This window comes from Megascapheus bottae, chromosome 15 (assembly GCF_031878675.1).
Source record: "Megascapheus bottae isolate mThoBot1 chromosome 15, mThoBot2.hap1, whole genome shotgun sequence".
In the NCBI taxonomy this organism is placed as follows: Eukaryota; Metazoa; Chordata; class Mammalia; order Rodentia; family Geomyidae; genus Megascapheus; species Megascapheus bottae.
The window spans coordinates 11,254,423-11,326,511 of NC_143523.1; the positions used below are offsets into that span (position 1 = coordinate 11,254,423).

The 72,089-nt window shown below is 38.9% G+C and overlaps 2 protein-coding genes across 2 annotated transcripts; both read right to left on the bottom strand.

Annotated features, from left to right (window-relative positions):
• Positions 1-6,123: 6,123 nt before the first annotated feature.
• LOC150053796 (pancreatic triacylglycerol lipase-like) lies at positions 6,124-19,726 on the bottom strand. The gene is made up of 12 exons (XM_090346887.1): positions 19,666-19,726; positions 18,137-18,291; positions 17,062-17,184; positions 14,669-14,803; positions 13,857-13,968; positions 12,559-12,678; positions 12,326-12,445; positions 11,894-12,012; positions 9,613-9,742; positions 7,896-8,004; positions 7,205-7,369; positions 6,124-6,208 (listed from the first exon to the last, which is right to left on the bottom strand). The coding sequence occupies exons 1-12, from the start codon at positions 19,709-19,711 to the stop codon at positions 6,145-6,147; spliced, it is 1,398 nt and encodes a 465-aa protein (XP_090203013.1). The 5' UTR covers positions 19,712-19,726; the 3' UTR covers positions 6,124-6,144.
• A 4,692-nt stretch (positions 19,727-24,418) lies between these two features.
• Positions 24,419-38,327, bottom strand: LOC150053797 (pancreatic triacylglycerol lipase). The gene is made up of 12 exons (XM_090345512.1): positions 38,261-38,327; positions 36,725-36,879; positions 35,667-35,789; positions 33,279-33,413; positions 32,507-32,618; positions 31,006-31,125; positions 30,773-30,892; positions 30,173-30,291; positions 27,906-28,035; positions 26,177-26,285; positions 25,478-25,642; positions 24,419-24,503 (listed from the first exon to the last, which is right to left on the bottom strand). The coding sequence occupies exons 1-12, from the start codon at positions 38,325-38,327 to the stop codon at positions 24,440-24,442; spliced, it is 1,419 nt and encodes a 472-aa protein (XP_090201638.1). The 3' UTR covers positions 24,419-24,439.
• Between the last annotated feature and the right edge of the window lie 33,762 nt (positions 38,328-72,089).

Consider the following 72,089-nt stretch of genomic DNA (forward strand, 5'->3'; position numbering starts at 1 on the left):
CATTTAAAACTTTTATAGTTTTAGGTCAAAACTGGGCATTTTCTGTGTCATAATAAAAATTAAATGTGCAGAAAGGAGCAACAGATTAGTGTTTGTATGTGTGTGCATGTGTGTATGTGTGTGTATGTGTGTGCATGTGTGTGTTTTTGTGTGTGTTTGTGTGTGTATATGTGTGTGTGCGTGTGTGTGTGCATGTCTGTGTTTGTGTGTGTATATGTGTGTGTGCGTGGTTGTGTGTGTATGTGCTTGTGTGCTTGTGTGTGTTTGTATGTGTATGGGAGTGTGCGTGCATGTGTGTGTGCATGTGTGTGTGCGTGTGTGTCTTTATGTATGTGTGTATGTGTGTGTTTGTGTGTGTGCATGTGTGTCTCTGTGTGTGTGTCCGTGTGTGTATGTGTATGTGTGTGTGTCTGTGTGTGTGTATTTGTATGTGTGTGTGTGTGTATGTGTATGTGCATGTGTGTGTTTTACTTGGCTTTGAACTAAGGGTCTGAAGGAGGCACTGTTCCACTGAGCTCCACCTCCAGCCAGCATCTTTTCACATTTGCCATTCTGAAGGTCTAGTCTCTAGGTCTGAGCTGGTCTAGGCTATGATCCTCTACTTGTATGTCCCCTCCCCCCCACCCCATCCCTATATCACTGAGAATGTCAATGTGCCACTGCATACACACTGTGTCACTGAGGCTGTGCTGCAGCATACACACTTTGTCATTGTGAATACCCTGCATGTGGGATAACAGGCCTGGCACACTACGTCCTGTCACAGATTGATATGGAGCCTCCCCAACTACCACCACTGCTCCCATCTTCCCCAGGGTCACCGCCCCAGCAGCTGGAATTCCAGCTACTCATCTACCACTGCACGCTGCTAGGATCGATTCTTCTTCTTAACAACAGACTGAAGTAGAAGTGGTTTTAAATCTTCAACAAAGCTAAAGTCCTGTTTTTATTTAATCTTATACGAGAGTCAATTTGTAGCTAATATGTTTCTCTGCTAATTTTAGTATCATATTTTCATTTTTTGTTGCAATTTCACTATGCAGTCTAGACTGACTTTAAAAGAACCTTGCTCCTAAAATCCCAAGTGCTGGGATTATAGATGTGTACTGCTATGCTTGCCTCGTCCATATTAATTTTATAGAACATTTATATAAGGTTCTAACACAAAATATAATTGTAAGCATTAATTCCGCACTGACATGTGTAATGCCTTGTGCTAGTCTCCTTTCAGAAAAATACAGGTCTTCAAAACATTTCAACCATACCTGAAACATACCCAAGTTTTTATGTCTCATTCAGGCCTATATCCTCTACTCCAAACCATATGTCCCTTTGCTTATTTAATAGGGCCATTTGAGGTCTGATAAACATCTCAGAGGACAAGATGAAATTGACCTTCTGACCTTGCTCCTGAAATATTTCTCACAGAGCATTCCAAATCAAAGACATTTGCATGTTCTAGTTATTGACTAAGGAGGATGGGTCTTCATTTTTTTATTTTAGAAACTCATTCCTTATGCACATGATCCGTGTACACTAGGGATTCTGGCCTCATCTCCTGTCCAAGGTTGGCCTCTGCCTGGCTTTATCCAATCACCATATTCCATTTTATTTCCAAAGGTCTATCAGGGGGAATTTCTGGAACTTTGTCAGAAAGACTGAGAAGCATGATATACTTTCTCCCTTACGAGACATGCAGGAGGAAGTCTGCGGCACAGGTTGAGGAAGACAACAACCATTCAATTGGGAATGAAGCAAGTAATGGACAGGAGAACAAAGTAACAGGCACTATGTTAATTGATTTGTGTATGCTGAACTAGCTTTGCCTTCCTGTGATGAAACCTGTTTGATCATAGTGTATAATTTTTTTGATAAGTTGTTGTAGATGGTTGGCAGGTATTTTGTTGAGAAGTTTTGCCCTTGTTGAGAAGTTTTGCATCGATGTTCATCAAAGAAATAGGTGTATAGTTCTCTTTCTTTGATGAATCTCTCTCTGGTTTGGGGATGAGGGTTATACTGGCTTCACAGAATGAGTTTGGTAAGGAACCTTCATTTTTTATTTCGTTGAAGAGCTTGAGGAGTATTTAGAATTCAGCTGTGAATCCATCTGGCCCTGGGCTTTTCTTAGGTGGAAGTTCTCTTATTGCCATTTCTATTTCAGAGCTTGAAATAGGCCTGTTGAGTTGGGTTAGTTCTTCTTGGTTCAGTGTGGGTATGTTAATATTGGCTAGGAATTCATCCATTTCATCTAGATTCTCAAATTTGTTGGCATAAGGGTTTGAGAAGTATTCCCTCATGATATTCTGGATCTTGGTAATTTCTGTCGTGATTTTACCATTTTCGTCTGCGACTTTGTTTATTTCAGTATGCTCTCTTCTTTTTTTTGGTAAGATTTGCTAAGGGCTTGTCAATTTTGTTAATTCTTTCAAAGAACCAACTCCTTGTTTTGTTGATTCTTTCTATAGTTTTTTTGGATTCCAAATCATTTAATGCTGCTTTGATTTTAATAATTTGCTTCCTTCTACTGGGATTAGGGTTGGTTTGTTGCTCTTTTTCCAGGAGCTTAAGGTGAGACATTAACTTGTTGGTTTGCGATTTTTTCAACTTGTTGTTGTAGGCACTCAGAGCTATAAATTTTCCTCTGAGTACTGCCTTTGCCGTGTCCCAAAGGAGTTGGTATTTTGTGTGCTCCTTATTGTTAAATTTCATAGACTGTTGGATTTCTGTTCTGATCTCTTCGATGACCCATTAGTGATTCAACAATGTGTTGTTCAGTCTCCATGAGTTACAGGGTTTTCGTTGGTGGAGATGTGTGTTCAGTTCCAATTTGATGCCTTTGTGGTCTGAGAGCGTGCAGAGAATAATTTCAGTGTTTCTGAATCTGTCCAGGTTTGTTTTATGGCCTAAGATGTGATCTATTTTGGAAAATGTTCCATGTGCTGCTGAGAAAAACGTATACTGTGTTGTTGCTGGGTGGAATAATGTGCAGATGTCTGTTAGATCTAGTTGGTCTATATAGTTGTTCAGTTCTAAGGTTTCTCTGTTGAGTTTTTGCCTTGTTGATCTGTCCATAGGTGAGAGTGGTGTGTTAAAGTCACCAACAATCACTGTGTTTCGATCTATGTATGGTTTCAGTGTAAGTAAAGTTTGCTTAATGAAGTTTGGAGCTCTGGGATTGGGTGTGTAAATATTTAGGATCGTTATGTCTTCCTGGAGGAAAGATCCCTTTAGTAGTATGTAGTAACCTTCTTTGTCTTTTCTTACTAATTTTAGTTTGAAGTCTATTTTATCTGATATGAGGATGGCAACTCCACCCTGTTTATGGGGGTGTTAGCTTGATAGAGTTTGTTCCAGCCTCTCACTTTCAAAAGATGTTTGTTTTTTTGGGTAATATGTGTCTCTTGAAGACAGCAGAACGATGGATCTTGCTTTTTGGTCCAACTAGACAGACTATGTTGTTTAGATGCTGGAGGGGATGTGGCCAGGAGGGATCACTATTACATTGTTGGTGGGAGTGCAAACTCATTCAACCACTATGGAAATCAGTATGGTAGTGCCTCAAAAGGCTAAACATAGAGCTCCCCTATGACCCAGCAATTCCACTTCTTGGCATTTACCCAACCATCCAGAAACTAGGGCACACTAAATCCACTACCACCACATGTTCATTGCCGCATTATTCACCATAGCAAAAATATGGAACCAACCTAGATGTCCCTCAGTTGATGAGTGGATTAGCAGGTTGTGGTATTTGTACACAATGGAATTCTATGCTGCTGTCAGAAAAAATGACTTCGCCCCATTTGTTAGGAAATGGAAAGTCTTAGAAAAAATCATATTAAGTGAAGTAAGCCAGACTCAAAGGAACTTAGGCTCAATGGTTTCCCTCATTTGTCATAATCAGTAGAAACCTTGGGCTCTACTAGCAGAGATCTGCAATAGAGCAAAACCTCGATACATAAGGCCACATTGTATGAAGCTAATTGAAAACACCTCCAGGATATTGAAACAAAAGCCATATAGTGAATGATTGTTGTCCTTAATGTACTATGTTGTCTCTCATCTCTTTTGCTGTCCCTTGGTTATCTCATATTGTTATAGTAACTCACTTTGCTATCTGATATATTGGTTTTATTTGTATATGGTTATTTGAAATTGGATTAGGGAAGGGGGAAAACCAAGATGGGGTGAGTGGAGGGGAGGGTAATCGGGACCAAGACATGTGAAAGGGTATCAATGTATGTGAATTAATTCATCTTCTATCTGGCAAATATCATGTAACCCTTTTATTAAGTACAATAAAAAATATAAAAAAATAAAAACGAAAAAACAAAAAAGCAAAGTAACAGGAACACAATAGGTTTAGAGGAGGTCAATAAAGCTGCTGGACTTCAAATGTCTTCTGGACTTTCTAGTCATGTGATACACCATTCACCCCTTTTGAGGATGTTAGATGGAGTTGAAGCTTTTGGTTCTTCAAGAGTTAGCCATCCTAATTATTCTAGGTTGACAGTGCTTAGAACAAGTTTTCCTATTTTATCAATGTGAATATAAAGTAATTTGATGAACCATGCAACAAAGCATGTTTTGAATTTCTCATATTTTCATATCCTTGTAAGATGCCTCTGTTGTTTTCTAAATCTGAATTACCCTTCTACCACATCACCTTAGCATAACTCCATTGTCTTGTAAAACATAGCATATATTTTTTTTCTTTTGGATTTCTTTTTTATAAACATAGCTTAAATTTTTTCCATATTTTTACTGTAATTAATAAAAGGGTTACATTATATTCACCAGATAGAAGGTGCATTGCTTCACAAACATTGATACCCTTTCACATGTCTTGGTCCCTGTTTCCCTCCTCCAACCCCTCCTTCCATATCCTATTTCAAATAATCAAATAAGCATATATACAGTATATTAGATAAAAGGTTGTTTCCCCTCCTTCCATATCCTATTTCAAATAATCAAATAAGCATATATACACTATATTAGATAAAAGGTAAAATACTGTAACAATATGACATAACCAAGGTACAGCAAAAGAGATGAGAGAGAACATAATACATTAAGGACAATAATCATTATATAAACATACCCTAAATTTAAATACCTGACTTTAATAGACTCATTTCTTCCTTCTATTAGTGGTATCATAGTTAAATATCTCACCAATATTCTTAGAAATCTAATATCCTTAGTATGACAAATAGGTATCACAAATGAGGTGAGAATACAAAATTAGAGATGGAGACAGTTATGCCAAGGGAGAAAACTAGAAGCAGTGGGAATGTTGAGAAAGAGAACTATGTCAGTCTGGAAGAGAGAAGTATAGAAAGGATTTCTGGGTAAAATAAAGTCAATAGAGATATTTAAGAACTGACAAAAGTCAAACAAATGGAAGGAAATGGAGGCAACAGGTAAGTAAATGATATGCAAGAAAGAAAAATATCAGATTGTGCAAATGAGACCAAAATCCCCGGCTGGGGCAGGTCCTGAATATGGAGATTGAGAAGAAAACATTTGGGGGTGAGAATGGAATCCAAGAGGAAAAACTTGACCAAGTGGACCTGACACTAAGAAATGTGGATTCTGTCCAGAGGCTCACTATGGGGAACTCTGATTTGGGCTTAGGTAGAGCAGATGGACTGCAGGGAGGGAAGAGGTGTGTGGGCAATCCAGCTGGGGGACCAGTGAGGAGCCTTCAGAGAGCCTCGCCGTCCTCATTCCTTACTGTGTCATCACCCACAGATGTCTAGTTAGGAACACAACTTAAGCATGGTGGGAAAGAATCATTGGCTGGCACTTTCCTGTGAGGCCAATAACAATGTGTCACGTTGGGCTTAGATGGCTGCCTTACATGCTCAGAATGGTATCTACAATTTGAGTAGGTGACACCATATCACTCTCACGGAAACAAAGTTTCCAAGATCAAATGCCATATGCTTAGGTAGTGAAAGTTAGCAGTCTTTTGTGTTTCAGCACACCAAACACACGTTTTAGATTTTTTCATCTTATCCAGGAGTTTCACTGGAAGTAATTAATGACAAAAGACAAAAGTAATTAAAGACAAAAGCAACACATCGCTTGACAGGTAGATTTTATTAGCAGTAAGACCAGTGGCCATGTGTCAACAGGCTCTTAACATGGGGTGAGGGTTAGCAGAACATCCTCTCTCACAGTATCTTGACTACAGAAGTTGAATCTGTGGAGGGAAGCATCAACAGGTCACTCCTGTCACAAAGTGGACTGATGGGGATGAGACCAACTTATGCTCTCTCTACCTATTCTACCCTCCTATAATCTTAAAGGAAGCACATTCTTTGTCCAAGGAGAGGTGTTGAGAATATTGACAAGAGACCTCTTTCTAAGTCATCTTACTGCTCCAGTTTCTCTGGTTCTTCTCCTGCTGCCTGAATTCTTCCTGCCCATGCCAGACCCAGGAAACTCTCTCAAAGTAGTAGTTGGGGAATTTTATAGGTCTAGTTGTGTATTTTTTGTCTGTGAGACATCATTGTCTTTTATTGCTTGAAGTTCCATGAGATAAAGACTGTTTTTCATGAATTTTCCCTGAAATTGTACTAATTTGGAAACATTTTGGTTTGTACCTTCTGTTAGGTGCAAGTTTTCTTGGGAATAAGTGCAATCTGGTGACAGAAGAAGCAGTCTTCTTTGCCTCAGAATTGGTTTACTAATAAAAAAAATCTTCTTGAACCAATATTGCTACCATTATAATTACAATCAGTTCACTTTCTCTGAACATCTTTTGGCTTTGAAACACTCCAGTGTGGGTTCTAACAAAGGATTTACCTTCTGGATCTTTCCATTGAAAGCAATCGTATTCTCTTCCTTGGTAGAGTCTCTGATAATCTAATTTTTGAACCCATAAAGTTTAGGTTCACACATGACGTGCATTATTTACACACATGGCGTAGATGAATTTAACATATGAAACATTATTTTCAAATCATGAAGTTAGATTCTCACTTTACTACTGAATTTCTACCAGAGAGCATTTATGTACAAATTTATCAAAATTGTTTCCTAAATTTCTATACTTTCTCTTAAAGATACAAAAAGCATTACAGAGCAGCCGTGGCAGAGATAAATCATGGTAGAAGCGTGTGTACTTTAGGGAGAATTTTAGTGAGAATAGAATTATAAACACTACCCAATCCTCATCCTTTCCACGACTACTTACACTCTTCCATCATTTCTTTCCACTGTGATTCTTGATGCTCCCACTTTGGGCAGGGTTGGGTTGATCACGTTGTTATACCAAATAAACTTAACCTTCTGCAGGTTTCCAACATCCACATCAGAGTCAAACTCATTGACAAGAACTGTACCAGGCTGGAGAGTGCCACTGAGGTGGTAAGAAGATAAAGGAAAGATGTGAACATTCATAAACACAAAATTAATTACAAAAATATATATCATATGTGGTCTATATACATGCACGTTTCTCAAACACACTTAATATGTCCATAGCTAAGGTGATTCATTTGCCAATCTAAAGTTTGAATTAATTCCTTACATGTATTTAACTCAATGGTTGGTTTGCTACCAATGGGGTCATGTTAATTTAGTTATCTTTCATTTAATATAAACAAAAGATGTGTTATGTGTTCAATTGTGTTTTAGTCTTTAGTTCAATAAATTACGTTAGACAGCAAAGGAAACATTAATAATTTCCTAACAAAGTAGGAGAGAAGAAACTTCGAAATATAATTCTAAAATATATGTCAATGTGAGTGTGGCAAACTTTAGTTTATCATATGTGGCAGTATTCTCATATACAAGAGGAAATAGAACCCTTTTGTCAGTAATATATATTATACATAAACATTATTCCAACAATTAAAAAATGCAATACAATTTTTTTTACTCACTTGTAAATTTCATACTGCTTAGAGTTTCCTCCAGTTCCAAATAAAGAAACCAGGGTTTGTCCTGTCACCTTCTGTCCAGACAGTGTGACAGCTACCTGGTACCTCCAGCCTGAATGGAGGAAGAATTTGCAAACTGTGAGCTTTAGGAGGAAAGATCCTGAAAACAGGTCAATTCCCATCACCATCGTGAAAGAATTTTGAGTAATTTCTACAAGATATTGATGATTCTTCTGGTGAAAAATCACAGTTGATTCAAGTATAATCCCCTTATCCAAGTGTTCAGAGGACAGACATTGCTACTTGGAGGTGTGTGGTGTCTTTTCAAACTTAGTTTTTAAAGCCAAGTGATAAAAAACAGAAAACAGGTTTTAAAATCTGAATCTAATCATGTGTTATGGAATGGTCTAAGAATCTCTGTTGCAAAAGATAAATGATCATAAAGCATTGTCTTTTAATCTTTTTGTCTAAGTAGTTTACATGAATTTCCTTTGTCTCTTGAGGTGTCTCAATTTAGGCAAGCAAAAGAAAGTTCTCTTGTTATTGGTGAGTAGGGAACCACAGTACTGGCCAGTTAGTGTTAGCCTGGGCTAAACTGGGACATGGATTCAGTGTGTTTACAGTTTTTACAAGATTGTTAACTCAAATGAATCCTTGAGAATCAATTTTCTTCATTAATCATCCAGAAAAGAACCCTGATACTATCTTCATGTTTCACAATTTTCATATCCTCTATTTCTGTTCTTGTGTATTTGTGCATTCCTCTCTGCCTCTGCCTCTGTCTCTGTCTCTGTCTCTCTGTCTCTCTCTCTGCCTCTCTCTCTGTCTCTCTGTCTCTCTCTGTCTCTCTCTCTGTCTCTCTCTGTCTCTCTCTCTCTCTCATTCCATTAGTTAAAGAAGGCAGCATTTCACTGTTATATTTCTATACATGTTGATATGTCCCTAAGTATCTCTTGAACTTGAACTTGCTAACTCCTCTCCATTCCTATCACCCCTGCGTCCTGTTTTAAGAGCTTATTTTCTCACCTATTTTTTTTTTTAGTGGCAGTAAGATTTGAACTGAAGGCCCTGCTCTTGCTGGACTGGTGCTCTACCAGTTGGTCTATGTCTTTGGCCCTGCATCGTTGCTGATTATTTGGAAATAGAGCTTACCAACACTACTGCCTGACCTGGTGTCAAACCACAATACTCCTGATCAGAGCCTCCCAAACAGCTAGGATTACAGGTGTTGGGACTGGTGCCTGCCCAGTGCGAGGATGCTTTTCTATTTGTACTGAACCTGAGAATTTTGTTCAAAGTTTTGGCTGAATAAAGAGAGACAGAAACAGAAGCTTCCTAAGTTCAGCATCAGAAAAAAAACCACAACGGAATCTGTTTGTCACGTTGATTAGTTCAGCATCAGAAAAAAACCACAATGGAATCTGTTTGTCACGTTGATAATCCCGGCCCCATATTCTGTTCTGCTTTGTTGAGTGTGGCATTTAAAAAGATTTCACATTGGGGGGGATGTATAAACATTTCCATGGAAAACAACTTTATACATTATGAGTAGACGGAAGTTACATAGAATTAACAATTTAGTCATGGCTGGTGTTGTAGCTCAGTGGAAGAACATTGGTTTGTTATTGGCAAGGCCCGGGATTTGATATACTGCACCAAGCAAGGAGAGAGGTGAGGGAGAGGGGAGAGAATAATTTAAGGTTCATAAACAAGAACTTACGAGCAAAGTTACTCTTATCACCAGTGTTTAGATAGAATGTTTGATATACTCCACTTGTTTTCCTAGAAAACCTGTCAGCATAATGACCCATCTGTGGGCACCCTCCACTTGCACAGGGGAAGCACCGGTTCTGTGAAAACAAAGACGTCCTGGATGAAGTGCATCATCTTTCCCTTCATGGTGCTACAAGGCAAGTTCTGCAATGTTAATTGTGATCCTGATGGTAAAAAGATGTTAATAATGTCTCAGCAAAGTGTAACAATGCAGGAGGATAAACAAACGGTTTCCCTGTTAGATAACATACAAGCAGGGAGAATTCGTGTGCATGCATTGTTTTCTCATTTGTCTCTCTAAGTTGGCCTACTGCCCCCAAGATGTTCATGTTCCTGGAATTTCTTTTAGAACAGTTGCAGAAGAAAGGACAGGATGGGATAATCAGCTTCTCATATGCAAAACAGAATCCATGAGGTGGACAATCCATTTGCAAGCTAGATAATTCTCAAGTCTCTCTGCCTCCATTCAGTGCATGGGACTGCAGACTTTTATCTCAGAATACTCCCCTTGTGAAGAGGAAGCAATCCTGATGGTTATTAAATATTAATCCTGAGGCGTATTTCTGGAGAACATTGATAAAATGGGACACTATCCTTACTTCCTGTATGTGGGGAATTAGGAGAAATGAATGGAGTCAGGGAGGTGAACACCCATACCCACGTGTGGGTGAGGGCATTCCACAGGAAATGTACCTAGTCACTTTTCCAATCAATGCATCCCGTGACAGGCCCAACAGAGTCATGCCAGCATCCCATAAGAACTAGTCAGGGAGACATGGATGATCTAAACCCAAAGTAGACAAGCTCCAGACTTTACCTCACAAACCTCACATGCATTACCAAAGCAGAAATACGGATCTGACTGAGATTCCCAAAGAAATGCAAGCTTGTGCACCAATGGACCTCCAAGTTACCCCTTCTGTAGAACACACACTGCAGCCAGGAAACCTGCAAGCCTAGCTACACAGGAGGCCAAGACCTAAAGATCATGGTTCGAAGTCAGCCAAGGCAGAAAGGTCCATGAGACTTTTACCTCTAATTAACCTGTAAAAGGCTGAAAGTAGAGGTATGCCGAATGGGTAGAGTGGCAGCCTTGAGCAAAAGAAGCTCAATGATGGCACCCAGGTCCAGTGAGTACCACCTTGAAGCAAGAAATCTCAGCCAAGAAATCTCAGCCAAGAAATCTCAAGATTGAAGGACTTTTACTCAGCTTGAGTGCTGAGCATTTTTCCTAAAAGGATTTTTTTTATTGTTGAAGTGGATGGTTTTAACTGTATGAAATATAGTTTCCTCTCTTTTGTTTAAAGAATGATAAAGACAAAAAGTTACACAGAAGAAAGGTAGGAGGGTGTTCAGTTCTAATTGTATTATTAGACTGTATGTGAGTGCAATATGTCCCAATTTCCCATAATCGCTAGCATTTGTTGAATCCTGATGATTGGTTTTTGTTTTGTTTTAGGCTAAGTAATATGTATCATATTATGTATTTCTTTTACATGGGCATTGAGCACGCCATTATTATTTATATCTATTGATGAATATGCTGTCTTAAAGAAATGAAGTGCTTTGCTCAGAATCATTCATCTGTATTTTTTCTTTTATTTTTCTCAATTAAAATCTTTAATCTACAAATTATAATAAAGAACATATATTTCATGTTTAAGGTTACTTAGGAGAATTTAAACTGAATATCAAGAAGCTATCAAGATGGAAATTGAAAGAAATATTGGTGAGTATGAAGTAGCTAAGAACTGTCTCTGTGTCAATAATTCTACAGTTTCAGTGTTTGGCCTTTAAGGAAAATCTCCCATGTTCCCTAGCTTTCTTTGAACATGGCTCTCAGATAGGCATGGACTCATACTTTATTTGTTTGTTTGTTTAGGATTATGAATTTAAACATTTACCTTTGTAGAGAAGTGATAGGGCATAAATTTTACAAAGTACATTTCCATTTACAAGCCTACTATGGAAATTCTTCAAATCCTTTTCTGCTACAAAAATACGTATCTGCAATTTAGTATACATCTGACACTATTAACTTTCACTCAATGATGTGCTACAGTGAGCCATGCTAGTACTGAGAACCAATGGCCACAAAACACAAATAGATTGCCTTAGAAATAGAGCTTAGTGGTATCCTTAGCATGCTCAAGGTCCTAGGTTCCATCCTCAGCACTGTGAAAAAAAATTCAAAATTAAAATGCAAATGGAAAGGGAAATGTACTTACTGCAGAAAAATCACTGTAGGAGGAGCAAGAGAACCCAGCAAAGCCAGTAGGGTTGAGGATGCTCTCAGCATAGTACTCGCAGCTTCTTATGTGATTACAGGCTATGAAGTTACGAGTTCCTATGAAATCAGATATGATTATATATCAGTGACACTTTCATTTTTCCAAGCCAATATCGCAATGAAAATATAAGTATTAAAGCCTTCTCTAATTAATGTGAACTCATGAAATCTTGTGAAGTTGATCATAAATGCCATTCTCTTCCTTAAGACTCCCTATTCTAATGTGTCAATAGGAATCTGTATCTCAAGGGTGCAATTAAAGATTCTTTGTCATTTAAAATGCTGTACAATTCTGAATTATTCAGCGAGCTTATCAACATAAAACAAATTTTCCCTAGTGAACATCTGTCTGCTCATAGGATGCTTTTACCTTTCCAGATTCCATCAATGTCAACAGTCTGAGAGAGGGCATTCTTCTGACATCCAGGCATCGCTTCTCCACCATTTGGAAAGAAGTCAAGGTGACCTGAAGGTTGGCTCAGTCCAAACCCTGAATAATTTTAACCACAAGGGTAAGTTAATGCTACAACAGAGATTCAAGACTGCAAATACTCTAAAATTGTACAGTCAAAATCTTCTAGAAGGCCAAACTGAGGAACTCACCTAAGTTGGGGACGAACGGGGCAGCATCTGTATGAATGACATCCACAAACTGAGCATCACTGGGGTCCAATCGGATTAGCTCAGGTGCACCCTCAAAGCAAGGCTCAGCAGGATCCAACCCTAAACAAGGAGTATATGTCACTGATCATGTCCTTGCTTGTACACATTCACCTTTCTTCATGAGTTACACACCTGAGTGCAAGTCTTGGTAACAATTGTGAGTTACAGATGGAAAGAAATCAATTCTTCCTGAAATAACCATATTCTTAGGGAAATCTGCTGGGTTAGCTATTGCTTCGGAAGTGGATGTTTCCAAACCATAGAACCGTCACTATGGATGGATGCTTAGTCTTTTAGAGGATCTTGGTCATTTGATGCAGTTATTAGAAAAGAGTTTAATACTATTCTGAATAGAAGTGTTCCAATGAGAATAGAGTCTCCCAGTTGGGCAAGGACCTTGGCTCTCCTCATGGAATCCACAGCTACATGGGCTAGCACTTGGTTGAACAGACTTTGGTAAACGTGGAAAAAATGGGAGAAAATACAATGGAAGAATTTCTTTTCAGCAAATTAAGAGAGAGAAAGTATAGGTGCTTCCAACAATCCAACTACAAACACCTTATATGAATATTACTGGTGTGCACTGAAAGTTGGAAGATAGAAGAGGAAAATGGTCATTCCTGAAGGAATCAGGTCTCAGATCCAATATAGTAACATCTTTATCAAAGGTCAAAGGTTACAGGGTTGTTTGTGGGAACTGAATACCCAAATGAGACCCTACTAGTTTAAAGTAGGCAATCTGAATTTTGTTAAATGGCATTTAATATCAAATTAGTAGTACTCAGAACAGATTGGCCCTCTTTTCCCTTCTCTTATCTCTAGAAATTGTGTTCGATAATACATGTGCTCCTTCGTAATTGCTGTTGAGGCAGAATTACAATTAACTGTACACATTCAAGCTCTGTTGGTTAATTGATATGCATTACGGTATTTATTCAGTAAAAGTGGGGCAATAGTCCGAAGCACCTTAATTTGTTGTTTAGTCATATGTAATGTATTCAAATGTTAAATGGAAGAGTGAAAAACAAAGATTGGTGGCAATAAAGCAATCTATCAGGACATGGAACATTCTGGTTTCTTTCCCCCCCCCCTTTTTTGTTGATTGGGCATTCTGATGTGTAATCATGGCACAATTCAGAAAATGTGAGAAGGTTAAGGGGCTGCACCAGATTTTTCTTCTCTGATTTCCATAGGGGATAGAGTGATGTAATATTGCAGTCATTATTGCTGTGACTGACCTGTGATTCTTCCAATGGCTCCATTGGTCCTTCTCCCAGCTTCTCCAGCAACATGGGAGCCCAGGCTGTGGCCAATGAGGTGGACGTTGGAAGGTGAGTATCCAAATTGATTCTGTTGGAAAGCAAACCTCTTTAACATGTTGTCAAGGGTTCAGAAGTCTAGGTGGACACTAGAGAGGGACCTTACACTCTTTGTTTTTAGGAAGACATGCTGTCTCCTCAGAGAAGATTGTTTTCAGAGTTTTTTTTATGAAAGTTATAATTTATGGTTTATAATTATACTTATAATTAAAGTTTTAAAAATTATAAGCTTCTTGTAAAAATAGAAATAGGATTAACTTTTCAACTAGTAAAAGTAGTTTAAACTAATTTATTCCTTGAAACTAATAAAATTCTACTATATTGTCTACTAAATAAAACATATCTTTAAAGAATATGAGTTGCTAGGCAGAAAGGATTAAGTGACAAACTGGATGTGAAACTCATAATGGAAGAAGTTATTGAAATACTTTCAAATTTAAGTTTTTCTTTGGTTTTTGGTTCCAGTCAGTTAGCATTTTGTCATTGTATTGATTAGATATCATCTACCTAGTCTCTTAAGTCCATTTAACTAAAAATAAGAATTAGCTTCTTACCTTAATTAGGTTATCGATGAAGCCAAAATCTAGAATTTTTGTGCATTTTTACCTGATGGAAAAGCCTATTTCAGTAGAGAAATATCCCAATCAATTATCGTACCCCTAAATTTTGTTTTTGAATCAGAATGCAGGAAACAAAGCGTATGAGATTTTATATAACACAGCAGGTATTACCCGAAGGACATCAACAAAATATGCTATTTCTGCGCCCACAACCCGGGTGTTCTGTGAGGCCTGGGAATATGTGGTTCTTGAGCCTCCTTTCCAGTCCACACAGATGCAGTTCACACTTTCCACTTGAAACATGTTCTGATGGAAGAGACACAAGAAACAGGTAAGTAAATCAGGGCCTTTACTCATTTCTAATGGACACATTTGAAGACTATGGTAAATTCCCTCCTTGAACTATACAATATCATCACTTTTAATTGCAACACTATGAACAAAACTGCTGGTCAAAGATATATAGGGGCTGGGAATATGCCTAATGGTGGAGTGTTTGTTTAGCATGCACGAAGTCCTGGGACTGATTCCTTGGTACCAATACACAGAAAAACTTGGAAGCAGTGCCGTGGCTCTAGTGGTAGAGCACTAACCTTGAGAAAGCCCAAGGACAGTGCCCAGGCCCTGAGTTCAAGCCTCAGAACTGGGAAAAAATAAAAATAAAAAAGATATACAGGACACCTCCTGATGTTTACCTGTGGCTCCAAACAGAAGGTGTGGCCATTGTACAAATGGGGTTGTTAGGGATTGCACTGTCACAAATGCAGGTACATTGGATTCAGAGAAAAATGTGCGAGTTGTGACATTATCGTCTCATTACTTTTTCAAAGGCTATCAAACCACATTATCTGTTACTAGAAAGTACTAGGACATTATATGTCTCTTTCACTGCTCTGTGCTCAGTGTCAACAAAACTTCCTGCTTCATAGATGCTCAATTAAAATTTAATAAATGAGAGAAAGAGTTGATCAGACCTCCTTGGGTATGAAAATGTACTGAAGTTTAAAAGAATAAGCTCTTTTTGCTGAACATCCTATTACGTTTATGGGTGAGTATTTTTTACTGTATATCACTGAAGTTGTTTAACATAAAAACATAGACTAACAATGTTGGCTTGCCATGGTCAAGTGAGACTTTTAGAAGTGCAATTCTAATAGAAATTATTTAAGTATATATTTTAAATACCCTCTATCTTTTTATATAAAATTAATAATAATGAAAAAAGAATCTTGAATGTTTTCTATTTTCTATTACTTTTGTTCTAAGTAAAGTAAACAAGAATCTAGCTTGATTACTCTTAGATAATAGCATGCAGTTGCTGCTACAATACTTTTTAACATTTTTGGGTACAACTTTTCAAATATTACGGTTAGCTAAGAATAGAACAAGATTGTAAGCTAGAACCTTCATGCTTCTGCTTTAATCCTGTTTCTTGCTTACAACATGTTAGTAGTTCTACAATACGATTGGCAAAGCTCAATCAAATGTATATAAAACAAATCTGCTTTTGGAATGTTAAAAATAAGTTCTAGGGACAGGAGCTTGGCCTAGTTGTACAATGCTTGCCTAGCATGCTCAAAGACCTGGGTTCAATTCCTCAGTACCACATACATAGAAAAGAGGTCAGTATTGTTACTGTGGCTTAACTGGTACAGTTTTAGTCTTGAGAATGCCCAAGGACAGTGCTCAGGCCCTGAGTTTAATCCCCAGGACTAGCAAAAAAAATAAATTCTATACTCATAAAATGATATTCCCCTGAATCACATTCTTCCTCCACTGCTGTACAGAAAGATAGCATTGTCAACCATAATAAAATAAAATAAAATTGAAGCTCTGTTTTTACTGATTTTCCCAAACTTGTAAAGGGACTGGACTCAAGTATGTTCTTCTCTTGTCAGGATTGTCAGGATCAACGCATGTGCTTTGTAGGTGACTGGTTTGGTCTTTAGTTCCAGTAAAAGATAGGACAAAAATTAATTGTTTGAGCAGAGCCTGGGATTCTTTCCATGACAGCCCTGCAGAAACAAATGCAAACCAGTGCCACAGCAGCCACAAAAGTTTGATGAGAATGTGAATAAATATACAAATAAATGAATCAATAATAATGCTCTTCAAGTACTAGCAGTTTCATGGACAATCTATTTTTCTTGATTTTCTATCTTCTAAACCTTCGTTATCACTGAGAACAGAGCCAAAGGCAAATAAAATAAAATGAGATCACTTTAGCAGAAACAACAGAACCCTGAAATGGAAATTATCCAGTGATCATAGACGTTACTACCAGAGGAGATCAGAGTTATCAACTGAAAATCAATTGGAGCTTCTATTGCTGAAGTCTTGAAATGTCACCAAATGAGCTCGTAAATAATCAATGATGAGAGCCCCCAAATGCTTGCTGCCCTGACTCTCCCAGGATCCCAACTCCCATCTGCACCCTGGAGCCTTCGTGGCAACTAGAGTCTTCAGTGCGGCAGGACTCCCTGGTTGGAGCCATGCCTTATGGATGGCTGCATACCCCCAAAGAAGACAACCTAACCTTCTCCTGTGAGATCACCAGGCCTCACCTTGCACATATTGGACAGCCAGTCTGCGTCTCCCTTGTCTGTGAATCCATGAACGATGAAGCGAGTTTTTCTATTTGTATTGAATTTGGAGCTCCTGATTTTTGATGGATCTGCAGTGACTATCTATTTGGGGGAGAAAAGGGTTCCAGGTAAGTGTTTATAGTATCTTCTAGAATCATTAATATACGCCAGGAGGTAGTCAGAAGATGAAAACCAGCAGCATTTGGGATTCCTGAAGGACTTTCCTAATGCAGCCAAGCTATTCTGTGTTTCTTGTTTCTATTCTTACAAAACTTTGTAATTGTTCTGCTCAGGTTAAATGTTTTCTATAATATTTGTCAGTTATATCTTATCTACTTCAGTGGAAGTCTTCATATATATATATGTATTTATACATGTACATATATACACTCAACAGTAAATAGCTCTAACCTAATCTACATTTTTACTACTATAATTATCTACTTACCTACTTCCCTACCTATCTAGATTGTCCTCTAGTTATTACAGAGTTAGGTCTCAACAAACCTAGTGTAATTTGAAGGTACTCTGAGCTGGAAGTACATTGAAAATCGCCAAGCTACTGAGTATGATAGCTTAGTAACATGTCACACTCTAGTGCATCAGTCATCAAGGTTCAGTATTAGTGGCTGACTGGCATTGTGGCTCACTACTCCTGTCTATTGCTAGTCTCCAAATCACCGGAACTTAAAATTGAAAGATGGTATCTAATAAATATATACACCTTTCCTACCATAGCCAGGTCAAAGAAACATTCATTCAAGCCATTTTGTATATATACCATCTGCATATATATATAATATATTGCAAGAAGTTGCAAACTTTACATGTATCTGAATCTGAATATGTACAAATATACATGCACATCATATACATTTACATATTTATGTATACACACCTACACTGGGAAAGTAAAAATGAATTTCAATGCCCTAGAAGTCTATAAATGTAAGACTACGAAGCTGCTTTTTTGTCTCTTTGGAAGATTTAAATACTTAGTATACAAATCACATAAACACAGATTGAACTCTATCCTGGAAAGGAGGCTTCTTACTTGATAGTTGTCTTGGTTCTCATTGGTGTAGAGGAGGAAGCGGGTGTTGATATCTTCTGGACTCCAGGGAAGAACTTTCAGGGGTCTTTCCAAAATTCCTGCCCACGGGGCATCATCACTGAAGCAGCCCAGTCTGTCATAGCAGACTTCTTTTCCTGAAATCACCCAGAAGGATATTTATTAATGTAACCAGCATGCATTTTCAATGGTCTCTAGAGCATTTGAGAAGTAAAATGGCATCTTATGTACATTTTCTTCCTTTACTACCCAGATACCATTCTATTGCACACACAAAACACCTTCAGAGCCAGGCGTTGATGGCTCTCTCCTGTATCCTAGGTACACGAGAAGCTAAGATGTGAGGATCATGGCCCAAAGCCAGCCCACGCATGAAAATCCGTGAGACTCTTACCTCCAATTAACCACCAGAAAACCAGAAGAGGTGCTGTGGCTCAAGTGGTAGAGTGCTAGACTTAAGCTGCAGAGTTCAGGGACAATGTCCAGGCCCAAAGTTCAATTCCAATGCTCACCGCCCCACCCAAAAAAAAAGCCCCTTAATAAACAGCAAGGGATATTAAGACAGGCTGTGGTTCTTCACTTTTAACTCAGGAGATTGATTCACTCTCCTCTTGTCTCCACTCAGCAGAAGGTAGGGAATCATTTTTGCTTCACAAAATAGATGTTATAGCTATGCAATTGGTGCCCAAGAACTGAGTTGCATCATGTGTCAGACTTGGTGGTGGTGGGATGTGTGGAGGACTGGACTACCACCAGCCCCTCCACCTTTGGAATTTGGGTGGGGTGGGGTCGGGACTTCTCATCTCCACCATGGGTATCTGACATATATTTGCCAACCATCCTAGGTTCCTGTGATGATGTAGGTACTCAAACAAACAAAAAAAACACCCATCATTGAACACAACCTCGGCTGGCATGTTACTGCATAAAGGGAAACCTCAGAGGAAGTGTGCAACAGGGCTAAGCTCACCATAACAGCAGTGCTCGTAGTAGTAGCTGCGATGGTGACAGCATTTGTCTAGAATTTACCATGTGCCAGATGCTAGGCAAGGTGATTTCTTTACCCTATCTTCACCTCACAGTCATCCCATAACAAGATTGGCATTATCCTCATTTGATCAAAAAACAGCCTGAAACACAAGAGGCTTAAGGTTTTGCATAGTGTGACTGAGTTGTAGGTGACTAAGGAAGACTTCAAATGACTCCACTGACAGGTGCTAGGTTCAGAAAATACATATTGATGATAAATTTGAACTTCAGATAAACAGTACTTTTCTTTTAGAATAGCTTCACATATTTATTGTATGTCTGATTTCTTAGATGTTTATTCCAAATTCAGATTGAACTGGATGTCATTGATCTTATGAGACAACCCCACGCCAGGCCCTGTGCTCTTAATCCTGTGCATTCATCTCATTACCCCTTGTCCTGACCATGTCTTAATTCAGACATTCCAGAATTCCAGAAAGCACTAAATAGTGAGGCTTCCCCATGTCCACATAGATCCCCACCTACTCCAGCTCCCAGCAGCAGTGACAGAATCCACAGCAGCAGCATCTGCAGAGAGGTAAAAACATGGTTGATTCAGGTGAACTAACATGCTGAGAGATGGATAGAATTCAAATTCATGCAGACCTTTGAGGGAAAATGAATTAGCTCTAATAAATTAACCTAGGAAACATGTTCCTGACTCACCGTGGCGGATCCGTTGGGTTCTTCGACAACCAGTTACCATTGGAAGGTCTTTTTATAGGGGAACCTTATCTTTTTGAACAGTGCCCTGGAAAAGTGGCATGAAAACAGAGGAGGTTCCAAGAACATATTTCTAATTTTAATCACAGATAAGCCATATTTATAGAGCTGGAAAGGTTTGCAAGGTTTTCATGGGAAGATGAGAAAGTGGGAGATATGCAAGTTCTTTTCCAGTGTACTTATGCAATACTCAGAATCACCAGGGAAGGTTCTTGTCTCGTTCCTTAAAGTTCTCTGTGCAGGTTCACTGACATGTGTCTAGCCCAATTGTTTTCACAGATTTGACAATAAGCACCTGGAATTCAAAGACAGACAGTTGTATGCAGCTTTTCTGCAATTTTTGCCTTGCCTTCAACCATAGAACCAATTGTTAAAGAGAGTTCAGTCCTCTTAGAAAAACAGAATTTAGGTTGAAAGGCTACAATACTCATTTTTCAACAATTACAAAGAAGGAAGAATTAACAAAGGATCAAGTAGGATCCAGTGCCTGTGAGGGTGGCTTCTATCTATTGCATAGTTTCTTGAAAGGCAGAGGTGGGATGATTGTGAGTTCAAAGCCTGCCTGACCACATACGGCAAGTGTGTCAAAGTAAAAAGTAAGAGAAACAAAATTTCAAAAAGAAAGAAAAAAGAGGAGTATCACAAGGAAAATGAGAAGAAAAGGAAGAGTGGTCATCTACGAACAGACTGGAATCAGCTGAAATAATGAATAAGAGAAAAGAAATACAATTCAACTTGGAAAGTAACAGTCTGGAAATAGTGTACAAAAAGTATTGGCGAAAAAAGTTGGATATATTAGTTAATGTTATAGTACGTAAAGTAAGTAGTTAGAAACTATGATAAGAGATGACATTTTTAATGAAGCAGGGCTATCCAGCCAGATACTGTGAAAATCCTTAAATGAGTCATTCAAAATTTTTATAGTTTTAGGTCAAAACTGGTCATTTTCTGTGTCATAACAAAAATTAAATGGGCAGAAAGGAGCAACAGATTCATGTGCATGTGTGTGTGTGTATATGTGTGTGTGTGCTTCTGTGTGTGTGCATGTGTATGTATGGGTATGTTTGTGTGTGTGCTTATGTGTATGTGTCTGTGTGTGTGTATGTGTGTCCGTGTGTGTATGTGTGTGTGCATGCGTGTGTGTGTGTCTCTGTGTGTATCTGTGTGTATGTGTATGTGTGTGTCTGTTTGTGTGTGTGTCTGTGCGTGTGTGTGTGTGTGTGCATGTGCGTGTGTGTGTTTTACTTGGATTTGAACTAAGGGTCTGAATGAGGCACTGTTCCACTGAGCTCCACCTCAGCCGGCATCTTTTCACATTTGCCATTCTGAAGGTCTGGTCTCTAGGTCTGAGCTGGTCTATGCTATGATCCTCTACTTGTATGTCCCCTCCTCCCCACCCCATTCCTATATCACTGAGAATGTCAATGTGCCACTGCATACACACTGTGTCACTGAGGCTGTGCTGCAGCATACACACTTTGTCATTGTGAATACCCTGCATGTGGGATAACAGGCATGGGACACTACGTCCTGTCACAGATTGATATGGAGCCTCCCCAACTACCACCACTGCTCCCATCTTCCCCAGGGTCACCGCCCCAGCAGCTGGAATTCCAGCCACTCATCTACCACTCCAAGCTGCTAGGATCAATTCTTCTTCTTAACAAGAGGGTTGAAGTAGAAGTGGTTTTAAATCTTTAACAAAGCTAACTCCTGGGGTTTTTTTGTTTTTTTTTGCCAGTCGTGGGCTTGAGCTCAGGCCCTGAGCACTGTCCTTGGACTTTCTCAAGGTTAGAGCTCTACCAGTTGAGCCTCAGCACCATTTCTGGCTTTTTTTTCTATGTATGTGGTACCAAGAAATCGACCCCGGGTCTTCGTGCATGCTAGGCAAGCACTCTGCCACTAGGCCAAACTCCCGGCCCCATAAACTCCTGTTTTTTATGCTATATATGAGTCAATTTGTAGCTAACATGTTTCTTTGCTAATTTTACTAATCATAGTTTCATTTTTTGTTGCAATTTCACTATGCACTCCAGACTGACTTTAAAAGAACCTTGCTCCTAACCTCCCAAGTGCTGGGATTATAGATGTGTACTGCCATGCTTGCTTCATCAATATTAATTTTATAGAAATTTATATAAGGTTATAATACAAAATATAATTGTAAGCATTAATTCTGCACTGACATGTGTAAAGTCTTGTGCTTGTTTCCTTTCAGAAAAATGCAGGTCTTCAAAACATTTCAACCATATCTGAAATATACCCAAGTTTTTATGTCTCATTCAGGCCTATATCCTCTACTCCAAACCATATGTCCCTTTGCTTATTTAATAGGGCCATTTGAGGTCTGATAAACATCTCAGAGGACAAGATGAAATTGACCTTCTGACCTTGCTCCTGAAATATTTCTCACAGAGCATTCCAAATCAAAGACATTTGCATGTTCTAGTTGTTGACTAAGGAGGATAGGTCCTCATTTTTTATTTTAGATACTCATTCCTTGTGCACATGAACCGTGTACACTAGGGATTCTGGCCTCATCTCCTGTCCAAGGTTGGCCTCTGACTGGCTTTATCCAATCACCATATTCCATTTTATTTCCAAAGGTCTATCAGGGGGAATTTCTGGAACTTTGTCAGAAAGACTGAGAAGCATGATATACTTTCTCCCTTACTAGACATGCAGGAGGAAGTCTGCGGCATAGGTTGAGGAAGACAGCAACCATTCAATTGGGAATGAAGCCAGTCATGGACAGGAGAACAAAGAAACAGGAACACAATAGGTTTGGAAGAGGTCAATAAAGCTGCTGGACTAACAAAAGCACACCTTCAAATGTCTTCTGGCCTTTCCAGTCATGTGATACAACATGCAGCCCTTTTGTGGACGTTAGATGGAGTTGAAGCTTTTGGTTCCTCAAGAGTTAGCCATCCTAATTATTCTAGGTTGACAGTGCTTAGAACAAGTTTTCCTATTTTATCAATGTGAATATAAAGTAATTTGATGAACCATGCAACAAAGCATGTTTTGAATTTCTCATGTTTTCATATCTTTGTGTGTTGCCTCTGTTGTTTTCTAAATCTGAATTACCCTTCCTACCATATCACATTAGCATAATTCCATTGTCTTGTAAAACACAGCATGTATATTTTTTTCTTTTGAGTTTCTTTTTTAAACATAGCTTAAATTTTTTCCATATTTTTACTGTAATTAATAGAAGGGTTACATTATATTCACCAGATAAAAGGAGCATTGCTCCGCAAATATTGATACCCTTTCACATGTCTTGGTCCCCATTTCTTTCCTCCAGACGCTACCCCTCATCTTGTTTCCCCTCCTTCCTTATTCTATTTCAAATAACCAAATAAGCATATATACAGCACATTAGATAACAAGGTGAAATACTGTAATAATATGAGATAACCAAAGGACAGCAAAAGAGATGAGAGATAACATAGTACAGTAAGGACAACAATCACTGATTATATAAACATAGCCTAAATTTAAAAACCTAATTTTAGTAGACTCATTCCTTTTTTCTGTTAGAGGAATCATAGTTAAATATCTCACCAATATTCTTAGAAATGTAACAGCCTTAAGATGACAGATAGGTATTACAAGTGAGGTGAAAATTCATAATTGCCAATGGAGACAGTTATGACAAGGGAAACCAGAAGCAGTGGGAATACAGAGAAAGAGAACTAAGTCAGTCTGGAAGAGAGAAGTACAGAAAGGATTTCTGGGTAAAATAAAGTCAATAGAGATATTTAAGAACTGACAAAAGTCAAACAAATGGAAGGAAATGGAGGCAACAGGTAAGTAAAGGATATGCAAGAAAGAAAAATATCAGATTGTGCAAATGAGACCAAAATCCCCCGCTGGGGCAGGTCCTGAATATGGAGACTGAGAAGAAAACATTTGGGGGTGAGAATGGAATCCAAGAGGAAAAACTTGACCAAGTGGACCTGACACTAAGAAATGTGGATTCTGTCCAGAGGCTCACTATGGGGAACTCTGATTTGGGCTTAGGTAGAGCAGATGGACTGCAGGGAGGGAAGAGGTGTGTGGGCAATCCAGCTGGGGGACCAGTGAGGAGCCTTCAGAGAGCCTCGCCGTCCTCATTCCTTACTGTGTCATCACCCACAGATGTCTAGTTAGGAACACAACTTAAGCATGGTGGGAAAGAATCATTGGCTGGCACTTTCCTGTGAGGCCAATAACAATGTGTCACTTTGGGCTTAGATGGCTGCCTTACATGCTCAGAATGGTATCTACAATTTGAGTAGGTGACACCATATCACTCTCACGGAAACAAAGTTTCCAAGATCAAATGCCATATGCTTAGGTAGTGAAAGTTAGCAGTCTTTTGTGTTTCAGCACACCAAACACACGTTTTAGATTTTTTCATCTTATCCAGGAGTTTCACTGGAAGTAATTAATGACAAAAGACAAAAGTAATTAAAGACAAAAGCAACACATCGCTTGACAGGTAGATTTTATTAGCAGTAAGACCAGTGGCCATGTGTCAACAGGCTCTTAACATGGGGTGAGGGTTAGCAGAACATCCTCTCTCACAGTATCTTGACTACAGAAGTTGAATCTGTGGAGGGAAGCATCAACAGGTCACTCCTGTCACAAAGTGGACTGATGGGGATGAGACCAACTTCTGCTCTCTCCACCTATTCTACCCTCCTAGAATCTTTGTCCAAGGAGAGGTGTTGAGAATATTGACAAGAGACCTCTTTCTAAGTCATCTTACTGCTCCAATTTCTCCTGCTGCCTGAATTCTTCCTGCCCATGCCAGACCCAGGAAACTCTCTCAAAGTAGTAGTTGGGGAATTTTATAGGTCTAGTTGTGTATTTTTTGTCTGTGAGACATCATTGTCTTTTATTGCTTGAAGTTCCATGAGATAAAGACTGTTTTTCATGAATTTTCCCTGAATTTGTACTAATTTGGAAACGTTTTGGTTTGTACCTTCTGTTAGGTGCAAGTTTTCTTGGGAATAAGTGCAATCTGGTGACAGAAGAAGCAGTCTTCTTTGCCTCAGAATTGGTTTACTAATAAAAAAAATCTTCTTGAACCAATATTGCTACCATTATAATTACAATCAGTTCACTTTCTCTGAACATCCTTTGGCTTTGAAACACTCCAGTGTGGGTTCTAACAAAGGATTTACCTTCTGGATCTTTCCATTGAAAGCAATCGTATTCTCTTCCTTGGTAGAGTCTCTGATAATCTAATTTTTGAACCCATAAAGTTTAGGTTCACACATGACGTGCATTATTTACACACATGGCGTAGATGAATTTAACATATGAAACATTATTTACATTTTCAAATCATGAAGTTAGATTCTCACTTTACTACTGAATTTCTACCAGAGAGCATTTATGTACAAATTTATCAAAATTGTTTCCTAAATTTCTATACTTTCTCTTAAAGATACAAAAAGCATTACAGAGCAGCCGTGGCAGAGATAAATCATGGTAGAAGCGTGTGTACTTTAGGGAGAATTTTAGTGAGAATAGAATTATAAACACTACCCAATCCTCATCCTTTCCACGACTACTTACACTCTTCCATCATTTCTTTCCACTGTGATTCTTGATGCTCCCACTTTGGGCAGGGTTGGGTTGATCACGTTGTTATACCAAATAAACTTAACCTTCTGCAGGTTTCCAACATCCACATCAGAGTCAAACTCATTGACAAGAACTGTACCAGGTTGGAGAGTGCCCCTGAGGTGATAAGAAGATGAAAGAAATATGTGAACCTTTATAAACATAAACAAAAGTAATCATATAATAAATATATATCATATGTGTTCTATATACATGCATGTTTCTCAAACACACTTAATATGTCCATAGCTAAGGTGATTCATTTGCCAATCCAATGTTCGAATTAGTTTCTCACAAGTATTTAACTCAATGGTTGGTTTGCTACCAATGGGGTCATGTTAATTTAGTTATCTTTCATTTAATATAAACAAAAGATGTGTTATGTGTTCAATTATGTTTTAGTCTTTAATTCAATAAATTATGTCAGACAGCAAAGGAAACATTAATAATTTCCTAAGAAAGTAAGAGAGAAGAAACTTAGAAATGTAATTCTGAAATGTATGTCAATGTGAGTGTGTAAACCTTTATTTTATTATATGTGACAGTATTCTCATATACAAGAGGAAATAAAAGCATTTTGTCAGTAACATATATTATAAATAAACATTATTCCAATACTTAAAATTGCAAAACAGTATTTTTTTTACTCACTTGAAAATTTCATACTGCTTAGAGTTTCCTCCACTTCCAAATAAAGAAACCAGGGTATGTCCTGTCACCTTCTGTCCAGACAGTGTGACAGCTACCTGATACCTCCAGCCTGAATGGAGGGAAGAATTTGCAAACTGTGAGCTTTAGGAGAAAAGATCCTGAAAACAGGTCAATTCCCATCACCATTGTGAAAGAATTTTGAATAATTTCTACAAGATATTGGTGATTCTTCTAGTGAAAAATCAGTTGATCCAAGCGTTATCCCCTTATCCAACTGTTCAGAGGACAGGCATTGGGAAACTGGAGGTGTGTGGTGTGTTTCCAAACTTAGTTTTTAACGCCAAGGGACAAAAACAGAAATCATTTTTTAAAATCTGAATCTAACCATGTGTAACTGAATAGTCGAAGAAACTCTCTAGTCAAAGATAAATGACCACAAAACATTGTCTTTTCATCTTTTTGTCTAAGTAGTTTACATGAATTTCCTCTGTCTCTTGAGGTGTCTCAATTTAGGGAAGCAAAAGAAAGTTCTCTTGTTATTGGTGAGTAGGGAAACACAGTACTGGCCAGTTACTGCAAGCCTGGGTTAAACTGGGTCTTGGATCAAGTCTGTTTTCAGTTTTTACAAGACTGTTACCTCAAATGAATCCCTGAGAATCAATTTTCTTCCTTAATCATCCAGAAAAGGTACTTGAATCCTATCTTCATGTCTCATAATTTTCCTGTCCTCTATTTCAATTCTCATGTCCCTCTGCATATCCCTCTCTTTGTCTCTGTCTGTCTATCTGTCTCTCTGTCTCTGTCTCTGTCTTTCTCTCTGTCTGTCTCTGTCTCTGTCTCTCTGTCTCTCTGTCTCTCTGTCTCTCTCTCTCTCTCTCTCTCTCTCTCTCTCTCTCTCTCTCTCTCTCTCTCTCTCTCTCTCTCTCATTCCATTAGTTATACAAGGAAGCATTTCACTGCTATATTTCTATACATGTTCATAATATATAAAAACCAAGCTCTATGTCCCTAAGTGTCTCTTGAACTTCAACTTGTCAACTCCTGTCCATTCCTATCACCCATGTTTCCTCTTTTAAGAGCTTATTTTTTCTTTTTTTTGTCGTGGCAGTAAGATTTGAACTGAAGGCCCTGCTCTTGCTGGACTGGTGCTCTACCAGTTGGTCTATGTCTTTGGCCCTGCATCGTTGCTGATTGTTTGGAAATAGAGCTTACCAACACTACTGCCTGACCTGGTGTCAAACCACAATACTCCTGATCAGAGCCTCCCAAACAGCTAGGATTACAGGTGTGAGACTGGTGCCTGCCCAGTGCGAGGATGCTTTTCTATTTGTACTGAACCTGACAATTTTGTTCAAAGTTTTGGCTGAGTAAAGAGAGAGAGAAACAGAAGCTTCCTAAGTTCAGCATCAGAAAAAAAACCACATGGAATCTGTTTGTCACGTTGATAGTCTTGGCCCCATATTCTGTTGTGCTCTTTTGAGTATGGCATTGTAAAAAAATTCATGTTGAGGAGGGATGTATAAACATTTGCATGGAAAACGACTTTATACATTATGAGTAAACCAAGATACATAGGATTAAGAATTAAGTCATGGCTGGTGCTGTAGCTCAGTGGAAGAACATTGGTTTGTCATTGGCAAGGCCCGGGATTTGATATACTGCACCAAGCAAGGAGAGAGGTGAGGGAGAGGGGGGAGAATAACTTAAGGTTCATAAAGCAAGAACTTACGAGCAAAGTTACTCTTATCACCAGTGTTTAGATAGAATGTTTGATATACTCCACTTGTTTTCCTAGAAAACCTGTCAGCATAATGACCCATCTGTGGGCACCCTCCACTTGCACAGGGGAAGCACTGGTTCTGTGAAAACAAAGACGTCCTGGATGAAGTGCATCATCTTTCCCTTCATGGTGCTACAAGGCAAGTTCTGCAATGTTAATTGTGATCCTGATGGTAAAAAGATGTTAATAATGTCTCAGCAAAGTGTAACAATGCAGGAGGATAAACAAACGGTTTCCCTGTTAGATAACATACAAGCAGGGAGAATTCGTGTGCATGCATTGTTTTCTCATTTGTCTCTCTAAGTTGGCCTACTGCCCCCAAGATGTTCATGTTCCTGGAATTTCTTTTAGAACAGTTGCAGAAGAAAGGACAGGATGGGATAATCAGCTTCTCATATGCAAAACAGAATCCATGAGGTGGACAATCCATTTGCAAGCTAGGTAATTCTCAAGTCTCTCTGTCTCCATTCAGTGCATGGGACTGCAGACTTGTATCTCAGAATACTCCCCTTGTGAAGAGGAAGCAATCCTGATGGTTATTAAATATTAATCAAGAGGTGTGTTTCTGGAGAACATTGATAAAATGGGACACTATCCTTGCTTCCTGGATGTGGGGAATTAGGAGAAATGAATGGAGTCAGGGAGGTGAACACCCACACCCACGTGGAGGGTGAGGGCACTCCACAGGAAAGGTACCTCGTCACTTTTCCAATCAATGCATCCCGTGACAGGCCCAACAGAGTTATGCCAGCATCCCATAAGGACTAGCCAGGAAGACATGGATGATCTAAACCCAAAGTAGACAAGCTCCAGACTTTACCTCACAAACCTCACATGCATTACCAAAGCAGAAATACGGATCTGACTGAGATTCCCAAAGAACTGCAAGCTTGTGCACCAATGGACCTCCAAGTTACCCCTTCTGTAGAACACACATTGCAGCCAGGAAACCTGCAAGCCTAGCTACACAGGAGGCTTGGTTCAAAGCCAGCCTAGGCAGAAAGGTCCATGAGACTTTTACCTCTAATTAACCTGTAAAAGGCTGAAAGTAGAGGTATGCTGAATGGGTAGAGTGGTAGCCTTGAGCAAAGAAGCTCAATGATGGCACCCAGGTCCAGTGAGTACCACCTTGAAGAGACATTCAGCAAGAAATCTCAGCCAAGAAATCTCAAGATTGAATGACTTTTACTCAGATTGAGTGCTGAGCATTTTTCCTAAAAGGATTGTTTTTATTGTTGAAGTGGATGATTTTAACTGTATGAAATATAGTTTCCTGTTTTGATTAAAGAATGATAAAAAGAAAACTTTACACAGAAGAAAGGTAGGAGGGTGTTCAGTTCTAATTGTGTTATTAGACTGTGACTGAAATATGTCCCACTTTCCCATAATCGCTAGCATTTATTGAATGCTGATGATTGTATTTTGTTTTTTTTTGTTTTAGGCTAAGTAATATATATCATATTATGTATTTCTTTTACATGGGCATTGAGTCTGCCATTATCATTGACATTTATTGATGAGTATACTGTCTTAAAGCAATGAAGTGCTTTGCTCAGAGTCATTCATCTGTTTTTCCTTTATTTTCTTAATTAAAAACTTTAATCTACAAATTATAATAAACAACACATATCTCATGTTTAAGGTTACTTAGAAGAATTCAAACTGAATATCAAGAAGCTATCAAAGATGGTATTCAAAGAAATATTGGTGAGTATGAAGTAGCTAAGAACTATCTCTATGTCCATAATTCTATAGTTTCAGAGGTTGGCATTTAAGGAAAATCTCCCATGTTCCCTAGCATCCTTTGAACATGGTTCTCAGGTAGCCATGTACTCATATTTTATTTGTTGTTTAGGATTATGAATTTGAACATTTACCTTATGTAGAGAAGTGATAGGGCATAAGTTATACAAAGGACATTTCCATTTACAAGCCTACTAGGAAATGCTTCAAGTACTTTTCTGTTACTAAAATGTGTACCTGCAATTTAGTATACCTGTGACACTATTAAGTATTCACTGAATGATTTGCTACTGTGAGCCATGGTAGTACTGAGAACCAATGGCCACAAAACACAAATGGAATATCTTGTAAATAGGTCTTGGAAATAGAGCTTAGTGGTGTCCTTAGCATACCCAAGGTCCTAGGTTCCATCCTCAGCACTGCGAAAAAAATATTCAAAATTCAAACTCAAATGGAAGGGGAAATATACTTACTGCAGAAAAAACATTATAAGAGGAGCAAGGGAACCCAGCAAAGCCAGTAGGGTTGAGGATGCTCTCAGCATAGTACTTGTAGCTTCTTAAGTGATTACAGGCTGCGAAGTTACGAGTTCCTTTGAAATCAGATATGATCATACATCAGTGACAATTTTATTTTTCCAAATCAACATTTGTAATGAAAATGTAGGTTTTAAAGCCTTCTCTAATTAATGTGAACTCATGAAATCATAGTATAAAATTTACAAAGTACATTTATGATTTAAAATTCAACAGAATTTAAGTAATTTTTAAGATGATAATATTTGATGCCATTTTTATACAAAACAAAAAATAACTTGATAAAGGAAGGGGTCCATAAGGCAACTTAATAAGTCAGTCCCTGAATCAAGTCATTGTGAAGTTGATCATAAATGCCATTCTCTTCCCAAAAATTCCCCATTTCTACATGTGTCAATGGAAATATGTATCTCAGGATGCAATTAAAGATTTTTTGTTATTTTATAACGCTGTACAATTCTGAATTATTCAGTGAGCTTTTCAACATAAAACAAATTTTCCCTAGTGAACATCTGCCTGCTCATAGGATGCTTTTACCTTCCCAGATTCCATCAATGTCAACAATCTGAGAGAGGGCATTCTTCTGACATCCAGGCATCTCTACTCCACCATTTGGAAAGAAGTCAAGGTGACCTGAAGGTTGGCTCAGTCCAAACCCTGAATAATTTTAAACACAAGGGTAAGTTAATGCTACAACAGAGATTCAAGACTGCAAATACTCTAAAATTGTACAGTCAAAATCTTCTAGAAGGCCAAATTGAGGAACTCACCTAAGTTGGGGAGAAATGGGGCAGCATCTGTATGAATGACATCCACAAACTGAGCATCACTGGGGTCCAATCGGATTAGCTCAGGTGCACCCTCAAAGCAAGGCTCAGCAGGATCCAACCCTAAACAAGGAGTATATGTCACTGATTATGTCCTTGCTTGTACACATTCACCTTTCTTCATGAGTTACACACCTGAGTGCAAGTCTTGGTGACAACTGTGAGTTACAGATGGAAAGAAATCAATTCTTCCTGAAATAACCATATTCTTAGGGAAATCTGCTGGGTTAGCTATTGCCTTGGAAGTGGATGTTTCCAAACCATAGAACCGTCACTATGGATGGATCCTTAGTCTTTCAGAGGATCTTGGTCATTTGATGCAGTTATCAGAAAAGAGTTTAATACTATTCTGAATAGAAGTGTTCCAATGAGAATAGAGTCTCCCAGTTGGGCAAGGACCGTGGCTCTCCTCATGGAATCCACAGCCTAGCATGGCCTAGTACTTGGTTGAACAGACTTTGGTAAACATGGAAAAAATGGGAGAAAATATTATGGAAGAACTTCTTTTCAGCAAATTAAGAGATAGAAAGTATAGGTGCTTCCATCAATCCAAATACAAACACCTCATCTGAATATTACTAGTCCTCACAGAAAGTCAAGAGATTGAAGAGGAAAATGGTCATTCCTGAAGGAATCAGGTCTCAGATCCAAGACAGTAAAATCTTTATAAATGGTCAAATGTTTCATGGTTGTTTGTGGGAACTGAATACCCAAATGAGACCTACTAGTTTAATGTAGTAATTCTGAATTTTGTTAAATAGCATTTAATATCTAATTAGTAGTACTCAAAACAGAACTACCAGCCCAGGGAAGCCTGGCCCTCTTTTCCCTTCTCTTTTCTCTGGAAATTGTATTTGATAATATATGTTTTCATTAGTAATTGCTGTTGAAGCAGAATTACAATTAACTGTACATATTTAATCTCTGTTGGTTAATTTATATGCTTTATGGTATTTATTCACTAAAAGAGGGGCAATAGTCTGAAGCACCTTAATTTGTTGTTTAGTCAAATGTAATGCATTCAAATGTTAAACGGAAGAGTGAAAAACTAAGATTGGTGGCAATAAAGCAATCTACCAGGACATGGAACATTCCAGTTTCTCCCCCCCCCCCGTTTTTTCTTTTTTTCTTCGTCAGGAGGCTTGAACTCTGTGCCCTTGTGTTGTCCCTTCAGTGCCACTTCTGGTTTTCTGATGGTTAATTGGAGATAAGAGTCTCATGGACTATTTTACCTGGGCTGAATTTGAACTGTGGTTTTCAGAACCCAGCCTCCTTTTAGGTAGGTATATAGGCAGGAGCTACCAGCACCTGGGCAATCTGATGTGTAATCATGGCACAATTCAGAAAATGTGAGAAGGTTAATTGGCTGCACCAGATTTTTCTTCTCTGATTCGCACAAGGGATACACTGATCTAATATTGCCATCACTATTGCTGTAACTGACCTGTGATTCTTCCAATGGCTCCATTGGTCCTTCTCCCAGCTTCTCCAACAATATGGGAACCCAGGCTGTGGCCAATGAGGTGGACGTTGGAAGGTGAATATCCAAATTGATTCTGTTGGAAAGCAAACCTCTTTAACATGTTGTCAAGGGTTCAGAAGTCTAGGTGGACACTAGAGAGGGACCTTACACTCTTTGTTTTTAGGAAGATATGCTGTCTCCTCAAAGAAGATTGCTTTCAGAGTTTTTTTTTAAAGTTATAATTTATGATTTATAATTACAGTTAAAGTTCTTTAAAATCATAAACTACTTGTAAAATGGAGTTGGGATTAACTTTTAAACCAGTGGGCATATAAGTCTATTATATTTTCTACTATATAAAACATATCCTTAAAAATATGAGTTGCTCGGCAGAAATGATTTAGTGACAAACTGGATGTGAAACTCGTAATGGAAGAAGTTATTTAAATATCTTCAAGTTTAATTTTTTCTTTGGTTTTTGATTCCAGTCAGTTAGCATTTTGTCATTGTATCGATTAGATATCATCTACCTAGTCTCTTAAGTCCATTTAACTAAAAATAAAAATTAGCATCTTACATGAATTAGGTTATTGATGAAGCCAAAATCTAAAATTTTTGTGCATTTTTACCTGATGGAAAAGCCTATTTCAGTAGAGAAATATTCCAATCAATTATTGTACCCCCAAATTTTGTTTTTGAATCAGAATGCAGGAAACAAAGCGTATGAGATTTTATATAACACAGCAGGATTTACCCGAAGGACATCAACAAAATATGCTATTTCTGCGCCCACAACCCGGGTGTTCTGTGAGGCCTGGGAATATGTGGTTCGGGAGCCTCCTTTCCAGTCCACACAGATGCAGTTCACACTTTCCACCTGAAACATGTTCTGATGGAAGAGACACAAGAAACAGGTAAATAAATCAGGTTCTTCAGTCATTTCTAATGGAGACGTTTGAAGACTATGGTAAATTCCCTCCTTGAACTATACAATATCATCACTTTTAATTGCAACACTATGAACAAAACTGCTGGTCAAAGATATATAGGGGCTGGGAATATGCCTAATGGTGGAGGTTCCACATACCCCTAAAATAGCTGGAAGGGGTACTGTGGCTCTAGTGATAGAGCACTAACCTTGACAAGGCCCAAGGACAGTGCCCAGGCTCTGAGTTTAAGCCCCAGAACTGGGAAAAAAATAAAAATAAAAAGATATACAGGACACCTCCTGATGTTTACCTGTGGCTCTAAACAGAAAGTGTGGCCATTGTACAAATGGGGTTGTTAGGGATTTTACTGTAAGAAATGCAGGCACATGGAATTCAGAGAAAAATGTGTGAGTTGTGACATTACATGTCATTGGAGTTTCTCAAAGGCTATCAAACCACATTGTCCATTACTAGAATGTACTAGGACATTATATGTCTCATTCATTGCTCTGTGCACAGTGACAACAACGCTTCCTGCTTCATAGATGCTTAATGAAAATTTAATAAATAAGAGAAAGAGCTGATCAGAACCCCTTGGTTATGAAAATGTACTGAAGTTTAAAAGAATAAGCTCTTTTTGATGAACATCCTATTAAGTTTATAGGTGAGTATGTTTTCCTATATATCACTGAAGTTGTTTCACATAAAACCATAGACTAACAATGTGTGCTGGTAACTTGACTTGCCATGGGCAAGCGAGACTTTTAGAAGTACAATTCTAATAGCAATTATTTGTTTGAGTATATAGTTTACATACCCTCCATCATTTTATATAAAATTAATAATAATGAAGAAATTATCTTGAACGTTTTCTATTTTCTATTACTTTTGTTCTAAGTAAAGTAAACAAGAATCTAGTTTGATTACTCTTAGATAATAGCATGCAGTTGCTGCTACAATACTTTTAAACATTTTTGGGTACAACTTTTCAAATATTACGGTTAGCTAAGAATAGAACAAGATTGTAAGCTAGAACCTTCATGCTTCTGCTTTAATCCTTGTTTCTTCCTTACAACATATTAATACCATTGGCAATGCTCAATCAAATGTAGATAAAACATATGTGCTTTTGGACTGTTAGAAATAAGTTCTAGGGCCAGGAGTTTGGCCTAGTGCTATAATGGTTGCTTAGCATGCACGAAGATCTGGGTTCAATTCCTTAGAAAAAAGTCAGAAGTGGTGCTGTGGCTCACGTGATATAGTTTTAGTCTTGAGAAAGTCCAAGGACAGTTCTCAGGCCTGGAGTTCAATCCCCAGGACTGGAAAGAAAAGAAATAAATTCTATACTCTCATCTAAAATAGTGATATTCCCCTGAATCGCATTCTTCCTTCACTGCTGTACAGAAATATATAATTGTCATCCATAATTTTATTAGCACACACAATAACCTAAAATTGAAGCTCTTTTTTTTTTTTTACTGATTTTCCCAAACTTGTAAAGGGACTGGACTCAAGTGTGTTCTTCTTTTGTCAGGATTGGTCAGGATGAGCGCATGTGCTCTGTAGATGACTGGTTCTGTCTTTAGTTCCAGTAAAAGTTAAGATAAAAATTAATGGGTTAAGCAGAGCCTGGGATTCTTTCCATGACAGCCTTGTAGAAATAAGTGCAATCCAGTGCAACAGCAGCCACAAAAGTTTGATGAGAATGTGAATAAATATACAAATAAATGAATCAATAATAATGCTCTTCAAGTACTAGCAGTTTCATGGACAATCTATTTTTCTTGATTTTCTATCTTCTAAACCTTTGTTATCACTGAGAACAGAGCCAAAGGCAAATAAAATAAAATGAGATCAGTTTAGCAGAAACAACAGAACCCTGAAATGGAAACTATCCAGTGATCATAGACGTTACTACCAGAGAAGATCAGAGTTATCAACTGAAAACCAATTGGAGCTTCTATTGCTGAAGTCTTGAAATGTCACCAAATGAGCTCGTAAATAATCAATGATGAGAGCCCCCAAATGCTTGCTGCCCTGACTCTCCCAGGATCCCAACTCCCATCTGCACCCTGGAGCCTTCCTAGCAACTAGAGTCTTCAGTTGCAGCAGGCAGTACTAACATATGTTCTCCCTGGTTGGAGCCCTGCCTTATGGATGGCTGAATTCCCCCTCAAGACAAACTAACCTCCTGTGAGATCACCAGGCCTCACCTTGCACATATTGGACAGCCAATTTTCTTCTCCCTTGTCTATGAATCCATGAACAATGAAACGAGTTTTTCTATTTGTATTGAAGTTGGAGCTCCTGATTTTTGATGGATCTGCAGTGACTATCTGTTTAGGGGAGAAAAGGGTTCCAGGTAAGTGTTTATAGTACCTTCTAGAATCATTACTATATGCCAGGAGGTAGTCAGAAGATGAAAACCAGGAGCATTTTTGATGCCTGAAGGACATTCCTATTGCAACCAAGCTATTCTGTGTTTCTACTTTCTATCATTACAAAATTTTTGTAATTGTTCTACTCAGGTGATATGTTTTCTATAATATTTGTCAGTAAAATCTTATCTACTTCAGTGAAAGTCTTCATATATATATATGTATTTATACATGTACATATATACACTCCACAGTATATAGCTTTAAACCTACTCTACATTTTTACAAATATAATTATCTACCTACCTACCTACCTATCTAGATCATCCTCTAGTTATTACAGAGTTAGGTCACAACAAACCCAGTGTAATTTGAAGGTACTGTGAGCTGGAAATGCATTGAAAATAGCAAAGCTACTGAGTATGTTAGCCTAGTAACACGTCACACTCTAGTGCATCAGTCATCAACGTTCATTATTAGTGACTGATTGGCATTGTGGCTCAGTACTCCTGTCTATTACTAGTCTCCAAAACACCATAACTTAAAATTGAAAGATGATATCTACTAAATACATACAACTTTCCTACCATAGCCAGATCAAAGAAACCTTCATTCAAGCCTCTTTAAATACATACCCTCTGCGTATATATGTAATTTATCGCAAGAAGTTACAAGAAGAATCTGAATATGAATATATACAAATATACATGCATGTCATATACAAATACACATTATGTATACCCACATACACTGGGAAGGTAAAATATGAATTTCAGTGTCTATAAATGTAAGACTACGAAGCTGCTTTTTTGTCTATTTGGAAGATTTAAATACTTAGTATACAAATCACATAAACACAGATTGAACTCTATCCTGGAAAGGAGGCTTCTTACTTGATAGTTGTCTTGGTTCTCATTGGTGTAGAGGAGGAAGCGGGTGTTGATATCTTCTGGACTCCAGGGAAGTATTTTCAGGGGTCTTTCCAAAATTCCTGCCCACGGGGCATCATCACTGAAGCAGCCCAGTCTGTCATAGCAGACTTCTTTTCCTGAAATCACCCAGAAGGATATTTATTAATGTAACCAGCATGCATTTTCAATGGTCTCTAGAGCGTTTGAGAAGTAAAATGGCATCTTATGTACATTTTCTTCCTTTACTACCCAGATACCATTCTATTGCACACACAAAGCACCTTCATAGCCAGGTGTCAATGGCTCTCGCCTGTAATCCTAGCTACACAGGAAGCTGAGATTTGAGGATCATGGCTCAATGCCAGCCCAGGCATAAAATTCTGTGAGACTCTTACCTCCAATTAACCACCAGAAAGCCAGAAGAGGTGCTGTGGCTCAAGTGGTAGAGTGCTAGTTTAAGAGGAAGAGCTCAGGGACAATGCCTAGCCCCATAGTTCAAGTTCAATGACCAACCAAAAATAAAAAGCACCTTCATAAACAGGAATGGCTATTATAGACAGGCTGGGGTTCCTCACTTTTAACTCAGGGGATTGCCTCACTTGCCACTTTTCTCCACTTAGCAGAGGGTATGGTATCATTTTTGCTTCTCAAAATTGATGTTAGAGCTATGCAATTGGTGCCCAAGAATGAGTTGCATCAGGCATCAGACTTGGTGGTGGTGGCATGTGTGGAGGACTGGACTACCACCAGCTCCTCCAGCTTTGGAATTTAAGCGTGGTGGGGTCGGGACTTCTCATATCCAACATGGGTGAGCATGTAGGTATCTGACATATATTTGCCAATCATCCTAGGTTCCTGTGATGATGTAGGTACTCAAACAATAAAGAGAAACACCCATCATTGAACACAATCTCGGCTTGCATGTTACTGCATAAAGGGAAATCTCCAAGGAAGTGTGCAACAAGGCCAAGCCCACCATAACAGCAGTGCTCGTAGTAGTAGCTGCGATGGTGACAGCATTTGTCTAGAATTTACCATGTGCCAGATGCTAGGCAAGGTGATTTCTTTACCCTATCTTCACCTCACAGTCATCCCATAACAAGATTGGCATTATTCTCATTTGATCAAAAAACAGCCTGAAACACAAGAGGCTTAAGGTTTTGCATAGTGTGACTGAGTTGTAGGTGACTAAGGAAGACTTCAAATGACTCCACTGACAGGTGCTAGGTTCAGAAAATACATATTGATGATAAATTTGAACTTCAGATAAACAGTACTTTTCTTTTAGAATAGCATCACATATTTATTGTATGTTTGATTTCTTAGTTGTTTATTCCAAATTCAGATTGAACTGGATGTCATTGATCTTATGATACAACCCCACGCCAGGCCCTGTGCTCTTAATCCTGTGCATTCATCGCATTACTCCTTGACCTGATCATGTTTTAATTCAGATATTCCATAATTCCAGAAAGCACTAAACAGTGAGGCTTCCCTGTGTCCACATAGATCCCTCACCTACTCCAGCTCCCAGCAGCAGTGACAGAATCCACAGCAGCAGCATCTGCAGAGAGGTAAAAAACATGGTTGATTCAGGTGAACTAACATGCTGAGAGATGGATAGAATTCAAATTCATGCAGACCTTTGGAGGGAAAATGAATTAGCTCTAATAAATTAACCTAGGAAACATGTTCCTGACTCACCGTGGCGGATCCGTTGGGTTCTTGGACAACCAGTTACCATTGGAAGGTCTTTTTATAGGGGAACCTTATCTTTTTGAGCAGTGCCCTGGAAAAGTGGCATGAAAACAGAGGAGGTTCCAAGAACACATTTCTAATTTTAATCACAGATAAGCCCATATTGATAGAGCTGGTAAGGTTCTGCAAGGTGTTCGTGGGAAGATGAGAAAGTGGGAGATATGCAAGCTCTCTTCCGGTGTACTTATGCAATACTCAGAATCACCAGGGAAGGTTCTTGTCTCGTTCCTTAAAGTTCTCTGTGCAGGTTCACTGACATGTGTCTAGCCCAATTGTTTTCACAGATTTGACAATAAGCACCTGGAATTCAAAGAGAGACAGTTGTATGCAGCTTTTCTGCAATTTTTGCCTTGCCCTCAACCATAGAACCAATTGTTAAAGAGAGTTAAGTCCTCTTAGAAAAACAGAATTTAGGTTGAAAGGCTACAATACTCATTTTTCAACAATTACAAAGAAGGAAGAATTAACAAAGGATCAAGTAGGATCTAGTGCCTGTGAGGGTGGCTTCTATCTATTGCATAGTTTCTTGAAAGGCAGAGGTGGGATGATTGTGAGTTCAAAGCCTGCCTGACCACATAGGGAATGTGCGTCAAATAAAAAGTAAGAGAAACAAAATTTCAAAAAGAAAGAAAAAAGAGGAGTATCACAAGGAAAATGAGAGGAAAAGGAAGAGAGGTCATCTAGGATCTCACTCGAATCAATTGAAATAATGAATAAGAGAAAATAAATACAATTCAACTTGGAAAGTAATAGTCTGGAAATGGTGTACAAAAAGAAGTATTTGGCGAAAAAAGTCGGATATTCTAGTTAATGTTATAGTACTTAAAATAAATATTTAGGAACTATGATAGGAGGTGACCTTTTTAATGAAGCAGGGCTATCCAGCCTGATACTGTGAAAAACTTTAAATGAGTCATTTAAAACTTTTATAATTTTAGGTTAAATCTGGTCATTTTCTGTGTCATAACACAAATTAAATGTGCAGAAAGGAGGAACAGATTCGTGTGTGTGTGTGTGTGTGTACAAAGTTCAAGAAAATTTGGCAAATGATGTTAAAACAAGAACATAAGCCACAAAGAAGGATTTCCTTGGAAGGGAGCCCTGAAAATTTCCTGCTGGATCCTTCATCTCTCAACCTTTGTTCTCTTTGGGCTATTACCTTAGTCTTTTCCTCACTTGAGTTTTACCACATTGCATTCGAGTCCTAAGCTGATTGGCCTGGGGTTCTCTGGGTCTCTCCATCACAATTGAGCGTCTGGCCCAGATGCTATCAATGCATAATCAACATAGGACCCCAAGAAAGAATAAGAAAAGAAAAAGGGAATGGAAAGGAAAAGCAATTTATTATGCATATCTGCTACAGCTACACTGCTTGTGTCTCTCATAATATGCATGTAAAGACTTTTATTCCATTAAATAAAAAACAAGTAGGGAAAACAAAATCCTCTTGGAACTTGTAAAAACTGGAGTCTTCCATCTTTCCGTTTTTTACTGTGTTAATGCTGCATTGAACCGAGATTCCTATCTATGGGAACCAACATTCATTCTGGCTATATCATGAAGAAACTTATAGTTTATATACCCTAAAAACTCATTTATATGCTATTTTGACATGACATTTAAATGTTACAAAACTTAACCAATAGTTGGGTAAATTTTCAATAGGCTAATAGGATTAGAATCGAAAGTCATCCTATTCTGAATTATAGACTAGAGTCAATGGAAGTTATTCTATAAACCAAAGTAAGTCCAGCTTTTAAAATATTTCAGAAAGACTCATTTTTCCAGACCTACAAACGTTAAAAACAAAACCAATAGGCTATCATGTCGGCTTTCAATCATGTCAGCGGCTCCAGTCTTAATGAAGTCTTTAGGTGAGGGGTGAACTTTAGTCAATTCCATTGTTCAGACCACTTGCTTGTGTCTGTATGTGTATGCTCTGTGGCTGAGATGGCTAACTCTTCAAGCAGGAATAAGAGCTAGATTCTCTTCCCCAACATCCTTTTTTGGGAGATGAGGCACACGTGTGTTCCTAGCCCTGGCCTGTGCTGTGAATGAACTCCAGTCCTGTTCCTAAAAACTCACATAAGGTCCTCCTTGTACAGAATCTCTGTGGTTCTGTCCTCATAGTGGCAGGCATAGTGACCTAGAAGTCAGGTGCCTATGCTGTACAGCCCCAGGAAAGGAACCTGGGTTCCTTACTAGGTGACATGCTACTCAACAGTCACAGATATTCCATTTGCATCTCCTGAAATAAGAGATACTCCTGTTTTTTTAGGCCACTGCTTAGACAAATACAGATTTCTTGGTTGTACAATGGTTCTCTGACTTTCATGAATAATTCAGACAAGAACCAAGCATCCAGTTATTAGCTGTGCCTTTCACCCTGAGATGTGAGCAGTTCTCATCCAGAATGCCAATACTTTAACAAGTGTCCCCACCAACATTTGATTTTTAAAATGGTTTTTCCTGTCATCCTCTAATTGTAAAAAAAAAAACCAACTGCTTAGTTCTTCATCCCATCATGAAGGAGTTGCAACTGGATGGGCTGGTTTTGGTTCAGCTCCTTATGAGGACCAAGGTTGCTTCATGGACAATCTGGAACCATATAACTTCTGGGTGAATGTGGAAACTCACTCCATGCTGCCTGGTACCATAAAAGCAATTAATGTGTAGTTGGAGCAGCTCAACTTTCTGCATACCTAAGGTCCACTCAGACACAGTTGGTGACTGGAACTACCACAAAACCTCTGCTCTCTACAACTGCTCACATATCAGGACAGTGATCTTGATGGACAGCTGTCTGAAGGACAATGGAGAAGCTGGGTTGGATTGGAAGACTCTGCCCAGCTAACCAAAGGCACTGAAAACTGAGGTGGGCTTCCACTGAAAAAGAATCTCAATGGTCTGCACTCAACTAAATGTTATATAACTTAACTTTGACACAGAAACCTTGGCGATTTAAACATAAAGATGCCTGACTTAGAAGTTTCTCAACTGCTTATATTTGCAGAGGAGATAAATAATCCTGGGAACCTGTGAAATCCACATCCCTGGAACACCTGTGAGGCCAGATAACTAGTGTATTAAACAAACAGTGTCTCATTTACTTAGCCGTCAAGGAGCCCTCCTATGTTACTTTCCAGTTATCTTGCTTGATCACTGCCTGGGCTGCCCTTGGAAGGAAGGACACATTTGCCTGGAATCTCGAAGTTCCCTGAGCAGAAAACGTTGTGAAGGTCCTTTGCATCTTCTAGAATAACTTGCTTGCCAAATGTGAAAGGGCCACTGAGACTCAGGGAGGCATCTGCCACTGTCACGCTTGATTTAATTTGTGGAAAAAGCAAACCTGCATGCTTAAACTTTATGGCACTATTTAGGTGTCCACACATTTACTGTCTTTAAATTTAAATACCCACCAGCCCTGTGAAAGATTTGGCAGTGAAGCCCAAATTGTTTCCAAAATCTGCCCAGTGACACACAATTGGCAATTTGTACAGCTTATTCTAAAGCACAAATTCTTTGCACTAGCCTCAGTTGCCCTGTTTGTAGCAACACATAAAAGGCTCCATTTTCCTTCACTTGTATTACTCTAGATTGATATATGATATCACCAAAAGTGAACAAAAATGTTGGTATGAGTATGCAGACACATGTTTATGGCTGGGATTTCCAAAGTCAACACACACATTTTCAATAACTTATGATTTTGTTTTAGTCATTTGCTCTTCTTTACAACTAGTGCATAGAATGGCAGCCTGCACAGACATAAAACTTCTATGGTTTTGAAGATGATAGTCATTTCTTCCTTGGGCCATCACAGCTGTCTTCGAATTGGTGTACCTCTCCAGACTGTTCTCTCTCGTGTCTATCCTCTAAATAGTGCCCAAATGTCAGCTCTAAAATGCAAACTGGCCATACTACTGTTTTTATTTTGTTGTTGTTGTTTTGTTTTGTTTTTGGTCAGTCATGGGACTGGAACTCTGGGTCTAGATGTTGTCCCTGAGCTGAAGAGCTACTGCCTTAACCCTGGGCCCAGGCATTGTCCCTGAGCTTTTCAGATCAAGACTACCACTCTACCCACTTCCACATACTACTGTTTTCATTAAGCTTTTCTTGCCTATGCTTTCTCACTTCACACCACTAAGTAGAGATATAATGTAATGGTCATAAAACATAAGGAAAATTTGATATTAATTTTGATAATTTACAGAACTCAATACTTTGGGAACACCATTTTTTTTTACATGTGATAGCAGCTTCAAATGTTCAATAGTCACTCATGACTTGTATCTCCTGTGTTGGTTAGCAAAAGTCAAGCTTGTTCTTCTAAATATCACAAACAATACTGCAGTTCTTAATGTCTTTTATTGAATTTAGAATGTGATCCATTGTGTATATTGACTTGGCCCATTTCCTTCTAGTTTAAACTTTTAAAATATAAGGTCTCTGTTCAAAGATTTTTTTTAATAGGATCCAGTGATAGAGGACTTAAGCAATATGATAACAAGGCTTCCTATATGAAACTGTTGGAGATGGGAGAAGGCAGGTAGGAATTCCAACTTCAACAGAGACAGAGGAAAATAAAAGAGAAAACACAAAGGAAAAAATGAAAACAAGTTTTGACCAATAATCTGTTTTCCCCAATTTTTCTTCTTGACTTGTTTCAAGGATGTGTGTTTCCAGGGAAGATTAAGTTGTGGCTTAGGGCAATGACTGGGGAATATGTGCCTTGAGTATGGGTGTAACTATCCAATATACCTAGGGCCTGAATGGAATGCAAGCACAGAAGAAGAGCTAGTTTGACTCCTCTTGTGGGCTTTGCTTTGTTGCTGTCACCATAGATATCAGACTCCAGGTTCTTTAGCCTTTAAGTCTGGATTTGCACCACTCAATCTCCAAGGGATTTTCAGACTCTAGGCATCTAACTGGGGCTGCTTCCTTGCCTAGTCTCTCATTCTGAGGTTTCTAACTTCCAACACTTAGCAGAAATGGTCCAGATTTTAAATATATTTGGAAGATAATACTGACAGGATTTATATGAGAATATGGGAAATGGAGACAATTCCTTTCAGGATAACTCCATAATTTTGACTTGAGCAGCTAGAAAGCTGGAGTTTGTTAAACTAGGATGGAGAAGGCTACAGAGGAGGGGAGCAGGATTAGGTTGGAGTTTGGGACATGTTTAGAATGAATGCCTTGTACAGTCTAAGCAGTCACTGCTCAGGTCTTAAGAGGGTTGATGTTAGAAGTCTAAATTTGGGATTTTGTCATCTTACATAGGGACACTGGTCTAGAGGAGACCACTTAAGAGAAATTTGCACAAGCCCCAAGGCACTCCAATGTTAAAAGCACTGAGAAATAAGGAAGACATTGAGAAAGAGAAAAATAAAGGAAAGGGATATTATGGAGATTGGTAAGAAAATATTACAGACACACAAAGAAATCAACAGCCTCTTAGACAAGAATGAGTCAAACATAGAAATGAAGAATGTGAGTTGAAGTGCACATTTGTTTAGGAATGTGCAGCTGTAGAAAGCTTCTCAAGATAATATTTTCACTTTTTCCTTTAGCAATCAGTAAGAATATGAAGCATTTTACCAGTATTAACTCCAAATGGATCAAAGACCTGGAGGTAAAAGCAATTCCATTGAAAACTTTATAAGAAGGAATAGGAGATGCACTAGGTCTCTTTGGCACAGGTGGAAACTTTCTTAATAAGGACCAAGAAACACAACAAATCAGAGAAAGTCTGGATAAGTGGGACTGCATTAAACTGCAGAGCTTCTGTATGGAAAAGGACATAGCTAGGAAATTAACTAGGAAGCCTACAAAGTAGAAGATCTTCATTAACCATACAACGGACAAAAGCCTCATATCTAAAATATATCAACAGCTCAAAACATTGAATCACTCCTAAACTAATCTCCAAAGAAATAACCATCCCATTAAAAGATGGGCCAAAGACTTAAAGAGAGTCTTTTCTGAAGAAACAAAAATGGCCTATAGACACATGAAGAAATGCTCAACATCTCTGGCCATAAAAGAAATGCAAATCAAAACAACTCTAAGATTCCACCTCACTCCAGTTAGAAGGGCCAGGATCAAGAAATCTAATAACAACAGATGCTGGAGGGGATGTGGCCAGGAGAGATCAGGACTACACTGTTGGTGGGAGTGCAAACTCATTCAACCACTATGGAAAGCAGTATGACAGTTCCTCAAAAGGCTAAATATAGAGCTCCCCTATGACCCAGCAATTCCACTACTTGGCATTTACCCAATCATCCAGAAACAAGGACATACTAAATCCACCAGCACAACAATGTTCATTGCAGCACTATTTACCATAGCAAAGATACGGAACCAACCCAGATGCCCCTCAGTTGAATGGATCAATAAGATGTGGTATTTATACACAATGGAATTCTATGCTACTGTCAGAAAGAATGACATTGCCCCATATGTAAGGAAATGGAAAAACTTAGAAAAAATCATATTAAGTGAAATAAGCCAGACTCAGAGGAACATAGGCTCAATGGTTTCCCTCATTTGTCATAATCAGTAGAAACCTTGGGCTCTCCTAGCAGAGATTTACAATAGAACAAAATCTAGATATATAAGGCCATATAGTATGACACTAGATGAAAGGATCTCTAGGATACAGAAACATAAGCCATATAATGAATGATTGTTGTCCTTAAGGTACTATGTTATCTCTCATGTCTTTTGCTGTCCCTTGGTTATCTCATATTGTTACAGTATTTCACCTTGTTATCTGGTATGTTGCATATATGTTTATTTGGTTATTTGAAATAGGATAGGGAAGGGAAGAAAACAAGATGAGGGGCAGGGAAGTGGGAACCAAGACATGAGAAAGGGTATCAATGTATATGAAGTAATGTACCTTCTATCTGATGAATATAACAATATGAAGCATTTAATTGACCATAGGTGTTGTTTGAGATTTAGAATTCTTTGCTATTTTTATAGCTTGATAACCACACCTTCATCTGCTGTAAACACAGTAGATTTTTGGTCTCTACTGACCACAAGATATCTTTTTCACTGCATTTTGGGGCTCATTTCATGATCATAGATTTTGGGAATTCAATTATCAACTAGATAGCAAGTAGGATGTCTGTGCCAATTCCTACAGGATACATAAGCAGGGCCATCTAACTACATAGTGAAATGGTTTCTAGAACCCTCCAAATAATTTAATGCACTATACCAATGATTCCAAATGCAGTCCAACAATGTCATCTGATAAAGGGATTTCTCTAATAGCTCCTTCTTTGTTTTTTTTTTTTCTCAAAAATACCATGCATCGTTATCATTGTGGCTGGCTTTATGTGAACACATGATTTGCAGTAGTTTTCATTACAAGGAATGCAATTTTGAATCATGTTTATAAAGTACTGAGTTGATTTCTACCTTCATGACAAAATGAATGGATTTAGTCCTGGAAACCATTCATTTTGCTTCTACTAGGAGAAAAACTTTATTTATTTGAGACAATTGGCATATTATTTGGAAGTATGATAAAGGCAACAACACCTTCAGCTTCACTTTGGACAAATATTAGTGACAAAAATTGCTACAGACTGCAGGTAGTGTCTAAGATACTCGTACAGGACAAGGGCATGGATAGAGTATGATGTAAGTTCACCTAGTCACCGTATTTTTCACTTGCTTGGAGACATAAAGATTCCTATGCAGGCTTCTCAGTGGGGCTGTGTCCATTGTTCAGATTATAAACTATTCTAAGCTAAGATATTCAGGCCATTATTTTCACTACAGCTTTTTACTGACCCGTGTCAAGTCACTGATCCTTTCATGTTTTACTTTCCCTAAAAGATAAAATAACCAAACAGAATAAGAGTAATATGCAAGTGCAAATCTAACAAACAGGAGTGAACAACTATATACAACTTATATAAAAATACAGCATTCAGTCCACAGGAACTTATCTTTGGTAAGGAAATGGTGCTATGGCAAAATATCAGGTAGCATCTATGTAATGAGTAGCTACCAAGAGTAAGAAGAGAAAGGGATTGGTGTGGGCATCCTTAAAACTTTTGAAATTCAAATGTTTTTCTTACTTGTTTACGAGACCAGACAAGCCATCTAGATCAATTACAAGAATGGTTTCAACTACTTCCCCTTTCTCTATCCATGCCTTTGCAACATGACTTGTTAATTTCATCAGTCAGGAGGTAGAATGTCTTTATTCATTGAATTTGACCTTCCACACCCAGTGATTTGCTTTGTCTAACAGAAGATGGCAGAATTCTCTCCACACTTTGTTAGTTCTTAACCTAGGCCTTAATTAGTCTTCTGGATTGCACTCAACTATTTGGATCCCCTACAAGTACAAGATCAAATCGGGTTGGCCTGCTGAACAATTATATGGAGGAGAGCCAAACCAGATAAGGCCATTTGAAAACAGACTGCCATCAAGCAACCTGCCTTCTCACCACAGATGCATGACTGAGTCCAAGAAAGAGGAGCAAAGTGGTTCAGATCAGCAGAACAGTCTAACGGTCCCCTAAGCACTAATAAAAACTTATTATTTCAAATAACTGAATTTTGAGTTGATTTGCTATGTAGCAATAAGTGATGAATCATCTATGCCCTATTTAATGAACAAAGAGAAAATTCGTGGAGTGCCCTATCTTAAGTTTATTCTCCCTGGCCAACACTAAGGCCTAACTCATCATAAAGAGTTGATTGGATTAACAAATCCATCAATGCCCCAATATCGTCTCCAAGAATATTTACATTCATATATTCTTGGACATCTACTAGCAGACTGAGAAATACATGTATATAATTCCCGTATGACAACATTAGCTATAACAGTAATAACAGGTACTAATGCCAAGAATAGCAAGTAATGTTATTTGGTGTGTCTATTTTCCTCATATGGTAGTGACCTCCAGAAGCCCTGGAGTGAGGAAGATGTGGAGCTAGATAAGAGATCCTGAATTATACCTGAGCGGATAGAAGGCAGGAAATGTTGTCCATAGTTTCAATTCCTTCTTGCAACAACAGAATCTAAAGGCCTGTATCATTTACTACTGCTATAACAAATCTCCAAGAAGTCAGTCACTCAAAACAAAACCAAATCTCTTATCTTTTTCCATGTTTTCCTCCTAGGAAGAGCAGGCTAAGCACCTAAGCACCCAGTTCTCTGACTGCTATTTACTTTGTTGAATGTAGGGTTTGTTTGTTTTTTCTCATTATACTGTTATTTTATAAGGTAGAGCCATGTTGCAAGTAATCCTTCCTGACCCCCACTGCGGCCATTCTAAAACCCCTGAGGTATCTGATGGAATTCTGTGTTCTTCATTCCCTTCACTTCCGTGAACTGTCATAGGACTTCTTCTATAATGGACCAGATAATAAGACTTTTAAAACAGAGACCACATGGTGTCTATTGCTACCAGTTAACTTTGCTGTCATAACTGAAAACAACCACAGACAATATATAAACTAATGAGTGTGACTGTGCACCAACAAGCACTAATTTATGAACAAACTTTCAGAATTAAGATTTCAGCAAATTTTCACAATCTACAAAAACAGTATTTTTCTTTCCATTTTTAAAACAATATCAACAATTTTGTTAGCTATGAAGTGGCAGGCCTGTGGACCAGGGTATGCAGACCCCTGGCCTAAAGAATGTCAAACCTTCTACAATTCTGTTCAAACCTTTTACAGTGATGCCACCTAAGAAACCAGATTTTCTGGAGGCGAATTCCAACTCCATCTCACAATAAATGGACCTCACATGTTGTTTATGCTCTTTGTATCTCTGTCCCCATGTTACATTTTCCTCATGCAATACATTAATACTACAGAATCTGTGTTCCTTTAATGAAGAGAGCATATAGAAGAGGCATGAGGAATAAGGCTGAGCACATAGTAGGCATTTAGTATTATTTTTGCTGTTATTCTATTTTGCTGTTATTCTATTGTATCTGTGCTCTAAGTCTTGCAAATTTGCAAAACCTCATTTTTTCTTTTAGTTAAGTTTGTGATCATCCCCCTTGTCCTGGCTAACAGATTGCACTCCCAATTAGTACTACACACTTAACTATAATGTGACATTTTAAATTTAATTGGGGAATTATGTATATTGCTGAGTCTGAATTAAATAAATACATATTTTAAAGTTTCACCTGTAAGAAATAATTGACAAATAATTAAGATAATTGTGTAATAAAAATTATTAATAAGAAATAAGGATGCCAATTACATTTTCTCTCTGTATGTGTCTCTGCCTATCTGTCTGTCTGTCTGTCTCTCTTTTGTCAGGGCCTGGGCACGGTCCCTGAGCACTTTGTGCTCTACCACTGGAACCACAGCACCACTTTCAGTTTTGTGTAGTTTCTTGAAGCGTCTCATGGGGACTCTTCTTCCTGGGCTGGCTTTGAACTGTGATCCTCAGAGCTCAGCCTACTGAGTAGCTGTATTACAGGTCTGAGTCAATGGCACCCTCCTCATTTTTTTTTCTTTCGTATAGTAACTATAACCTTGTCTAGAAAATACCAGACATGTAGATGAAAAGTATAGATTTCAGATGAGTCAGCCATTTAGATAATTGAGTTTCAATTCAATTCAATTTAAAGTTAAAGTGAATTTTCTCTAAAATACTTCTTGGATAAGTAGTTAGGTAGAGTATTTCTTAAATATATAGTGTGAAGAAAATTGTATGAGTCATAAAAATTACTGGAAATGCTATCCCAATCTTTTTAATTCCTCCCAATAGCTTTATGAGTGATACTATCTCTGGTCCTTGTAAAGACATGACAAATACTTTTCTCAATTAAGCATTACTGGAAAGGCAAGGACATTCTGCAGAGCTATCCGTGTTAGAAGATGATCAAATACTTCCCAAGTGTTGACACACCATAAATTCTGCCGTTCAAGCAGACTGATTACACACTAATGCTAATTAGTTTTGTCAGTTAGGATCCTATTCAAGATATAACAAGGATTTATTTATTGTCCATTGAATCAGAATCATGGTGATTAACATTACAACTAGGGAAGATCACTTGTGTCCTATGATTCGTTTTGTGGTTTGCCAGAGCTGCTCCGAACACGCAGATCACAGATGGAAGTGGGAAACAAATTTAGGGAAAAGACTGGTTAATTTAGAGGTTTGTGATATCGTTTGTGTATAATCTAGATCAGTTCAGTCATCTAGATTATTTAGAATAAGCATCTGTTCTCCAACAGCTTTCTAATTTCTCCTTGTCCCAGGAAAGTACTCACAGAACACTGGCAGTCTTTGAAACAATATTTGAAATCCTTTTAAATTAAAGAAAAGCAGAATTTTAAATATCAAATTCTTTAACAGTATGGCAAAACATGGCATTTTCCTGAGACATTTCTTTACACATGTGGCTCTATGGTCACACATTCAAGTCCCTGCCTAGAGTGGGAGAATTCTTTTTGCATAGAACATTTCTTTCCTTCTACTTTGAAGAAATCTAGATTCCTGCTACACAGTCCATGGACCAATAGTTTAGGACTACTTGGGTGCTAATATGAGGCTACTAGACCTATTAAATAAGCACCTTCACTTAAAAATTTTCCAGGGTCAAAAGCCATATAATGAGTGATTGTTGCCCTTAATGTACTATGTTATCTCTCATCTCTTTTGCTATCCCTTGGTTATCTCATATTGTTATAGTATTTTACCTTGGTATCTGATATATTGTATATATGTTTATTTGGTTATTTGAAATAGGAAAGGGAAGGGGAAAATAAGATGAGGGTTGGGGACGGGGGAGGGAAATGGGAATCAAGACTTGAGAAAAGGTATCAATGTTTGTGAAGTAATGCACCTTCAATCTGGTGAATATAATGTAACCCTTCTATTAATTACAACAGAAAATATATGAAAAAAATTTCCTGGGAACATTTTTTCATATTGAAGTTTGAGCGATGCTAACCTGGATGTCTCCAATTTGACTTACTTAAAAACTGAATATAATTTATCAAGAAGAACCCAAAGGTAATGAACTATTTACACAAAGAATAATAGCTGGATGTCCTTTAGGTAGAGGAGCCCCTCCATGCAGGGATTCTTGGACTAGCATGTTCACCACGTACATCTACTACACATATGGAAGCAGCAACGTCTTCAGGCTTCTCCAACCTAAAACCATCATTATACCAGTGGATAAGTTGCAGACCATTTCATCCCTTTTTGGGTTTGCCCAGTTGGTTACCTCTATATGGTGGCTGGGGATTGAACTATTGCTTGATTTCAGATGCTTCTTCCTTATCAAGAGAAACTTTTCTCTGGATATCCAGTGAACTCACTGAATTGCTTAAGTGTGTGTGTGTGTGTGTGTGTGTGTGTGCTGCTTCTACCTGTGGGTTGGTATTATGAACTTTGCTGTCCTCACATACAACGTGTGTGGAACAGGGAAATCCAGCACAGGTGCATTGCCTGTATAGTATGACTGTGCTCATGCACACCAACTTTATACTTGGGTCTTGGTATTTTCTGAAGTAAACTCTGTCATTTATGATACAGAAACATCCACATCAAGTTTTGGGGATTTGTTTGAGAAGACAGAAGGATGATGGAGTGATTTTGACCAAAATACACTGTGCATCCCAACTGACATGGTAAAGTGAAACACCTTTGTATAACTAATTTATGCTGATAATTGTAAAAAATACCACACAGTCATTGTAAGGAAAATCAAATTGACATGAGAGATGAGAACTCCACTAGACATCTTTGAAAATGACTTACCTGAACGTTAAACAAACAAAAACCAAGCTTGACTTGCCATTAATCTTTCCACATTGGTTTTTTAATCATGTGATCTAGGATGGAAGACATACAGGAACCACTTTCCTGAGCTAATATGTACCTACCAGAACCTTCACATATATGTGGCCTGCCTTTCCCTAGACTTCAGGCTGGACAGGCTGGGACTCATCTGATGGCCTCATTTGACCTCCCCAGGTCCCTAGCAGAGTGGAACCTCTTGGTCTATGATGGTTCCAACCTGAAGAATCAGGAAACCTCTATCTACAAAAGAGGTAAGTTATTCAGAACCATCCTGTATTCTGAGGGTGATAAAATGAAATTTTCTTATTTTTAGATAGTTTCACCCACATGGTTAATGTACTAACAACTAGGACAGAATATTAATTTATTATCATTCAGCCTCATCATATATTTTAATATTGAATCCAAACTCAGAATTTTAGCCTGAGTGAACATTTGAATCTTCAGAATGTTACTGTAATATAGATAGTTGTCTATAGTATATTTCATGAACACAATGCAGTATCAGAAAGTAGGAAGTCGCTCCTGTAGCTCCTGTCCTGTTATACACAGATTCTTCCACCAGAGGGCCCCTCAACTAAACGTATTGAAATGAAAAAAGATTTGCTTTCTCTTGAAAAAAAAAATGAGTAGTTGGGTTTTCTTTTTTTGTTGTTGTTGTCAATGTTTTGTTTTAAATCAGAAAGTCTTTTCAGTTGCTCTCATTACTGAATATCTGGGCAAAGTCATTTCACATTAGATCATACAGACCATAAAGAGGGTCAAGAGCACAATAAAAATAGAATCAGTGCTAGTACCAGATGTAAATGTTTAAAAGTATAACAGAATTACAAATTCAGAAATATTGCCAGAATGAGTTTGAAGGGCAGTAGTCTTAGAACTAAATCTTAAATACTGTTCATTTCCTCCTCCTCCTCCTCCTCCTCCTCCTCCTCCTCCTCCTCCTCCTCCTCCTCCTTCTCCTCCTCCTCCTCCTCCTCCTTCTCCTTCTTCTCCTTCTTCTTCTTCTTCTTCTTTTTCCAGTCCTGGGCTTGAGCTCAGGGCCTGAGAGCTGTCCTTGGACTTTCTCAAGACTAGAGCTCTATCACTTGCGTCACAGCACCACTTTCAGCTTTTTCTATGTACATGGTCTCGAGGAATTGAACCTGGGTCTTCCTGCATGCTAGGCAAGCACTCTAACACTAGGCCAAACTCCCGGCCCCACTGTTCATTTCTTAAATGAAGGAACTAAAGTCCTAGGGAGCAAAATAATTTGTCCAGGGGAGTTTGTTCCTACAGTCAGAGACTGTAACTCGGACTCTCTGATCACGGTAAGGTACTCACACTGCCTGACCTCTGAGCTAAGCATCAACTACTACTGTTGTTCCCATCCACCAATAGGTGAAGTCCAGCTTCTGCCACCACATACCTCTGGCTTTAAATGATGTCCCAGGCTTCTCCATAATGTCCACCAGGACTAACAAAATTTCTATAGATACATTAATCTTCATCATTGTAAAAGGACAGACTGCTGGTGAATGCAATACTGGGATATATCTTGAAATCATCATGTGCAATGAAAAAAAAGTCAAGCACACAAGAATGCATTCTTACTTATTCAATTTATAAAATTCTAGGAAATGATTAAAAGACAATTTGAGGTTATTTAAGTCCAAGAAAAAGGGAAGAATGAATCTCTGCTCACAAGAAAAGTGAGTTTCATAAAAAGAAAGGGATGAGGGTCAAGAGAAAAATTTTAGGAGTATTCCTTGGCCCTGGCAGTGGCTTGCTAGGTTTATGTGCTTGTCAGAACTTATCAGATGGCACAGTTTCACTAACAAGTGGTGCAAGTTCATAAATGCATGCATAAAAATTATCTTTGAATCTGGGTAATTAATGCTTGAGTACCTTTCCAGCTGATTGTGTTCTACAATGATGAGTACATGTATGTTTCTGATTGAAAGTACTTGTTACCACAGAACCAACTAGGGAATCCTAGTAAAGAAACACACACACACACACACACACACACACACACACACACACACACACACATACAAATTACCTGCCCACATAGTTTTTCTATGAAGACCTTGTCTAATCCATGGGGAAGTCAGAAACTAAAAATTAATAATTCTTAATAATAAGATCATTCAGCCATTGTGATGGATGCTACTTAGACTTAGAAAAAAGTTTGACTGGTCATTTATATTTTAAAAATTATTACTTACTTTACTGCTATTGTAAAGGTGATCCACAAAGGGTTACAATTACTTAAGTCAGGTAATGAGTAAATTTTCTTTCATACACTGTCTTCCCTTCCTTTGCTCTCTTCCAGTCCCTCCCTCCCATGTTTACCTGCGAATTTTAGTTCACTTTCATCCATGTCCAGTGAGCCCCACTGCTGCACTTTTCGCCTCTAGTTCTGTACCGCCCCTCCACCCCCTAAGATGTACACACACATACATCTTACACAAATAAAAGAGGACAGAATCATCAAAAAAATAAAATTAAAAAAGAGATCTTTCATTTCTATACCATAGGATTCCTTTTGGTATCTGTTAATCTCATTTGGGGACAGGTAAAGGAAGCACAGAAAGTGGGGGGGAGGGAGAAAGGGTGAACTAATTCAATGAAACCCACTAGATGCTATGTTGGAAATGAACTACACACTTTTGGGGGAGGAGAATTCGGGGGGGGGGGAATGGGAAAAATGAGGAAGAGTATGACAGTGTTCAAAACAAAATGTACACATGACCTGACTCGTGTAACTGCAAACCCCTGCACATCACCTTTACAATAAAATCTTAAAAAATTGTAAAGAGGCAGTTTACCTCTGCAGTAATGTAAAATAAAATGTGAGCTAATAAAAGATGATCATTAAGGAGCACTGTGACACACTACCAGATGAAGTAATGAGAAGAGGAAGAAAGATTCAACTCAGACAAGCCAACAAGGAAAAAAGATCTGTCATGCTGACCAGCTTGCCAGCTCCACACAGACAGGTGTGGGGCCTCATGACACATCCTGGAGAGTGCCATTAAAGCCACCTGCCTATACACCTCTAGAGGAGACATCCAGGGCTCAGATAAGATAGAAAGTGCACACGGGAGAAAGCAGGACAGGTAAGAGGGCAGAGATCTTAGCATGTCATGACTGATCAAGGCACTGGTGAGTGATGGGACTATAGTCATATCACTCAGAGACAAGAACTGGTTCTGATATAAATCAGATTAGTAATGGATAGAAAAGAGTGAATTATCTTATCCAAGGGGCCCTGTCACATCAGCTACCTGAGAAATTTTACACAGGGATTTTAATGAGCTCTCATTATCTCAAAACTGGGCAAAAACAGCGGAGAACGGAAACATCTAAGATCAGAGTCTTATTTTTTTCAAGACATTTGATCCTGTAAGCGTCAGGTCAGTCCTTGGGTAGCAGAGACTAAATCTTCACAGCAGCTACTGGCAGCTATTTGCAAAGAACACTGAAGTCTTAATTGCTGTAGCCCTTGCTATTTATAGATGTGCTCTAAACTTATTTAATAATCTAGATATTTCAGTCCCATGTTCACTCATTTCCTTCCTTATAAACCCACAGGAACAAAGCAGGATGTAGGGGAAGTAAGGGAAAACCCTGTTTTAGGCATTAAACATCTATTCAATTGTCAGGAAAATATACTTGTTTTAGTCTAGTTGGACTAGCATAAGAAAATCTCATGGAGTGAATGCCTTAGAAACAGTGGAAATTTATTACAACTCTGAAAGCAGGAAAACACAAGATGAAGGTGTCAACACATTTCTGGTTTCTATGTCGCCTTCTCACTATATGTCCTCCCCTTGTAGTGGGTGCGGGGTCTCTATGGCCTCTGGTGATGGGTCTAATTTCATTCATGAGGAATATTCCTCCATGGCTCCATCACCTCAAAAGGTCTACTGCCTGATACCTTTGCCTTGAGGGTTAGGATTTCAATAGTGGAACTTTACAGGGACACAGACACCCAGACATAGCAAATTATAATGGATGCTTAAGGCATACACAGTCATCATGCAATAAATAGTGCTTTCTTATGCTCAAAATCTTCCGGAGGAGGGAGTTTGGCCTAGTGGTAGACTGCTTGCCTAGCATACATGAAGCCCTAGGTCTGATTCCTTGCTAACACATACATGGAAAAAGCCAGAAGTGGTGTGGCTCAAATGGTAGAGCTCTGACCTTGATGAAGTCCAAGGACAGTGCTCAGACCCTGAGTTCAAGCCCAGGACTGGCAAAAAAAATCTTCCAGAGGAGAACTTGGAGAATAGCTCAAGCGATAGACAAGTATCCCAGCATGGCAATAACCCAGATTTAATACCCAATATCATTAAATAAAAACACTTCAAAGCCAACCTGATGGCACATACCCATAATCCAAGATACTTAGGAAGCAGAAATATTATGCACCCACATTTTAGACTAGTCTTTGTAAACTTAGTGAGAGCCTAGCACAAAACCAAAAATTTTCCTCAGAGTTAAGAACAAAATCTTCATCAAAATATATTCCCCTCTCCCTCAACATCTTTAACCTGGACTTCTGTCACCTTTATATATTTTAAAAGTAATTCTTCTCAATTGAAAAAATTTAGAGGCATTCAATGGTCTCTAATTGTTCCTTTCTTTTAAAGTCCCTACTTTCTAGTTAACTTTAGTAGCTGTTAGAAAGTTCCATCTATTCTCACTGACATGCATTGCCTAGGCTATCATGTAGCATTTCTATTTGTATGGGTCTCTGTCTTGCCTCTGCTTTGAGTATCCTTTTACTTGATATTCATGCCTGTTTAAAAATTACTTTACTGTGTAAGGACACTTAACCGGAGAGCTACTATCTTCATAGATTTTAAGTGTATAGTACAGAAATATTATCATTGTAAAATAGAACTCTAGAAAAGAAATAAATGCCTTGCACAAAACTGATGCCACACAGTATGATCTGCAGCTCTTCGTTGCCTCCTCCAGCCTTCAGAAACTGCCATTCTGCTTTCAGTACTGTTGATTTGAAGACAGATAAACAATACTTTAGAAAATCAGGATAGAACACTACCTCTCCAACACGACAATAATATTTCTCAAGAATCAAGTCTCACTCCTTTGGTTAATCTCATATCTGACTTTGTTACCTGGTATATTGTATATATGTTTATTTGAAATAGGAAAGGGAAGGGGGAAACAAGATGATGGGGAGGTGTGGGGAGCCGGAGCAGCCGAGCTGGCGCCTGTCCCCTGCCTCGCTCATTGTATACAAATTTCTTAGTTCCCCTTATTTGGTGTGTGAGTGCAGAGCCTTTGCTTGCTCGCTGAGTCTGCGCGTATGACGTCAGAGGCCTGACCAATCCTGAGTTTTGTTCTGCCATAGTGTATCTTAGCAACAGATCAGCCAATGGAAAAAGACCCGCGTTCCTTGATTGTTTATAAGCAGCTGCACTTCCCTGCCCCGAGCCCCTCTGCTTCAGCTCTCCCTTAACCAAGTGGCTCTTCATTAAAAGCGTGATCGAGAAGGATCCTCGTGTGGTGTCCGTTCTTCCCTGCTGGTCAGGGGTGCCGGGCGCCGCAACTGGTGCCGAGAACCCGGGACCTGCGGAGGGGCCGAAGAGGATCCAGAACTTGACACGTGAAGAGGACTCCTTCTAGGTATGTTGTTCTGAGAAGTTTTTGTCTGGGTGCTTGTTATCGTTCTTCCTCTGTGGTTTGTGTTAACTCGGTCTTTAAACATCAGTATGGGTAACTCTTCAGGAAGTGTGTGCCGTATAAGGGACTTCTGTGCCCCCTTACAAGCCCTTCTTAAACAGCGTGGGCTGAGAATTTCCCGTGGCACAATACATAGAGTGTTAACAGATATTGAGATACACGCCCCATGGTTTGCGGAGTCTGGAGATCTCTCACTGGCCTGTTGGGATATATTAGGCGAGGACCTGGATAGAGCTCTAGAAAAGGGAGGGGTCTCCCGCGCCACGTTGCCCATATGGAGAATGGTGCGCGCTTGTTTGGAGGAGGGCAGAAATACTGAGATTATTAAAGAAGGGAGGAAGGTATTAATTAAGCACCAGGATAGTCTCTCGGAGTCATCGTACAAGGAAGGAGGGACCACCAAGAGTGGGGTAAAATGTAAGAGAAAACAAAAGAATGGAATTGAGGGACTGCAGCCCTCACAAAGTACAGTGCAGGAGGAGGAGAGAAGAGAAAAGAAAAAACAGGAGGGACCAAGGAGCTCCCTCTATCAGGATGCAGGAGAGTCAGATCAAAGCACAGATAATGAGGGGGATGGGCTCCCGGAGGAGCTAAGTTCAAATGAAGAGGAGGAGTTAGAGGAACAGGTTGCCGCCTATGAGGCTGACAGATACAGCCCCAGGGGAGGATTTGGTGCAGACAATGGCCAGGCCCGACCTGCCCCCTCTGCCCCACCCCCCTACGTCCCAAAGGGAAGTTCCTTTATCAAAGCCCGCACCTGGTCTCGGCTGGCCTCTGCTTTTACGGGACAGAGAGTTCTGGAGCCAGTCTCTTATATTTTGTTGGGCGAGTTCTTGACGTTTAGTAAGTTGTCTAAACTTCTTGCAAAGGCAGGCTTAAACTTGGCACCAGAAAAGGTGCAATTTTCAGAAAAGGTTCAGTTTTTAGGTTCCATAATTTCTCCCACAGTTGTTGCACCTCAAAAGGTGGTATTAAAAACAAATCATTTGCATACCCTTCATGATTTTCAAAAATTAATGGGGGACGTAAATTGGGTCAGAAATTTTCTTAATGTCCCTCGCTCTGAATTGTTGCCCCTCTTTTCCTTATTGGAGGGAGATCCGGATGTTACTTCACCTAGAAAATTGACTGTTCAGGCTAAGAGTTCCATTCAGCGTCTTGAACAGGCCATAGAAAATGCACAACTCTTGCGTGTAAATCCATCAGCGCCAATCTTACTGTGCATATTTAAAACAAAGAATTATCCTACAGGAGTATTATGGCAAGAAGGCCCATTGTTATGGTTACATGGAAATTCTTATGGCTTAAAAACTATTCAGTATTTTCCAGAATTAGTTGCTTTATTAGCTCTTACAGGTTGCAAGGCGTGTTTGACTCACTTTGCAAAATTTCCTGACAAATTAATTATTCCTTATACCCGGCAACAAGTACAAATATTGGCTGCCTCTGTTGACTGGTGGGCAATTTTGGTGTGCTCCTTTCCAAATATAATTGACAATCATTATCCCAAACATCCACTGCTGAATTTTGTGCGTGAAGATTGGGTGTATTTCCCCAAAGTTACGAAAAAACTGCCTCTGAGTAATGCCCTAATTATATTTACAGATGGGTCAAAAACAGGCCGAGGTGCCTATGTAGTTCAAGGAAAAGAGCCAGTAACTTTAAATTTTCAACCAGAAACTCCACAAGTAGTTGAATGTCTAACAGTTTTAGAAGTATTCGGGAAATTTTCTGAGCCTTTTAACCTATATTCTGATTCACAGTATGTAGTTAATGCAGTGGCATCCCTGGAAGTCGCAGCCTCCATAAAAGGTAGCAGTACAGTTTCAAATATATTATCCCAACTTCAGAGTTTAATTTTACAAAGGAAAAATCCTTTTTTCATTGGTCATATTCGGGCACATACTGGCTTGCCTGGTCCCATGTCAGAGGCCAATGCCTTAGTGGATTTGACTGCCAGAGCCCTGGTGGGCCTTTCCCATAATTCTGTTCAATTAGCACGAGATTTTCATCAACTTTATCATGTTTCTGCAAAAACCCTTCGTTATAAGTTTTCCATTTCACGCCAACAGGCTAGAGAAATTGTAAAAGCTTGTCAATCCTGTGTAGTATATCACCCCTCTTTCATAATTGGAGTTAATCCTAGAGGCCTTTGCTCTAATGCCTTATGGCAAATGGATGTTACTCATGTGCCTGAGTTTGGCAGGACAAAATATGTTCATGTTTCAGTGGACACTTTCTCTGGCATATTGCATGCCACGGCCCTTACAGGGGAAAGGGTGTCCCATGTTAAAGTTCATTGCTTGGAAGCCTGGGCAGCATGGGGAAAACCATTAAAATTGAAAACAGATAATGGCCCTGCTTATGCCTCTGCTGGATTTCGTTCTTTTTGCACTCAAATGCAGGTAGTTCATTCTACTGGCCTCCCTTACAATCCCCAGGGTCAGGGAATTGTGGAACGCGCCAATAGAACACTTAAACAACTTTTATTTAAACAAAAGGAGGGAATAGGCGGAGATGCCTCCCCCAGAGAAAGGCTGGCCATTGCACTGTTTACCTTAAATTATGTAACAGTGGATGACAATGGAAAATCAGCTGCTGATCGGCATGCTGGAAAAATGGCAATGCCACCCAATCAAAAAGTAATGTGGAAAAATGTTATCGATAACAAATGGTATGGACCGGATCCTGTAATTCAGAGATCCAGGGGAGCTGTTTGTGTTTTTCCACAGGGACAGGAATCCCCCCACTGGGTGCCGCAGCGCCTCGTAAGAATATTGGAGGAAAATCAAACGCCTAAAGAGGATGATGCGAAACAAAGTCCTGGGAATAATCCTGTTAATAATTCTTCTGCTGCCACGACTTTGGATGAAGAGACAGAAGGGAAAAAGCAACAAGGAAAGGACGATGTGGGCAGTGATGAAGACCTTTCCATTACCAATGCCTGTGACTAATGCTTCTTCCGTTTTTCCCCTTTGTGCCACCAATTCTTCCTTGCAACTTCCCTAGGACTGCAAGGTTCCCTATGCCTTACCCTGTCAAAAAAATCTGTCCTTCTGTGTTAGGCTGGTTTCTCAAAAATTGGGTCGCTCTGATTATTTTAAATTGTTCTGCCATAGAGTGTAAATTGAGTCAATGCTGGAGCCATTGCCTACATTTGTTCCAGTTCCTGTGAATGTTTGTTGCAGTTTGTTTTGGGTTTTGTGTCTTTAGCCTTTGGTTGCTCTGCCAAATGAGGTCTCGCAATAAGAGAGAGAGAGCAATGCTTGTTCATGCACTCACTGCCTTGGAGCAGGGACACTCCCCCAAAAATTTGGCTTGCAGCTTTAAAGGCCAACTAAAAGTGCCCTATACTGCCTTTGCACCCTCGAGACCTTAGTCTATTGCACGAGGAATAGGAGTATAGGCAGCCAAGAGTTGTGAAATGATGGACAAAGTACCACTCCTGACCCTAACAGGTCAGGGAGAGCATGTGCGTCAGCATATGGGTCTGCGCCCCTAGCCCATCTCCACAAAGGGAAAAGAGGACCTGGAGGGGAGGGATCCAGAGTTGGCCGCCTGGGTCACTCCTCTAGAGTAGGACCTCAAGTTTTACTTTGGAGGACAGCACCTCTATTCTCTTCACAACAGGTATGTTGGCCTGCTGCGTTAAAACAGAAAGGGGGAGATGTGGGGAGCCGGAGCAGCCGAGCTGGCGCCTGTCCCCTGCCTCGCTCATTGTATACAAATTTCTTAGTTCCCCTTATCTGGTGTGTGAGTGCAGAGCCTTTGCTTGCTCGCTGAGTCTGCGCGTATGACGTCAGAGGCCTGACCAATCCTGAGTTTTGTTCTGCCATAGTGTATCTTAGCAACAGATCAGCCAATGGAAAAAGACCCGCGTTCCTTGATTGTTTATAAGCAGCTGCACTTCCCTGCCCCGAGCCCCTCTGCTTCAGCTCTCCCTTAACCAAGTGGCTCTTCATTAAAAGCGTGATCGAGAAGGATCCTCGTGTGGTGTCCGTTCTTCCCTGCTGGTCAGGGGTGCCGGGCGCCGCAGGGAGGCATTGGGGGGAGGGAAGTAGGGACAAAAACATGAAAAGGGGTATCAATATGTGAGAAGTAATGCACCTACTATCTATCAAATGTAAGTGTAACCCCTCTATAGATTACCTCAACAATAAAAATTTTAAAAAGAGAATCAAGGCTCATTGGTGAAAAGTAGAAACATTTTTATTGACACATATTAAAAAAGATGTTTGTTTTTATTATATTTCAATTTTTCTGGAAGGACTAACTAAATTCTGTAATGCAAAAATATAGCAAGCTATATGCCGCATAGGAAGAAGGAATGGAATATTACCTACTTTCAGATACTGACTACATTTATGGAAAAAATGCTGAAAACAATAAGAGAATTTTGTAGGATTGTGAGTTGTTGAGTTTATACATAAAAATTAACAGATTCAACTCCATGGAAACATTGATAATGGAAAAAGCATCTGCTTACAAAAACAGTGATATAAAATGTCTACAAATAAAAAAATGACAGTTAATAACCATGTATCGAGGCCAGAGTATTTCCTAATTGTATATTTAATTATGAAGGTGAACTCAAGCTTCAGGTACTGTTACAGTAATATTATAACCAAGAAAACTGCCTCAGAGCCTTACCCACACACCAAAATAATTTTGAAGAACAGGGCAGAATCAAAGAACCAAAGTTCTTGTTCTTTATCACAAGAAACTTCCATTTTACCTTTACAAAGAAACCCGCAGGCCTCATTATAGGACTGGAGAGGCCTGGCTCGTGGAGATCAACTGAAAGAGGGTAGCTGTGAATTAGGAAGGATGGTATTCCTGTCAAGTTATATTTGCAGTAAATGAAATTCCCCAAAATTTTACCTGGATTTTTTTTCTTTTCCTTTTTTTTTTCATTACTAGAACTTGTGTTTGCCCTGCAGGTGCTATTCCGCTTAAACCATGCCCCAAGATCTTTCTGCTTTAGTTATTTTCAGATAAGTTCTTGTATTTCATCTGGGCTGGCTGGGTTTTGTTTTCTTATACAGCTGCAATGACAGGCACACACCACTGCATCCAGCTTTTTATTGGTGATATGAAGTCTAAGAAACTTTTGGCCTGGGTTGTCTTTGAACTGTAATCCTTTTAACTTCATCTTCCTTAAGTAACTAGGATATAACTTGGAAAAGAAAGTAAAGCTAATCTTAAACTTGTCTCTTATACTAATAACTAGACTTATCTCTTATACTAATAATTATTTCTTATATTAATAATAATCTCTTATACTAATATTAAACTTATCTCTTACACTAATCTCTTATACTAATACTCAACTCATCTCTTACACTAATCTCTTATACTAACACTATTATACTAATAATCTGTTAGAATTTACATACTAATGATTACATAAAATTAAAAACCTATCCCAATATAAAAACAAACACAATATATAATCCATAAGTGGGAGAATATTTACCATGTCCATGTCAGAGAAAGAAATTAGTATCACTGAGATACAAAAAAGGTTTTACAAATCAATAAGAAAAAAACTGATCCATCTGGATAAAATAAGTAAAACACTTCTAAGAAAACTTAGAATTTAAAGTATATATATAGTTATATATAAATAAAAATGAAAATTCTACTGAAAATGTAATTAAATATAGAATGAAAAATGCAAGTTAAAATTAGGCATCAATTTGATTAAAATTGAAACTAAAGCCTGCAATGACTGAAGACACAAACAAGGAATGAATCCTGCAGTTTTCTCTCTCTCTAGCAGTAATAAGTATTATCAGCAACATAAGCCTTCTATTCTTCCACCTCATGGGAAAACTACAAAGGGCACGCACAGCAGGTGTACTTACATAATGAATAGTCGAAATTTATGTTGCCCTAGTGCTGGATAAACAGCTTTCCTTTATATAGACTGACCTTGCTTGACTGTATAAATCTGTAGAAATTCAATCCTAGTGCAAATTCACTAGAGGCAATATCAGGAAATTTTATTAGCTGTAATGATTTATTCAGGTCTCTAGAGTGTCATTTATTTCCCAGTAGAAAAATAGTTTAGAATATGTCAGTATTTCATTATTCACTGATTTCCCCCCAAAGTCCATTAAAAGTTCAAGTCAAAGCATCTCCTACTAGGCTACAAACATCCTTAGTGGCTTGCATAATCCTCATGGATATTTCTGCAGAAACAGTATTTGTGCATATTGTTAATATTCTGAAAGGAGCTTGTCTATATTAAAACACAAAAGCCCTTTCCTTCCATTTGCTACCATAAATTACTCTAAATTCATGATTTGGTGGAGTACTTGAAGACTTAGGGGAACTGTGATTCTCAGGTAACTTGAGGTCAATTGCAACCCAGACTCCCAGAACAGATTCACGCAGTGCCCCTGACCCCAGACACCGGACAGTGATACACTCTCATACCATGGCTGAGCAGCTTATATTCATCACCAAAGCCCATTCTCTCCAGTTGCTGCTACATGACACACCTCAAGAGTGACTATGTCACCCTTGTCCCACTCAGGTCTCTGCCAGACACAGATAAGCCCAAGAAGGAAGGCAGGTCTCAGGAATCTGCTGTTTCTGAGCATAGAGATTCTGCTAAGCCTGTGAACTCTGTGAATGGACATTTTCTTGCTAAGAAGCTGCAGGGAGGCCAGTAAAAATCCCAACAGATATTCCAAGAAAAAATCATATGAGATTACCAAGGCCATCATGGCGTTAGTCTTTTCCCCCAAATGGGGACACAGTTTTGTTTAATAGCTCTGCAAAAGTCAAGGGCTATGTTGTGCCTCTGGGATTCAGTTAAAGGAGATGGACAGAACTGATTTCCACTTGCTCTGGAACATGCTCCAAGTGGCAGAGCATTTCCACAAAGGTGCTCTCTGTACTTTCTGCAGCCCTTTCCTCTCACTGCCTGCCTCACCTTGGTGGTCCATATGGTAATTCTTCAATAAAAGAAGACAAGAAGGTTTATAGCCCAGACAAACATTTTCTGGATAAATAAACGAGCATTTGTTGAAAAGTCTAAGAACCAAGGACTGCAGAGACATTCTTATGTTTTCCCATCTGGACTCCAGTGCAGCAGTGAGACATCAAGACTAATTATGAAAGGGCCCAAGGGCCCAGGGACTCAGTGTGGACGTTGCCTCATGGCTCCTTTGTGCTGAGGTAGAAGTGTCATTTTCATCCCCTTGGATATTACCAGGCAACACTGGTGGTAAGTCAATCAATTCATCAGTCTCTCTATGACCTATCTCTGTCTGTCTGTCTGTCTGTCCGTCCGTCCATCTCTACACTAATTCCCTTCTGAATATGCAACTTCTGCATCCCCATTGGTGCTACCCTCAAGTCCAACCCCTGTGTTCTCTTTTCCCCCCTTTACCTTCTCTTAAGTTGTCTCTGTGTGTTGGGTGGGCTATGATAGCATCCGGACATGTCTACACCTTTAGGATGTAGAGACTTCCTTTTACAAGATCCAGTTGGGTCCTGTTACTTAAGGAGAGGCCATGGGCTAAACTCTACATGGTAATAATGTAAGATTTTGTTAATGGCACACCTAGTGGAAAGGGACCCAGAAGGGAAAGAAGTGAAATTCCTCAGAGCCAGTGAAGGTAACCTGGTTATTAATTGAAAAGGAAGAAGTAAAAGAGGAGGTGGAGAATAAGGCAGAGGAGGAGCAAGAGGAGGAGGAAGGAAATTAAGTCACCCAGGCTAAATGTTGGTGCTAATCTGTTTCTTTTGTTGTATATGAAAAAGATCACTAGACTGTTTCTTTTGCTCTATCTAAGAGAGATCTGTGACCAGTTTTACTTTCTCAACCTTGGGTGTGCTTTGGGCATTTGTAGAGTAAATAGCGATGATGCGATCCCCATCTCTGAGGATGCTGATGTAACTGGGCTGGAAGGTAGCCCAGACACAGGGAGTTGTAAAGCTTCCCAAGAGACTCTATAGCATCAGCTGATGTAATGTTTGATTAAATTATATACCTATATTAACAAGGACGATAGGTAAGTAAGTGAGTGAGCAGAAGGGACATGGTGAGTCATGGCTGCATCACTGTGCTATGGACATCGGCTGGTGTTTTATACACTGGATGAAGACTGTGAGTATCCAGTCATTCTTAGCATCCTACTGTGAACATGTTAAGGACATTTCCCTTTACTCTCTGATGTGCATATTTGGTGGCAGGGGGAAGGGGCAGAGCATAGGGAGAATTTTCAAATAAAGTTGAATCAGAGCCATTGAAACTTGTGATAGCTTTTCTCCTAAAAAGTGAGTTGTTCTGGCTATCCAAAAAAACTACACAAGGAGCTGGAGTGGCTCCCCTCAACTCAGGATGGGGCGCAGTCAGGGCACTGGGCAGGGGCAGTGACTCACGTCTGCCTTTCTCCCACAAACACACTTTCCTCTGCTCCAGAGCTCTTTGCTTCCCTCATTTGGAATTCAGGACATATATTCTGTGGCTATGATATTGTCATAGGCAAAATGTCACAATTTGTCTCATACCGTGTCGGGCTCAGAAGGCATTTTGTGGACCAACTGTTCTTTGTGACTCCAGCCATGCGTTAACAGGCGCTCTGGTGTCCTGCTGCTCTCTCCAGTCCTTAGGGCCTCTGCTGCAAACACAGCTGCTACTGTCTGTACCCATCCAGGAGCACCTTTGTCAGTTTATGGAATGACAAACAAACCAATTATTTAGCGGGATGCCAAGGCTGCAGCAGTGCCTTTTTGAAGTGAAAAGGACAGAAAGTCCTCAGCCACTTCTCCTTCACCACTTCCCGTATCTGTGCCGCTGTACAGCTATATAAGCTCACTGGCAAGCAAAAGTGATAACAATTCCATGTGGTATACTACTGATAAGATGCAATATCTAACTTTCTAACCAACAGCTTATTCTATGTTCTCTCAAAATCTGTCCCTGACTTTGGGTCTGCCTTTACAAGTTTCTTTGTGATATTCTTTCTGCCTTGCACCTGATTTTGCTCCAAGACACCAAATATTGAACGATGCCAATATATTCTTGAGCTCATCTCCTGTAAGTAAACTGCATACTAGAAAGTACTGTTCACTTACCTTAAAAAAAATACTCAATATACTTCAAGTCACTGCTGTTTCTTACAAATGTCCTGAGAATAGAAAAAAAATGTTACATTTGAAAAAAAATGTTTATGTACTAGGGATCTGAAGGGAGAGGGAAAAAGTTTTGCTGTTCGACTTCTTCCCTGTGTACTTTCAGATGCATTTGACCCAGGGCCCGGTTTCGTTTTACTTTACAATTCTGTGCTGTGATATTTACGCTGTTATTGTCATCTCTGATTTCCCAGTTCAGTGAACAACTTTGGAACCATTGATCCTTTTAAGTGCAATTGGGAATGTAGCAAACATGAGAGTAACAACCAAACGGTGCAGATTAATAAGCTCAATTGGAGAATAAACCCTGACGCAATGTGTGAGGATGCCTCTGTGGAGGATTGCTCTTGGTAAGTAATATGCCTTTTGAAGTCAAATGTGGGTCCCATCCCATGGCAACTCCCACAATTGTTAAGGGAAAAAGAGTTCCATGGAAATCAGACTGACTATTACATTCCTTACAAACACCATTCATTTCATCCTTTCACTGAAAACTGTTAAATTACATGCTCACCTCTTCACAGAAACCCCCTGAAGAAGCTGGAGCAGAAAACCCCATGAGATTGTGGCTATACCAGCAACCAGTTCAGCCTCCATTTGTTCCCTGCCGTCCAGCCTGCAAGCTGGATGTGGGCCACTTTAGAATTACTTGCTGAAGGAATGACACTTCCGCCCCTGTCAGCCTCAGCTAGGGAAGGCTCAAGAGATCCCTCACTTTATCATCATATTCCACACTCATGGCCCGGGTGCATGCTAAGAAGCAGGGACAAACACATCATATTTTCTGCCTATTCCAAGTGCACAAGGTGCAGCAGGAATGCCAGAGCCAAGGATGACAAATGGTTTTTGATTTGTGTGTCAACAATAATTAACGGGTAGTGACTGCCTGGAGCGATGGAGTGAGAAGGATTCTGAGGTCACATTTGATCTCAGCTGGAAAGAGGATAGTGATCAATTAGCGGTGGGGCTTTGGGTTGGGAGTGAAAAATGGCAGCACATTGACTATGCATTTTTTTCCATTCCTATCTCTAGTTAGTTATTTTGACAGTAAAAAGCTAAATGCTTTAAGTGCTGCTGGTGAAATGGAAGGCACCCGTAATAAAGTAGTGGAGTGACTGAGGGCACAGCCTTTTGATGGAGTCTCCAAAATATTTCAAGGCATCACCAGTGGACACAGCCCAGTAGAGCCTGCTCTATTCAGAGTCTTTGGGGACAATAAGAGATTATTGATGGATTCCATACTTTGTTGAACCTCAAGTACCTGGAATTGTATGCAATCAGTTCCTCAACTGGGACCAATTAGACCATATATATGCTCTAGGGTAATGAGCAGATGAGCCAACATTAAAAAAAAAACAAAAACATACACCCTTCCATAGGTGGATGCACACAGAGGCTTGGAAAATGATAGTAAATGTATACAAGTTAAGTAGAATTTGAATCTTTCCTAGCAAGACTGCTGGGGTGCTGCTTGTCAAAGCTGCTCCCTCCTCTGGAATTCTACACAGCAACACCAGGTAGTTCATTTCTTTGTGTGTGATGTTATAAGCCCTTGAGAATCATTACTTAGATGCTTTAATTCTTTAGAGTTTAAAAGCGTGGTATTCTAATCATATTATTCTTTTTTATAGATTAGCTAAAGTGTTTCTGGAAAGGAAATTTGCCTTTGTTGTTGCTTGTCTTTTTAAAAAAATAACTAATGACCTTGAATTACAATTTATATAGGAAATACAGGATCAAGGATTGATTTCCCACTTATTTGTCAATTTTCAAAGTAATGGGATTAGTATCCTTCAAAGGTGATCAATGTGTGTGGGTTTTTTTGTTTTTGTTTTTAAGTAGCATTCTGAACTCATGGATAAGGACATAATTAAAATGTTTCAATGCAGTGCCAGATAACTACTGCTCTTTGATGCGTAGTGCCTGATACCCAATAAGGAAGAGCTTTGAAAACTTGTTCCTTACTCCTTTGGACAAGGATTGCAGTAATCCTTGGCTCTTTGCTTTCAGGTCTGACACAATGTATCAGTCTTATGTTTTAGCCTGGAACTAGCAACTCTCCAAGTAGCTTTAGAAGGGCATTTAGAGGTCACATTTCTAGTACTAGGGTGCTCAACATTACTGAGTTGGTCCTGTCTCTAGGCCATTTAAAAAACAACTTAAAAAACTCCCCTTTCTTTCTTTAAAGAAAAAGATAAAAGGTAATATAACATACTTACATATTTCCAAAGTTGAATCCACAGAGCAAAGTACATTCAGAAAAGTCGCTTTCTCTCTGCCTTTTCCACTCCATTTCCCTCTTCACCATTGGCTACCACTAAAAAGCCAACAAAATATGAAAATTCATCTGTCCATTTTCTAAGTTCAGTTATATATATATAGTTTATACTTCTTCTTAATCATGTTTTAGGAATATTAAATTACAAACTTAAAATACAAAAGGTGTATTGTTTAGGCAATATATATACATGTATAGTGATCTTTTTCTCCCAGCAAATTCTGCAGTTGGTCAGCAAAAAAAAACAGTGCCATTGAAAGGAGAATTATGGCTTTAGGCTCACTACCTAGCCCCCAGCCAATCTGTACAGGGTTCCTGGAGAATGAGCTCTACAGGCATCTAGTGGATACAAATGATGACAGGTACAAAAAGGAGACTTACTGTTTAAGTCCTTGATTTATGGTCTCTGCGTTGATTAAATTAATGTAAGAAATAAGATACATATATACATACATATATATACATACATACATACCTAAATACATACATACATACATACACTGTGGGGCATCACAGTTCATTATTTAAAATGCAGAAGCTTCTCTATATGCTGCCATGACAAATCAGATGCGCAGATTTTCCCAAATGGCTCCACATCCCTCCCAGGCCCTCCCCCCACAACCTGTTTAAGTTTATTCTTAGGTTCTCTGCTCTACTGCTGTTTACTTAATTTGCATATTATCTACCATCTCCCATTTGGGCTCATGGTCATTATAGTGATTCATTACCAGGATGACTGGAATAGTTATATTTCCTATTAAATATGACCCTATGCTTTATTTTGTTAAGCACTAAATATTTTCTTTTTGATCAGTCTTTATTTTTTATTTGTTTCATATATTTTCATTGTAATTAATAGAAGGGTTACATGATATTTGCCAAGTAGAAGGTGCATTAATTCACATACATTGATACCTTCCACCTGTCTTGGTCCCCATTTCCCTCAACCCCACCCCCACGCCTCCTCTTGTTTTCCCCCCTTCCCTATCCAATTTCAAATAACCAAATACAAATATATCCCATATATCAGATAACAAAGTGAGATACTATAAAAATATGAGATAACCTAGGGACAGCAAAAGACATGAGACATAACATAGTACCTTAAGGACAACAATCATCCATTACATGGCATACGTTTCTATATCCTAGAGATCCTTTCATTTATTGTCATACTATATGGCCTTTTGTATCAAGGTTCTGCTCTATTGCAGATTCTGCTAGGTGAGCCCAAGGTTTCTACTGATTATGACAAATGAGGGAAACCATTGAGCCTAAGTTTCTTTGAGTCTGGCTTAGTTCACCTAATATGATTTTTTCTAAGTCTTTCCATTTCCTAACAAATGGGGCAATGTCGTTCTTTCTGACAGCAGCATAGAATTCCATTGTGTACAAATACCACACTCTTGTTGACCCATTCATCAACTGAGGGACATCTAGGTTGGTTCCATATCTTTGCTATGGTAAATAGTGCTGCAATGATCATTGTTGTGCTGGCGGATTTAGTATGTCCTTGTTTCTGGATAATTTGGTAAATGCCAAGTAGTGGAATTGCTGGGTCATAGGGGAGTTCTATGCTTATTCTTTTGAGGAACTGCCATACTGCTTTCCATAGTGGTTGAATGAGTTTGCACTCCCACCAACAGTGTAGTAGTGATCCCTCCTGGCCATATCCCTTCCAGCATCTGTTGTTATTAGATTTCTTGATCCTGGCCATTCTAACTGGAGCGAGGTGGAATCTTAGAGTTGTTTTGATTTGCATTTCTTTTATGGCCAGAGATGTTGAGCATTTCTTCATGTGTGTATAGGCCATTTTTGTTTCTTCTTCAGAGAAGACTCTCTGTAAGACTTTGGCCCATCTTTTAATGGGATGGTTGTTACTTTGGAGATTAGTTTTGGATTGATTCAATTTTTTGAGCTGTTGATATATTTTAGATATGAGGCCTTTGTCCGTTGTATGGTTGGTGAAAATCTTCTCCCACTCTGTTGGCTTCCTAATTAATTTACTAGCTATGTCCTTTGCCATACAAAAGCTCTGCAGTTTAATGCAGTCCCACTTATCCAGCCTTTCTCTGATTTGTTGTCATTCTTGGTCCTTATTAAGAAAGTTTCGACCTGTGCCAAGGAGGCCTAGTGTATCTCCTATTCCTTCTTGTAAAGTTTTCAGTGTGTCAGCTTTTACCTCCAGGTCTTTGATCCATTTGGAGTTAATTCTGGTGCAGGGTGACAAAGAAGGATCCAACTTTAGTTTTCTGCATGTGCTTAACCAGTTCTGCCAGAACCACTTGTTGAAGTGGCTGTCTTTCTTCCATTCTATTTTTTTTTTTGGCTCCCTTGTCAAAGATTAGGTGGCCATAGGTCTGTGGTTTAACATCTGGGTCTTCAGTTCCATTCCATTGGTCTTCAGGCCTGTTCTTGTGCCAGTACCAAGCTGTTTTGATAATTATAGCTCTGTAATAGAGTCTAAAGTTTGGTATTGAAATTCCTCCTGTGCTGTTGTTTCTGCTAAGAAGTGTCTTTGCTATACAGGGTCTTTTATTATTCCATATGAAATTTTGGATTGCCTCTTCTATTTCTTTAAAGAATGACATTGGGATATTGATGGGTATTGCACTGAATTTGTAGATAGCCCTTGGCAAGATTGTCATTTTCACAATGTTGATTCTTCCAATCCAGGAGCATGGGAGGTTTTTCCATTTCCTCAGTTCTGCTTTAATTTCCTTTTTCAGGATTTTAAAGTTTTCGTCAAAAAGTTCCTTTACATTCTTAGTTAAGGTAATTCCTAGGAACTTTATTTTCTTTGAGGCTATTGCAAAAGGAGTTGCTTTCCTGATTATTGCCTCATTCCTCTCACTGTTGGCGTAGAGGAAGGCAGTTGATTTTTGAGGGTTAATTTTTTTTATAATTTTTCTTATTGTAATTAATAAAAGGGTTACATGATATTTGCCAGATAGAAAGTGCATTAATTCACATACATTGATACCCTTTCACATGTCTTGGTACCCATCACCCTCCCCCCCACCCACCACACACCCCGTCTTGGTTTTCCCCCTTCCCTATCAAATTTCAAGTAACCAAATACAAATAAATTCAATATATCAGATAACAAAGTGAGATACTGTAACAATATGAGATACCCAAGAGACAGCAAAAGAGATGAAAGATAACATGGTAGATTAAGGACAACAATCATTCATTATATGGCTTTTGTTTCAGTTTCCTGGAGGTCCTTTCAATTAGCTTCATACTATATGGCCTTATATATCAAGGTTTTGCTTTATTGCAGATCTCTGCTAGTAGAGCCCAAGGTTTGTACTGGTTATGACAAATGAGGGAAACCATTGAGCCTAAGTTCCTTTGAGTCTGGCTTACTTCACTTAATATGATTTTTTTCTAAGTCTTTCCATTTCCTAACAAATGGGGCAATGTCGTTCTTTCTCACAGCAGCATAGAATTCCATTGTGTACAAATACCACAACTTGTTGATCCACTCATCAACTGAGGGACATCTAGGTTGGTTCCATATCTTTGCTATGGTGAATAATGCTGCAATGAACATTGTTGTGCTAGTGGATTTAGTATGCCCTAGATTTTGGATGGTTGGGTAAATGCCAAGTAGTGGAATTGCTGGGTCA

Bases quoted from the DNA above. Each gene is read 5' to 3' on its own strand.
- LOC150053796 (XM_090346887.1), bottom strand. From the start codon at position 19,711: ATGCTGCTGCTGTGGATTCTGTCACTGCTGCTGGGAGCTGGAGTAG. The intron at 14,804-17,061 runs GTGAGGCCTGGT...CTCTTCCATCAG, and splicing joins GGCTGTCCAATATGTGCAAG to AACATGTTTCAAGTGGAAAG. The intron at 8,005-9,612 runs GTAAGTTCTTGT...TCCTCCATTCAG, and splicing joins TGATAAGAGTAACTTTGCTC to GCTGGAGGTACCAGGTAGCT.
- LOC150053797 (XM_090345512.1), bottom strand. From the start codon at position 38,327: ATGTTTTTTACCTCTCTGCAGATGCTGCTGCTGTGGATTCTGTCACTG. The intron at 36,880-38,260 runs GTGAGGGATCTA...GGGTGATTTCAG, and splicing joins GCTGCTGGGAGCTGGAGTAG to GAAAAGAAGTCTGCTATGAC. The intron at 33,414-35,666 runs GTGAGGCCTGGT...CTCTTCCATCAG, and splicing joins GGCTGTCCAATATGTGCAAG to AACATGTTTCAGGTGGAAAG.